This window comes from Pelodiscus sinensis, chromosome 4, assembly GCF_049634645.1.
Source record: "Pelodiscus sinensis isolate JC-2024 chromosome 4, ASM4963464v1, whole genome shotgun sequence".
Lineage (NCBI taxonomy): Eukaryota > Metazoa > Chordata > Testudines > Trionychidae > Pelodiscus > Pelodiscus sinensis.
In genome coordinates this window covers 132,276,624-132,347,734 of record NC_134714.1, presented here as the reverse complement: position 1 = coordinate 132,347,734, position 71,111 = coordinate 132,276,624, and the positions used below count along the sequence as shown (strand labels likewise).

Genomic DNA, 71,111 nt, shown 5'->3' with positions numbered 1-71,111 from the left:
AGCATCACTAGGCCCTGTGAATTAGAAGTTTGTGTTCTGTGTTGTCAGGTGGAAAAGGAGCAGGGGATTCTATTGTTCATGAACCTGCCAAAGGATGAGCCCAAGATTTAGTTGTGCATTATTTGCAGCTGAAGAGGGAAAGCAACTGTGGGGAAAAGATTATCCAATGTGTGCAGAACTGAAAGTGTGAAGCAATCAAGTGGCACACACAGTATTGATAATCTGCAGCTTTCGCAACACTTTACAGCTACCTGCTCAGTTCATAGAATTCAGTGTTCCAATTCTATCGAACTCAGGTCAAAGGAGTTTAAGGGATGTGCCCAAAATTCCTCAACTGGGGAGGAGCATTGATAAGAACAGAAGCCAAATCTCATGTACAAGGTTCTGATACATGGTACAGTGGGTAAGATGTGGGACAGTCTGATTCCAAGCTAGTTTGCAACAGACTCCAAATTAACTCTGTTGAAAGGATTGGCCTTCCTCTGGTGAAGGTGGCCAAACAATAAAGTAGACTCTATTCATCTCATTATCCTGTAATATTGAAATGACCCGGCGGGGGATACAGCATTCCACACCACCAGGGTCTTTCGTCCTCTGTGCTCAAAATCCACCAGAAAGGCGGGGCATCGACATTAATTACATGTTCTCTGTACAACTGTTGTCCTAGGATCAAAGATGCTACGGGGAGCAATGCTGGAAGCCATCAAAGCCAAATTTACCCTCAGCTCCCTCAGGCAGCAGCTCCGAGGGTAACATGGGCATGATGAGCAAACGGGAAAAGGTTTGACGCTGAGGCTGATTTCAGGGTTCTAACCTGGTTCTGTTTCCGTCCTTTTGAACTCCTTGTGGATGAAGGAAAGGAAAACAAAGGTACAACCAAGTCATGGGTAAATGGGTGAGTTTGAAAGGATTTTGGCCTTCAGCTGAAGTGAGAACTAGCCAGTCACAGAACCGCAGAAGTGGGAGGGATTTTGAGACGTCATCCCTAAGTCCAGTCCCTTGCATTCATGGAAGGACCAAGCACTATCTAGAGCATCCCTCACAGGTGTATGTCTTACGTGGACTTAGATATCTCCAATGATAAAGATTTAATAACATCCCTAGGCAGCTGTGATTTGGTGCAGGATGTCTATAGGGTCCCTCAGTCACAACCCAGAGTAGCAACTGACTGCTCCTTTTCCATCATCTCTCTGTTTCCTTCAGGCATTTCTCCAACCCCTTCTTTGCCATGCATCAGAGATTTAGTCTGACAGTCAGTCAGTCTGTAGCTCCTGTTCCCTTCCGACTCCACCCATCCCTGTGACCTCAGGCAACATTCCAAGGGCCTTTCTGCTCACCTGCCTTTTTTATATAGGACAGGCTGGCCCTGATTGGCTGCTCCACTTAGCCCTCTCTCTAAGGTTGGATCAATAAGCCCTCTTCTGATTGCCTGAGTTCTCTCCAAAGTTGCCTTAACCAAACTCCCACTGTGTGGCAGATGCACCACAAGGCCATGTCAATAGGGTTACTCCCAGTCAGAGATGGGGAAACTGAGGCAGGAAGAATTTGAGACCCATAATTTCGTATGCGTCCACAAACTCACTGAATTGGTGAATGCTTTGGAAAATGCTGCTTCCAAATTCAAGGCATCAGAAGAGGCCAGTACAAACAGTTTCAGAAGGGTCATTTCTAGCTTTACAGGGAAATGCCCAATTAACAATATAGAGCAGATATCTGGGGTCACAACCTGTTGTCTCCATCAGGCACAATGAGTGGAGCTATCTGGCATACTTTGAGGGCCGGCACAAAGCCTTCTCCACCTGCGCTTTCCACTTGACTACAGTGGTCATATTATATAGCACCCTCTTTTTCATCTATTTCCAACCTAACTCCAGCTATTGCACGGACATTGACAAAGTAGCCTCTCTGTTCTACACTTTGGTGATCCCCATGTTGAACCCGCTCATCTACAGCCTGAGGAACGGGGAGGTGAAGGTCGCCCTGAGGAAAGCCAGGAATAAACTCCTAAGCAATTCACGAATCTTTTCATCTAAGTGTAGGTTGAGTGATGGGCAGTGGAAAGAGGTGAATTCAATTCCCAGTGTTGTAAGCAAAACTCGTGAAGTCATTGTACCGCTCTACTCTGCACTAGTTAGGCCTCAGCTGGAGTACTGTGTCCAGTTCTGGGCACCACATTTCAAGAAAGATGTGGAGAAATTGGAAAGGGTACAGAGAAGAGCGACAAGAATGATTAAAGGTTTAGAGAACATGACCTATGAAGCCAGGCTTCATGAACTGGGCTTGTTTAGTTTGGAAAAAAGAAGATTAAGGGGGGACATGATAGCGGTTTTCAAATATCTAAAAGGGTGTCACAAGGAGGAAGGAGAAAATTTGTTCCTCTTGGTTTCTGAGGACAGGACAAGGAGTAATGGGCTTAAAGTGCAGCAGGGGAGGTTTAGATTGGACATTAGGAAAAAATTCCTAACTGTCAGGGTGGTCAAATATTGGAATAAATTGCCAAGGGAGGTGGTGGAATCTCCCTCTCTGGAGATATTTAAGAACAGGTTAGATAGACATCTGTCAGGGATGGTGTAGACGGAGCTTGGTCCTGCCTTGGGGGGGGGGGGCTGGACTCGATGACCTCTTGAGGTCCCTTCCAGTCCTATGATTCTATGATTCTATGACATTTTCCAGACCCCCGGTGTATTGTTTCTCATTGTTACATTGCCCTTATTACATTGTTATTCCTAGAAATCCTGCAGGATCCAATTGAGTATTGGCTTTATGACTCCATCAAAACTAAAGGAGGCACCTGTTTCACATGGGAGAGCATATCAATATATCTTTGTTGCTGGGGTGGTTTCATTATGACCTGCGTGATTTCTATGGCTGAAGCAAAGGGAGTTGTTGGAGATATTGTTCCCAGGTTTGTGTCCATGCACTATGAAGAAGAAAAACATGATTTCCATCAGAACATCCTTCACTTCATTGTAAGGGAACTGCAAACAAGGAGGTGCATAAGTTGTAACAGAGCACGGTGTCTGCACACGTCTGTGACAGCCTGCACTGAACACAACACAAAATAGCTCAGAACTTTTTCTGAGTGAATCAAACTGAGAGATAAAATCAGACAGTACATTCACACCTTCTTGGCAGCTTTGTTGTGCGTTCTTGCTCTGAGCTCTGTTGGAATGTACAATAGACTGGCAAGGGTAGAGGTGTGGGAATTTTTTGCCTCCAGGGACTGTGAGTGCAAAAGAGATAAAGCCGTGCCCATAACTGTATTGAGAGCAACCCAGAAAGGCATTTCATTTTGCTCCGTGTTTGGGATTCTTTCTGGAAAGGCACGAAACCCACGTTCATATCTGAGCCCAGCATTGGACAGACTGAGGGACTGAAGCTGGAAGTGCCACCTCACAGGGGAACACCCTGACTATTGGCCAATAAATTAGAAAGAGCGAGTGCACCTCTGCCTCCTTAGTTTGGCTACTTTGCATCCAGTACCTAAAAAGTTTTTACACACACACACACACACACACAGTTTTGGGATAAAGCTGTCAGGAGAATTTCGAAGACATTCTATCAAAGATAATCAAAACTTCATTGCAATAGACAATAAACTATTTGTCTGAAAGAAATTCAGCCCTTTCGTGGCACATTCAATGGGTTCTGGAGCCACTGACGTCAAAGCTCTATCTAAAGTTTGGTACCAAAGGGCTAAGGGAGTGGAGCCTCACAATTCCTTGGCTGGGTGATTTTAGTTTCTATAGCCAACATTAATGAATTGATAAGATATTGCAGCATTTGTTGATGCTCACAGCACAGAAAGATAGTTACTTCAAACCCAGGCTCTTTCATTGTTCCATTCATTATACAAACAAAATTTCTTCTGCATCCTATTTGTTTGTGGCTGTTCTTTTTAATTAATGAAGCAGCTAATCGGCTTAAAGGGAAGAAGTCTTGTGAAAGAGCCTGACATGTGAGACTGTATTGGCATGACGGGCCTTTTTAGGTGTAACTAAAATAGGGGATGATCTCATAGCTGTGCATGTAATTTGCAGTGTATCTTCAAAGAGGGTATTGAAGAACTTATACTAAATACTTCAAACTGTAATGTTTCCTTTGCACGACAATAGAGGAAGAATTCTGTAAAACCTTTGTGTAAAAGATTGGTGAATCAGTCCCTCTTTCACTTCATTAAGTTCATAATCTGCTGATCATCATTGTTCTGGGAAAATGTGTGTGGCAACATTATATATTGTAGCCAATGGGCTCATTTGCCTTTGTTATATTTACTGCTTTTGTATTCCAGCTTCATTATGTTCACTCCTACATTTTATTCTGCATTACATGCAGCAGTCATACAAGTAAGCTACAGGCTTGTATCCTGTAAGTCATTAGCTTCAGCAAAGTTTTGTAAGTCTGGAGGCCTATAATACCTAAGCCAGGGATGGCCAACCTGTGGCTCTAAAGCCACATGTGGCTCTTCAGAAGTTGATATGCAGCTCCTTGCATAGGTACTAAATCCAAGGCTGGAGCTTCAGGTGCCAACTTTCCACTGGGCCATAGGGTGCTCACTTTTCAACCTCTAGCTCTGCCCTAGGCCCTTTCCCCCTAGGATCCTGCCACTTCCCACCCTCTCCACTGAGCCGGCTACATATATGCCTCCCCCTCCAGTGTTTCCCACTGAGACAGAGCTGATCCCAGTGGGCAGGAGGAAAAGGAGAAGGAGGCACTGAGCAGTGGGGCTGCCAGTGGGCAGGATGTACTGAGTGGTAGTGGGGAGATGATCAAGGCTGTTGACATAGAACTGTTGCTATTTTGCAGTGTGCGTTGATACATTCTGGATCCTTCTCGGGTTTAGGTTGGCCACCCTGATCTAAGGAAATAAGCTGTGTTCAGACTTACAGGACAAAGGAAAACCCCAAGTTATTGCAGAGCGGAAAATAGAGGTTAAGTACATCTGTATTTGATACAAACACTGTTCTATGTGGACTCCAGAAAGATAAGTTACGGAATCAGTAATCATCATCCTCATGCATAGTGAAGCTGACCAAGTGGAAGACTGGTTACCTACGGTAACCTATGGCCAATTTTGTATGGTAACCAATCAAAAGAGATATCAAAATAGGTACCTGTCACAAATTGAAAATTCTGTATTTCTCTAGAATATCTGAACTTTGATAGGGAACCACACAATTTCCTGCATTTCTCTAGGATTACAGTTAAAGTCATGGTTATCTCATGAAAAGACCCACTTGGTAGAAATTTCTAACGATATGGATACACCAAAACAAGCTATTCCCCCAATTAACAAAGGAAGGTAATGAATCTTTCAAAGTTCCTGATGTGGAAGTTTATGAAGATAGATACGCATCAGGGATTATTGAGAATATTCTCATGATTTTAGAATATAAATCTAACAGGTATATGCAAAGACAAGGACAGGTAGCAAATTGTGTGTGTGTGTGTGTGTGTGTGTGTGTGTGTGTGTGTGTGTGTGTGTGTGTGTGTATCTATATATATATATATAGGGCACATCTGAGACATACAACAAGAATATCTTCTGTATGATATTCCTCCTCTACTTCAACTGGGGGAAAATGGCATTGAAACCATCCTTACAAATATCCGAGCAATTAAATCCGTACCAGAGAGATGGGGTTTACTTTATAGTTCACCCCATCAAAGGTGGGGGGATGTGTTACTTATAGGGCTAACCAGCTTTCTCGCTGTAGAAACACAAATGTATTATTTCCTTATGGTTTTGATTATAACTATATTATAATAAGTTTCAGTAGGCTTATATTGGCAGGTTGGGACTTATAGGCCGCATCTTGTATGTTGAGCTAAAGCCAAACTAGCCTACACCCGCCTGGGGCCTTTCACTGAGACAACAAAGTCAATGCACATCTATTTGGGCCCTTTCATCTGGAGAAAGCAGCCTTCAATGGCATAGGGGTTTCCAAGAATACCCGCATATTTAGCAGAACTATCATTACTTACAAAAACCCAAAATAACCAATTAAGAGCAGACCAGAGAACTAGGTAGGACAGAAATAACATGTGATCTATAATCACAAAACATATATGACGATAAGTTGAGATCAATGATATAATCCACCAAGTTCTCTGGAATTTTTCAGACATGAGTCCTGGAAACTACGAAAGACACATGGAGAATCTGAACAAGGTTGCATTGTCCTATTGAATAAGAACATAAGAATGGCCGTATCGGGTCAGACCAAAGGTCCATCTAGCCCAGTAGCCTGTCTGCTGACAGTGGCCAGCACCAGGTGCCCCAGAAAGGGTGGACCAAAGACAATGATTAAGCGATTTGTCTCCTGCCATCCTTCTCCAGCCTCTGACAAACAGAGGCCAGGGACACAAATTCTATCCCCTGGCTAATACCCTTTTATGGACCTAAACTCCATGAAATTATCTAGCTTCTCTTTAAACTCTGTTAAAGTCCTAGGCTTCAAAGCCTCCTTTGGCAAGGAGTTCCACAGGTTGAGTATGCGCTGTGTGAAGAAGAACTTTCTTGTATTAGTTTTAAACCTGTTACTCATTAATTTCATTTGGTGTCCTTTAGTTCCAAATGAAATGAGGGGTGGTAGTGCCAGTCTCTTACGCCCATACGTTGTGCACCACTGTTCTTGTATTGCCACAACAAGGAAACATTCCCTATGAGCTATAGCTGTGTCTAGCGCTAAATCTGTAATTTAGGGCTTTGTCCCAGGCTCAACAATGGGCCTCCTGTGCAACCTGAAATCACCACGTCTGGTTTCTCTCTGATGGAAGTTGGGACAACAAACAGAACAAAGCTTGCAAGGTGCTCAGAGATGCCACATTGAGGATGACCTGTAATGGACCTGAAGCTGAGCTCCCTGCACTGTTCTGGGATTTCTCTCTCCACCAGCGCACCCTCCTTAGACCGTGCCATGCCGCCGTCACTTCTGCCCTGGATCTATTGCACTATAACCCACATTATGCCCCAGACCACAGTGACTTCTTCTGGGCACCCTCTCTGATATCCCTTCTTTACTGACAGACCAAGAGGTATTAGTCCCGTAATTTGTCTCACTGGCCAACTGCAGCCCAAGATTGAGTCCATGATCTCAGGGTAAGGATGCAGTCTGGTTACCAGCCACCCTGCTCATTTGCAATTGGGGTGCAAAGGAGGGGGACATGGGCCTGCCTGCTCTCCTGGATTAAGATTAGGGGACACTATTGAATTCAGCTACATACTGCCCCTTTTCCACCATTTCCCTGTTTCCTTGACCCACTTCCATGTAGCCACAGCCCCTCCTGTAGCCCTGTGCCATGGCTTCTGTCTGTCAGTCAGTCAGGTTGTCACTCCTTCATGCTACCCAACCCTGCTTTGGTGTTGTGCTCCTAAATCCAGGCATCATTTCAGGGAGTGTGATGCAATGGACTCTGCAGCCATTCTTACAGGGGACCTCTGTTCTATGGGACATGCTCCCTGAAGGAAGTAGGAATAACTGCTGAGAGAGGCACCACACCTAATTAATGAGCTCAGTGAACAAGTCACCCTTGGTGTCACTCATGCCCTGGGGATTAATTTGCAGCACTTTTTCCTTCTGTGCTATTAAATGATGCAATTTTGCAATATTGTAGACAAATCACTATGATATTTTATAACCTTCTCTCACAGTATTAGAACTAGGGGTCACCAAATGAAATGAATAGGCAGCAGGTTCAAAACAAAAAATGGAAGTTTTTCTTTACCCAGCAAACAGTCAACCTGTGGAACTCCTTGCCAGGGGATGTGGTAGAGACTAGGGCTTTCACAGGCTTCCAAAAAGAGCTAGATATATTCATGGAGGTTAGATGGAAGATGCGCAATAGGTTCAATCTTTGATGGAGACACCCGCTCTCCATTGTTTATTTGGCATCTCCCTGTAAAGCTGGAAAAGACCCTTCTGAAAGGGCTTGTTGTGGCCTCTTCCCATGCCATGCATTTGGAAGCAGCTTTTTCCAAAGCATTCACCAGTTCAGTGAGGCTGAAAACTCGTGGAAAAATTAGGGTCTTAAATTCTGCCTCAGTTTGGCCATCTGCAACTGAGAGTTACCCTACTCACATGCCTTTCAATAGGGTTAGTAAATGGTTGTAAAGTCCAACATGGCTTTGTGGTGGGGCGCCTGTGCCAATGAGGTGAAGATTGGTTAAGGCAACCTTGTAAAGGACCCAGCCAATCAGAAAAGGGCTTATTGGGCCGTTCTGTAGTAAGAAGGATTTAGTGGAGCAGCCAATCAAGGCCAGGCTGTCCCATATAAGAAAGGGCTTTGAACAGAACGCCCCCCTTGGAATGTTGCCTGTGGTCACAGGGGTGGGTGAAGTCGGGAGGGAATGGGAGCTACGTACTGACTGACTGCCAGACTAAAGCCCTGATAGAAGAGGGTAAAGAAGGAGGCTGAAAACCTAAATCTCTGGGCTCTGCCTCTGGCAGCTTCGTGAATGAGAGAATCCCCTGCTGCTTTTCAACCCAACAGCACAGAGCACGAACCTCTAGGTCACGGGGCCCAGCAATGCTGAATGGAATGTGTGTCTGGTACTGTCCAGCAGCCTCCCGGACAACAGCAGCTCATGTAAAGTTTGACTTTTTATTAATAGAAAATGGCCTGTGCAAACCCTCATCTCAAGTAGAGGTTCCCAAAATGTTTCAATACAAAAATCCACCGGCATCGATTAAACAATAAAACACATTTGCTGACTATAGAAATATTTAAGTGATTACAAATAACAAGGCGGAGAATTGGTTAAAAGGGAATACAAGATAACATGTAACTAATACCTAAATTAAGGAGCTAAAGGAATTCAAAGCAAAGATTTCTCTCACCACCTACTGATATGGTGTTACTGGCTGGAAGCCTTTCAGCCAGAACCCTCCAGTCAAAGGCTACTTTCACTTTACTACAAATTGTATTTGATGTGAGACAAGAGAAAAGGAGGGACAGTAGCTTTAAGGTCTGTGCCTTTGCTTCTCATGGTCATTTCATTTTTACAAGAATCATCTCCAGCTTGGGGTTCTTGAGACATATTCTGAGTGGACAGAAAACCCCAGAGGTTTGTTTGTCAACACGTACATTTCTCGCTCACAACATTCTTCCTATCCAAGAATGGTCTTTTCCCCAGGCAATGAAACTTGATTGAGTCCTGGCCGAAGGCTCAATTTGCCTTTTGTTTCTAAGTAACTGCTTTGGCCCTGCTTTTGTGACCTCGGAACAACTCAGAACCTTACAGGGTACAATCTTATATTTTACAACTAATGTTACTACCACGGAATTCTGCTCTCAGTTTTGAACTGGGCATTTCTCTGTAAAGCTGGAAATGAGCCTTCTGAAAGGTTATGAAGTGGCATCTTCTCATGCCACGTGTCCAAAGCATTCACTAATTCAGTGAGTCTGTGGACTCTTATGAAAATATGGTTCTTACATTCTCTTCGCCTCTGCTTGCCCATCTCAGAATGCGAGTAACCCTACTCATGTGCCTTTCATAAATGGTTGTAACTCCTGAAATGGCCTTATGGTGGGGCGGCCAGAGCCACACAGGGGAAGATCGCTGAATCTGTTCGTCTCAGAGCTGGAAAGAGGAGAATTCAGTTCCCAGCCCATTTCAATGACATTTTCCAGACCCCTCGTAATATTATTGTTCATTATTATACTGTTCTTATTACATTATTATTCAAAGAAATTCTATAGGCTCCAACTGAGATCAGGCTTTAGTGTTACTCCAGCAAAACTAAAGGAGGCACCTGTTTCACATGGGAGAGTATCTCAATATATCTTTGATCCTGGAGTGGTTTCTTAGGATTTGTGTCATTTCTGTGGCTGAGGTAAAAGGAGTTGTTGCAGATATTGTCCCCCGCTTAGTGTCCATGCACTATGAAGAAAAACATGATTTCCCTCCCAACATCTGTCACTTCCTCTTAAGGGAACTACAAAGAAAGAGGAGCATAATTTGTAAGCGGGACTATGGTGTGTGCGCACCTCTGTGACAGTCTGCACTGAACACAACACAATATAGCTCAGAAAGGGTGAATTTTTCATATGTCAATTATACCAGACAGTAATATTTACACCTCCTTGGCAGGTTTGCTCTACGTTCTTACTCTGAGCTCTGCTGGTATGTACCATAGACTGGCAAGGGAACAACAAAACTAAGGGTATGTCTACAATACAAAGTTAGTTCGAACTAACGGACGTTAGTTCGAACTAACTTTCATAGGCGCTACACTAGCACTCCGTTAGCTCCAATTTAATTCGAACTAACGGAGCGCTTAGTTCGAACTAGGTAATCCTCATTCCACGAGGATTAAGCCTAGTTCAAACTAGCTAGTTCGAATTCAGGGGTGTGTAGCCCCTTAATTCGAACTAGTGGGAGGATAGCCCTTCCCAGGTTTCCCTGGTGGCAACTCTGGCCAACACCAGGGAAACTCTATGCCCCCCCTCCCAGCCCCGGACTCCTTAAAGGGGCACGGGCTGGCTATGGTGCCCGTGCCAGGTGCAAGCCTGACAGCACCCAGCCAGCAGACCCTGCACCTGGCACGGATCGAGCAACCCACCCGATGCCCCCCAGCCCTCCCCCTCTTCCCGGGACCAGGCTGGCGGCTCCCGGGAGCTTGCCCGGGACCACAAGAGGCGGGCACCCGCCTGGGCTAGTGCGGACATCGTGGACCTCGTCCATGATCTCCGCACTAGGCACAGGAAAGTGGCCGGCTTGGGCAGGAGAGCTGCCAGCCTGGAGTGCCAGCACCATGCGTTCTTAGTTCTGCCACTTGCCTCTGGGCACAACTGCAGCCCAAGGTTCTGTCCCTGACCTCAGGAGCAAAATGCAGTCTGGATACCAGCCTCCCTCCACATTTGGAAGTGGGGTGTAAAGGTGGAGGGATCCGAACCTGACTTCTATGGGTTGGAACTGAAGGACCCTATAATGGGCAGCTGCCTATTGCCCCTGTTCCAACATGTCCCTGATTCCTTCAGCCACTTCCCCATAGATTCAGCTCCTTCTTTCTCCCTGTATCAGGGTGTCAGTCTGTCAGCCAGTCAGGCTCTAGCTCCCTTTTGCTCCCCTCACCCCACCCACCCCTGCTTTGGCTGTGGTGTTTCTCTCCTGTCAACCAATCCAGGCAGCATTCCAGGGAGCCTCCTGCTCAGCAGCCCCTCTTATATGGGCCAGCCTGGACCTGATTGGCCGCTCCACTAAGCCTTCTCCCTGCAGGTTGGATCAATAAGCCCTCTTCTGATTGGCTGGCTCCTCTCCAAGGCTGCCGTAGCCAATCATCCCCTTCAGGTGTTCTACCATGTCAAGATTTACAAACATGTATAAACCCGACTGAAAGGCACATGAGTAGTGTTACTCCCATTCAGAGATAGGCAAACAGAGGCAGAAAGAATTTAACACCCACATTTTCATATGAGCTTATAGGTTTACTGAATTAGTGAATGCTTTGGAAAATGCTGCCTCCGGATACATGGAATGGGAAGAGGCCCTTTCAGAAGGGTCATTTCCAGCTTTACAGAGAAATGCCCAGATAACTATGGTCACATCCCGTGGTCTCCATCAAGCATAACGAGTCTGGCCTATTTCGTGGAGTGTCATAGCCAGAGAAAGACATAGAATATCACAGTGATTAATCTGCAATAAATAGAAAGTGCACCATTTAATAGCACAGGAGGAAACAATGCAGCAAATTAATCCCCAGGGTGTGAGTGACACCAAGGGTGACTTTGGTTCACTGAACTCATTAGGTGCGGAGCCTGTCTGAGCTCAATTGTTCCCACTTACTTCAGAGACCATGTCCCAGAGATCACAGATCTCAGTATAAAACTGGAACGCTCCAAATTGGCACTTTCTGTCGATGTGGAAACCTCACCACATCTCCTTCTTCTCAGCAGGTAGGTGCTGCTGTCCTGTCTCACCATCACACTCAAATCCCATGATTTCATTCATGATCTCTAACACTCAAAATGTCAATCCAGATGCTACCCCTTGAGTTAAAGAAAGAACAAGTTAAGCAATTACGTAGCCACTAAGGCGGGCGGTTTCCAGTATCTCTCAGGGTTTTCATATACACAAACGGAAAAGCCATTTCTGATGCAAAATGAAAGCTTCATAGAGACAGCAAGCAAGTTTTATCCCAACCTGGCATAACGAGCTAAAGACCTCTCCTGGCCGAAGGAGGTGAGAGAGTGTGAAACTCATTTATTCTCACCCCTTCCCGAGCTGTTATTTTCAGTCCAAAATGGTTTTCGGGCTAACTCTCACAAAGTCACAAATCGCTGTTCGCTGCTCAGATTAGTGAAGAATGTTTGCCTGTGGGGCACGATTAACCTGCGTGTCCTTTTATGTGTACAGTGTGTGTATTGTATGGGACACCAAACATAGACAGCTGTGAGCATATCATTCTGTGGACCAAGTTCTTCCTTGATACTGAACTGGTGTCCATTAACAAACCGATCTCCATTTTTTTCTCTTAATTTGTTACAGAGAAGGGATAATATCCCCAACCCTCTTCACTACATTGCAGCTGCCTGATCTCAGCTCAGAGGAGATGGCAGAGGGAAATCACTCGGTGGTGACTGAGTTCATTCTCACAGGACTGACAGATCGTCCGGAGCTGCAGGTTCCCCTGTTTGTGTTGTTCCTACTGATTTATGTTATCACCCTGGTGTGCAACGGGGGGATGATCTTCTTAATCACGACAGACCCCCGACTCTACACCCCCATGTACTTTTTCCTCCGCAATTTGTCTTTCTGTGATCTCTGCTTATCCTCGACAATTGCCCCTAAAATGCTGCAGAATTTCTTAGCCAAGAGGAAAAGTATTTCTCACGGTGCCTGTGCTGTGCAAATGTATTTGTTTCTTCTTTGTGCAGATAGTGAGTGTTTCTTGCTGGCTGTGATGGCCTATGACCGTTATGTGGCCATCTGTAACCCGCTGCTCTATACAGTCACCATGTCCAAGCAGCGCTGCAACCAGCTGCTGGGTGGGGTGTGTGTTCTGGGATTGGTGGATGCAATGATACACACGTGTCTGACATTTCAGCTGTCTTTCTGCAGCTCCAATATCATCAATCATTTCTTCTGTGATATTCCTCCACTATTGGCTCTCTCCTGCTCTGACACCCACATCAATGAGATTGTGCTGTTTGCCCTTACATGCTTCATTAATCTGAATAGCGCTGTAACAATTCTCTCTTATATCTATATCTGCTCGGCCATCCTGCGGATCCGCACTGCCGAAGGCCGACACAAAGCCTTCTCTACATGCAGTTTCCACTTGACTGCAGTGGTCATATTATATGGCACAGGCCTTTTTATATATTTCCGACCCAATTCCAGCTATTCCATGGACACAGACAAGGTAGCCCCAGTGTTCTACACGCTGGTGATCCCCATGTTGAACCCCCTCATCTACAGCCTGAGGAACAGGGAGGTGAAGGACGCTCTGAGGAAAGCCATGAACAAACTCCTAACCAATTCCTGAATCTGTTCATCCCGGTGCAAGTTGAGTGATGGACAGTGGAAACAGGTGAATTTAATTCCCAGCCAATGGCAATGACATTTTTCTGGACCACATAATATTATTGCTCATTCTTATGTTATTCTTATTACATTATTATTCAAAGTCCTACAGGCTCCAAATGAGGTCAGGCTTTAGTATTACTGTAGAAAAATTGAAGGAGGCGCCTGTTTCACATGGGAGCGTATATAAATATATCTTGGTTTCTGGGGTGGTTTCATTATGACCTGTGTGATTTCTATGGCTGAAGCAAAGAGAATTGTTGCAGAATTTGTCCTCTGGTTTGTGTCCATGTACTATGAAAAAAAAACATGATTTCAGTCAGAACATCCTTCACTCATCGTAAGGAAGTTCAACTACAAACAAAGAGGAGCATGATTTGTAAGAGAAAATGGTGTGTGTGCATCCTCTGTGACAGTCAGCACAGAACATAATACAAAATAGCTCAGAAAGGGTGAGCTTTTGAGACGTCAATTAAACCGAGAAATAAAATTGGACAGTAAACATTCACACCTCCTTAGTAGGTTTGTTCTGCATTTTTGCACCAAGCTCTGCTGGAATGTACGATAGACTGTCAAGGGTAGAGGTGTGGCAATTTTTTGCCTCCAGAGACTGCGTGTGCCAAATTGGTAAAGCTGTGCCCATAACTGATTTTTTTTACTTCACAGCTGCTTAGAAAACATCTCAACCTGATCCAAATGTGAAAATGCCCTAAACATTTAACAAACTGAAAACTTTGACCAAAGTGTTCTTTGGGGAGGGAGGAAGGAAGGGTTTGGCACAAACAGAAGTGGCACATGCCTTTTCCTGCATCCTTCTGCTCCAATGTAAATGCAAAGCCAGTGAAGGGCTAGCCTGGCAAAATGGATGGGAGTGGAAGAGGCAGTGATGCTGCTATGTCCCAAGTTGACTTCAATCCAGTGATCAGAGCACTCACATGGGAGAGACACGGGTCAATCACTCTCTGTCTGGTGTGCTGAAGCAACTTGAAAGAGGTTTTCCCACACTGCTAGGGAGCACCCTGGTGAATGGCCATGGTATGTTCTGCCTCTCCCTTCGGGCCGGACAATGCTCACGCTGAACATTGATTCAAGTAATGGAAACGCAAGTTGATGTAGCTTAGTTTCACGTGCAGCAGTGCCCGCACCTTGTGCTCACTGTGCTGTGTCAATGAGAGAGCTCTGGAATTGACGCAATGTAACTTAGATTATTTGCCAGTATCACTGTTATCACTGTTCACCAGCCTTGGGACTGATCCTTTGCAGGTACTGGGATTAAGACATTGATGGGCAATTGCACACCCATTGATCTGATGTGTCTCCACCAGATGTGCCAAACAAACCTGGCTTCATTTTTGGCAGCAGTGTCGATGAAGCCAGTGATGCAGCTCTGGCCTCAGTATCTCCTGCTGGAGCCATGGCGTTCAAGAGGTATGAAAGTCAATACCAATAATGTATACCTTGGAGTGTCCTCTCACAAATCCAAATTTCTGTATGTCTCCAAAGTATACAAACTTTGAGAGGGAACCAAATAATTTCCTGTATTTCTCTAGGATTACAGTTAAAGTCATGGTTAACTCATAAAGAGACCCACTTCATAGAAATTGCTAACCATATGGATAAAGCAAAACAAGCTATTCCCCAATTAACAAAGGAAGGTCATGAGTCTTTCACAGTCCCTCATGTAGATGATAGTTTATGAAGATAGGTACGCTTCAGGGATTAGTGAAATTATTCTCATGATTCTAGAATACAAATCTAACAGGTATATGCAACAAAGACAGGTACCAATCACTCATGACAGTATATATATATATATATATATATATATATATATATATATATATATATATATACTTATGCATAAGGGGAACATCCGCAATATATAGCAAGAATATCTTCTGTCTGATAATCCTCCTCCACTCCAAGTGGGGGAAAATAGCGCTGAAACCATCTCTACAAACATCTCAGCAAGTACATCCATAAGGGGTTCACTTTACAGTTCATGCCACCAAAGGAGGAGCGTGGTGTTGTCTATACAGCTAATCTGCTTGCTAGCTGTAGATACACAAATGTATTATTTCTTTATGGGTTAGATTCTATCTATGTCATTATAAGTTTCAGCAGGCTTATATTGGCAGTTTGGTCTCTGTGTGATGGAAGTTGGGAAAACAATTAGAACAAAGCTTGCACGGTAGGTGTTCAGAGATGCTCCATTGAGGGTGGCCTGTAATCGACCTGAGGCTGAGCTCCCTGGCACCATTCTGGGATTTCACTCTCCACCTCCTCAGACCATGCCTCGTAACTGTCACCTCTGCCCCGGACCCATCGCACCATAACCCACATTATGCCCCACACCGCAGCAACCTCTTCTGGGCACCATATCCCTCCTGTGAGATCTCTGCTTCACTGACAGACCGACAGGTATTAGTTCTGTGACTTGCCTCAGTGGCCAACTGCAGCCGAAGGTTCATTCCCTGATCTAAGGGAGGTGATGCAGTCTGGATACCGGCCACTCTCCTCATTTGCAAATGGGGTGCAAAGGAGGGGGACACTGACCTGCCTGAAACCCTACTTTGAGATTAAGGGACGCTATCAAATTCCACTACATATTGCCTGCTTTCCACCATCTGCCTGTTTCCCTCAGCTACTTGCACATAGTCACAGACCCTTCTTTAACCCTGTGCCAGGGCTACAGTCTGTCAGTCAATCTGTCGGTAGCTCCCTTTCCCTCCCCTCATCCCACCCACCCCGCTTTCGATGTTGTGCTTCTAAATCCAGGTATCATTCCAGGGAGTGGGCTGGAATGGACTGAGCAGCGCTTCTTATATGGAACCTCTTCTATTTGCTTGGGATTTCTCCAAGGCTGACTTAACCAATCTTCCCCTTCGTGGCTCCAGCGCCCCACCACAAGACCATGGCAGGACTTACAACCATTTATGAACCCTACTGAAAGACACGGGAGTAGGGTTACTCCCATTCCGAGATGGGCAAACAGAGGCAAAGAGCATGTAAGAACCACATTTTCATACGAGTCCATAGGCTCACTGAACTAGTGAATGCTTTGGAAAATGTTGCCTGCAGGCACACGGCATGAGAAGAGGCCACTACAGAACCTTTCTGAAGGGTCATCTCCAGCTTTATAGATAAATGCTCAATTCAATATTGAGAGCAGAAGTCTGTGGTAGCAACATTAGTTGTTGCTCTGCAAAGTCCTGTAAAGATTGTACTCTGTAAAGTGCAGAGTTGTTCCGAGGTCACAAAAGCAGGGCCAAAGCAGTTACTTAGAAACAAAAGGCAAATTGAGCCCTCAGCCATGACACAATCAAGTTTCATTGCCTTGGGAAAAGACCATTCTTGGGCAGGAAGAATGTTGTGAGCGAGAAATGTACGGGTTGACAAACCTCTGGGGTTTCCTTCCACTCAGAATTTGTCTCAAGAACCCCAAAGCTGGAAATGATTCTTATAAAAAAGAAATAACCATGAGAAGCAAAGACACAAACCTGAAAGCTACTATCCCTCCCTTTCTCTTGTCTCACATCAAAAACTATCTGTAGTAAAATGAAAGGAGCCTTGGACTGGGGGGTTCTGGCTGAAAGACTTCCAGCCAGTAACACCGCTGCAGTAGGTGGTGAGAGAAATCTTTTAATTCCTTTAGCTCCCTAAATTAGGTATTAGTTACAGGTTATCTTGTATTCCCTTTTAACAGCGGATGTCTGGGGTCACATTCTGTGGTCTCCATCAAGCACAATGAGTGACATTATTGGGCATCTTCCATCAATCATTACTTCTGTGATGCTGACCCACTGCTGGCGCTCTTCTGCTCTGACTACAGCCTCATTGAGATTGTGCTGTTTGCTCTTGCATGCTTCCTTAATCTGAACAGCTTTATGACCATCCTCCCTTCCTATGACTATATCATCTCCACCGTCCTACAGATCCGCTCTGCGAGGCCCGGCATAAAGCCTTCTCCACCTGTGCTTGCCACTTAACCGCATTGGTCATGTTATATGGCCCAGGCCTTTTTATATATTTCCAACCTATGTCCACCTATTCCACGGACATGGAAAAAATAACCTCCGTGTTCTATATGTTGGTGATCCCCATGTTGAACCCCCTCATCTATATTCTGAGAAACAGGGAGGTGAAGGTCGCCCTGAGGAAAATCATGAATAAACTGCTAACCAATTTCTGAATATGTTCATCTCAGTGCTGGAAAGAGGAGAATTTAGTTCCCAGCCGATTTCAATGAAATTTTCCAGCCCCCCCCCCCCATAGTATTATTGTTCATTATTATATTGTTCTTATTACATTATTATTCAAAGAAATCCTACAGGCTCCAACTGAGATCAGGCTTTAGTGTTACTCCAGCAAAACTAAAGGAGGCACCTGTTTCACATGGGAGAGTATCTCAATATATCTCTGTTCCTGGGGTGGTTGTCTTAGGATGTGTGTCCCTTCTGTGGCTGAAGCAAAGGGAGTTGTTGTAGAGATTGTCCCCTGCTTCATGTCAATGCACTATGAATAAAAACATGATTTCCCTCCCAACATCTGTCACTTCCTCTTAAGGGAACTACAAAGACAGAGGAGCATAATTTGTGAGGGACCACGGTGTTTGCACACATCTGTGACAGTCTGCACTGAACACGACACAATATAGCTCAGAAAGGGTGAACTTTTCATTTGTCAATTACACCAGACAGTAATATTTACACCTTCCTGGCAGATTTGCTCTACGTTCTTACTCTGAGCTCTGCTGGAATGTACCATAGACTGGCAAGGGAACAACAAAACTAAGAGAGAGAACAGGGTGTGTGCATCCTCTGTGACAGTCTCCACTGAACACAATACAACATAGCACAGAAAAGGGTGAACTTTTCCTACATCAATTAAACCGGGAGAAGAAATCGGACAGTAAACATTTACACCTCCTTGACAGGTTAGCTCCGTATCCTTGCTCTGAGATCTGTTGGAATGTACTGTGGACTAGCAAGGGTATAGATGTGGCAATTTTTTGACTCCAGGGACTATAAGTGCCAAATAGATACAGCTGTGCCCGTAACTATTTTTTAGTTCACAGGTGCTGAGAACACGTCTCAATCTGATCCAAGTCTGAAAGTTCCCTAAGCATGTAACAAACTGGAAAGATTGAGCAAATTGTCCTTCAGGGAGGAAACAAGAGTTTGGCATGACCAGAAATGCTACGTCTTTGCTTGACTCCTTCCGCTTCAATGTAAATGTAAAGCCAGTGAAGGGTTACACTGACAAAATGGATGGGTGTGGAAGAGGCAGTGATGCTGCTGCTTGCCTTGTAGACTTTAACCCAGTAATCAGAACACTCACATGGGCTATTAGGGTACGTCTAAACTACATGCCTCCGTCGACGGAGGCATGTAGATTAGACAGATCGGCAGAGGGAAATGAAGCCGCGATTAAAATAATCGCGGCTTCATTTAAATTTAAATGGCTGCCCCGCTCTGCCGATCAGCTGTTTGTCGGCAGATCAGGGCAGTTTGGACGCGCCGCGTCGACAAAGAAGCCTTTCTTGATCGGCACAGGTAAGCCTGGTTTCACGAGGCACAATGTTTTTTCTTTCCTCAGGCACAAAACTAGCTACCCCTTCTCCTCCCCTCCACAGACCTCCCTCCCCCGTTCTTGAATTGCCTTGGGTCACCAAGTCTTCCTGAATTGTCAAAATGGGTCCCCATCTGGAGAAGGTTGGGACCCTCTGATCTAGACCATCCCTGACAGGTGTCTGTCTAAACTGCTCTTAAATATCTCCAGTGATGGAGATTCTACAACCTCTCTAGGCAGTTTATTCCACTGGTTCACCACCAGGACAGTTTTTTTTAAATAGTCAACTTAAGCCTCCGGTATTACAATGTAAGACAATTGCATCTTGCAATATCATCCAAGCTTAAGGAAAATCATTTTTCTTCCTCCTTGTAAAAACTTACAGGTATTTAACAGCTTTTATCATGTCCCCTCCCAATCTCCTTGTTTGCAGACTAAACAAACCCAATTCTTTCAAACTTCCCACATAGGTCATGTTTTCTAGACCTTTAATCATTTTTGTTGCTCTTCCCTGGACCATCTGCAATTTCTCCACATTTTTATTGAAATGTGGTGCTCAGAACTAGACGCAATACTGCAAATGAGGCCTAAACAGCACAGAGAAGAGCAGAAGAATTACTTCTCATCTCTCGCTTAGGACTCTGAAGTAAATGCATCTCAGAATGAGGTTTCCTTTTTTAGAACTCAGTCACACTGTTGACTCATATTTAACTTGGTTCCTTATAACGTATAGATCCCTTTCTGCAGGACTGCTTCCTATGTAGGCATTTCCCATTTTCTGGCCTGGTCTACACTAGACCAGGAAGGTCGACTTAAGGTACACCATCCAGGTATGCACAATGCCCAGATGGATTCAGCTTTCCTCAGACCAAGCTGCAAGAGTATCTACACTGTAGGGGTGTGTCTAGAATACATGGCTCCATCCACAGAGCCATGTAAATTAGTTTATTCGACAGAGTCTAAGAAGCGTGGATTTAAATAATCCCTGCTTCATTAAAATAAACATAGCCGCTGCGCTGTGCTGACGATCAGCTGATCTGGCACAACGGGGCAGTCTAGACGTGGAGCTGTCGACAAAGGAAGCTTTTGTCGACCGCTCTGGTATGCCTCGTGTCTAGCCGTGTGGTCTAGACACACCTTAGGAGACCACACACACACCCAGTGGCTTCCCTTACTCCTCATAGACTGAGGAGTACAGGACACTGGCATGGGCTGCCATCACCATTCAGTTTGGGGGGTTTAATCTACACCTGCAAAATCCAGGGCTAGAAGATCAAATTCTGGAGGGTCCATCTTTTTGTTAGCGTAGACATGCCTTCGCTTTGTGGAGCTGTACTCCTTCCTAAGTGGAGTAGTATGATCTTGTTCTTCTTGAATTTCATTCAAATTACCTCAGACCATTTCTCCAGGTTCCCCAGATCTTTTTGAATTATAATTCTTTCCCTCCCTCCCATCCCTGGCACTCAATGGATTTTTTTGACACCTGGCGGAGGTATCAATTTGCTTTTTTTCTCTTAGGAAATGCTTGGCCCTGCTTCTCTACACTCCCAACAGCTCACTAATGTTACAGAGTAGACTATTGTAACTGTACACACAGTGCTGCTACACACATTGTGTCAAGACAATGATGTTCAGTGGATTATAGGCTATCAAATATCACGTCACACAAGGTGTGCTTTATACAAAATTTATCCTGGTCTCGCAAAAGGGTTGAAAACTAGGGTACAGACTATCAAAATGGGGGAAAAATTTCTTTTCCATCTTATTTGCTTGTGGCTGCTGTTGTTAATTTATGAAGCAGCTAATGGACTGAAAGTGAAGGAGTCTTTTGAAAAAGTCTGATATGTGAGCTTGTCTCAGCAAGTCAGGCCTTTCTATGTGTAACAAAAACGTAGGATGATCTGATGACTGTGCATGTAATCAGCAGTGTATCTTGAAAGAGGGATACCAACAAGTTCCCTTGCATTCTTCAAATGTCTGCAGTAGAAACTACTACATCCTCAGCTCATTTATGAGACATACACAGTAAATCTCCAAAAAGGTTTCATTACAGTACAGAATGAGGGACTGGTTGCCACTTTCTTTCCAGCGTAGTTTTTCCGCCACTGTTCCTCACAGAACGAGGAGTACCGGTAGTTCGAATGAGAGATCCTAATTTGAACTACCTACTCTGTGCCGCGTGTAGCCGCGGGCACGGAGTTCGCACTAAGGGGGATTTAAAAATGGTGGCGCCTGGGAAGATGCAAATGAAGCTCGGGATACTTAAATCCCAGACTTCATGTGCAACTTCAAATGCCTACATTAGCCTCCCAAGTTCAAACTAGGGGCTACTTACTCTTTTGGACAGAGCGCCTCACTCTGTTAGCTCCCCCTACTGGGGAACTGACCTATCTTAGTTCTCCCACTTACCTCAGTGCACAACTGCAGCCCAAGGTCCTGTCCCTGACCTCAGGAGCAAAACGCAGTCTGGATACCAGCCTCCCTCCACATTTGCAAGTGGGGTGTAAAGGTGGAAAGATCTGAACCTGCCTTCTATGGGTTGGAACTGAAGGACCCTATAATGGGCAGCTGCCTATTGCCCCTGTTCCAACATGTCCCTGATTCCTTCAGCCACTTCCCCATAGACTCAGCTCCTTCTTTCTCCCTGTATCAGGGTGTCAGTCTGTCAGTCAGTCAGGTTGTAGCTCCTTTTCGCTCTCCTCACCCCACCGACCCCTGCTTTGGCTGTGGTGTTTCTCTCCTGTCAACCAATCCAGGCAGCATTCCAGGGAGCCTCCTGCTCAGCAGCCCCTCTTATATGGGCCAGCCTGGCCCTGATTGGCTGCTCCACTAAGCCTTCTCCCTGCAGGTTGGATCAATAAGCCCTCTTCTGATTGGCTGGCTCCTCTCCAAGGCTGCCGTAGCCAATCTTCCCCTTCAGGTGTTCTACCATGTCAAGATTTACAAACATGTATAAACCCGACTGAAAGGCACATGAGTAGTGTTACTCCCATTCAGAGACAGGCAAACAGAGGCAGAAAGAATTTAACACCCACATTTTCATATGAGCTTATAGGTTTACTGAATTAGTGAATGCTTTGGAAAATGCTGCCTCCGGATACATGGAATGGGAAGAGGCCCTTTCAGAAGGGTCATTTCCAGCTTTAGAGAAAAATGCCCAGATAACTATACAGAACAAGTGTCTATGGTCACATCCTGTGGTCTCCATCAAGCATAACGAGTCAGGCCTATTTCATGGAGTGTCTTAGCCAGAAAAGTACAGAATATCACAGCGATTAGTCTGCAATAGAGAGAAATTGCACCATTTAATAGCACAGGAGGAAACAATGCAGCAAATTAATCCCCAGGGTGTGAATGACACCAAGGGTGACTTTGGTTCACTGAACTCATTAATTAGGTGCGGGGCCTGTCTGAGCTCAGTTATTCCCACTTACTTCAGAGACCATGTCCCCGAGATCACGGATCTCAGTATAAAACTGGAACGCTCCAAATTGGCACTTTCTGTCGACGTGGAAACCTCACCACATTTCCTTCTTCTCAGCAGGTAGGTGCTGCTGTCCTGTCTCACCATCACACTCAAATCCCAAGATTTCATTCATGATCTCTAACCCTCAACATGTCAATCCTGATTCTACCCTTTGGCTGTGTCCAGACTGGCAAGTTTTTCTGCAAAATCACCAGCTGTCTACACAAGCCGCTTGAATTTCCGCAAAAGCACTGACAATCTCATGTAAGATTGTGAGTGCTTGTCCGGAAAAACTATGCGGCTCCCGTTCGGGCAAAAGTCTTTTTCCGAAAGACTTTTGCGGAAAAGGGCCGGTGTAGGCAACAGAGATTTCTTTTCCACAATAAATGGCGATCGGGGCTTTTTCGCGGAAAGCGCGTCTTGATTGGTCACAGACGCTTTTCCGCAAAAAGTGCTTCCTGCCAATCTAAACGCTCTTTTCCAAAAATGCTTTTCCGTTAAAAGCATTTCCGGAAAATCATGAGAGTGTAGACATAGCCTTTGAGTTAAAGAAACAACAAGTTAAGCAATAATGTAGCCAATGAGGCGGGTGGTTTCCAGTATCTCTCAGGGTTTTCATATACATCAACGGAAAAGCCATTTCTGATGCAAAATGAAAGCTTCATAGACTCAGCAAGCAAGCTTTACCCCGACCTGGCATAACGAGCTAAAGAGCTCTCCTGGCCCAAGGAGGTGAGAGAGAGTGAAACCCCTTTATTCTCACCCCTTCCTGAGCTGTTCTTTTCAGTCCAAAATGGTTTTCCGGCTAACTCTCACAAAATCACAAATCGCTGTTGGCTGCTCAGATTAGTAAAGAGTGTTTGTCTGTGGGGCACGATTAACCTGCGTGTCCTTTTATGTGTACAGTGTGTGTATTGTATGGGACACCAAACATAGACAGCTGTGAGCATCTCATTCTGTGGATCAAGCTCTTCCTTGATACTGAACTGGTGTCCATTAACAAACCGATCTCCATTTTTTTCTCTTAACTTGTTACAGAGAAGGGATAATATCCCCAACCCTCTTCACTACATTGCAGCTGCCTGATCTCAGCTCAGAGGAGATGGCAGAGGGAAATCACTCGGTGGTGACTGAGTTCATTCTCACAGGACTGACAGATCGTCCGGAGCTGCAGGTTCCCCTGTTTGTGTTGTTCCTACTGATTTATGTTATCACCCTGGTGTGGAACGGGGGGATGATATATTTAATCACAACAGACCCCGGACTCTACACCCCCATGTACTTTTTCCTCCGCAATTTGTCTTTCTGTGATCTCTGCATTTCCTCGACAATTGCCCCTAAAATGCTGCAGCATTTCTTAGCCAAGAGGAAAAGTATTTCTCACAGTGCCTGTGCTGTGCAAATGTATTTGTTTCTTCTTTGTGTCGATATTGAGTGTCTCTTGCTGGCTGTGATGGCCTATGACCGTTATGTGGCCATCTGTAACCCATTGCTCTATACAGTCACCATGTCCAAGCAGTGCTGCAACCAGCTGCTGGGTGGGGTGTGTGTTCTGGGATTGGTGGATGCAATGATACACACGTGTCTGACATTTCAGCTGTCTTTCTGCAGCTCCAATATCATCAATCATTTCTTCTGTGATATTCCTCCACTGTTGGCTCTCTCCTGCTCTGACACCCACATCAATGAGATTATGCTGTTTACATTTACATGCTTCATTAATCTGACTACCGCTGCAACAATTCTTCTCTCTTATGCCTATATCTCCTCTGCCATCCTGCGGATCCGCTCTGCCGAGGGCCGGCACAAAGCCTTCTCTACGTGCACTTTCCACTTGACTGCAGTGGTCATATTATATGGCACAGGCCTTTTTATATGTTTCCAACCTAATTCCAGCTATTCCATGAACACAGACAAAATAGCCTCAGTGTTCTACACGCTGGTGATCCCCCTATTAAACCCCCTCATCTACAGCCTGAGGAACAGGGAGGTGAAGGACGCCCTGAGGAAAGCCATGAACAAACTCCTAACCAATTCCTGAATCCGTTCATCCCACTGCAGGTTGAGTGATGGGCAGTGGAAACAGGTGAATTCAATTCCCAGCCAATAGCAATAACATTTTTCCGAACCACATAGTATTATTGCTCATTCTTATGTTATTCTTATTACATTATTATTCAAAGTCCTACAGGCTCCAAATGAGGTCAGGCTTTAGTATTACTGCAGAAAAATTGAAGGAGGCGCCTGTTTCACATGGGAGCGTATATAAATATATCTTGGTTTCTGGGGTGGTTTCATTATGACCTGTGTGATTTCTATGGCTGAAGCAAAGAGAATTGTTGCAGAATTTGTCCTCTGGTTTGTGTCCATGTACTATGAAAAAAAAACATGATTTCAGTCAGAACATCCTTCACTCATCGTAAGGAAGTTCAACTACAAACAAAGAGGAGCATGATTTGTAAGAGAAAATGGTGTGTGTGCATCCTCTGTGACAGTCAGCACAGAACATAATACAAAATAGCTCAGAAAGGGTGAGCTTTTGAGACGTCAATTAAACCGAGAAATAAAATTGGACAGTAAACATTCACACCTCCTTAGTAGGTTTGTTCTGCATTTTTGCACCAAGCTCTGCTGGAATGTACGATAGACTGTCAAGGGTAGAGGTGTGGGAATTTTTTGCCTCCAGAGACTGCGTGTGCCAAATTGATAAAGCTGTGCCCATAACTGATTTTTTTTACTTCACAACTGCTTAGAAAACATCTCAACCTGATCCAAATGTGAAAATGCCCTAAACATTTAACAAACTGAAAACTTTGACCAAAGTGTTCTTTGGGGAGGGAGGAAGGAAGGGTTTGGCACAAACAGAAGTGGCACATGCCTTTTCCTGCATCCTTCTGTTCCAATGTAAATGCAAAGCCAGTGAAGGGCTAGCCTGGCAAAATGGATGGGAGTGGAAGAGGCAGTGATGCTGCTATGTCCCAAGTTGACTTCAATCCAGTGATCAAAGCACTCACATGGGAGAGACACGTGTCAATCCCTCTCTGTCTGGCATGCTGAAGCAACTTGAAAGCTGTTTTCCCACACTGCTAGGGAGCACCCTGGTGAATGTCCATGGTGTGTTCTGCCTCCTCCTTAGAGCCGGACAATGCTCACGCTGAACGTTGATTCAAGTAATGGAAACGCAAGTTGATGTAGCTTAATTTCACGTGCAGCAGTGCCCGCACCTTGTGCTCACTGTGCTGTGTCAATGAGAGAGCTCTGGAATTGACGCAATGTAACTTAGATTATTTGCCAGTATCACTGTTATCACTGTTCACCAGCCTTGGGACTGATCCTTTGCAGGTACTGGGATTAAGACATTGATGGGCAATTGCACACCCATTGATCTGATGTGTCTCCACCAGATGTGCCAAACAAACCTGGCTTCATTTTTGGCAGCAGTGTCGATGAAGCCAGTGATGCAGCTCTGGCCTCAGTATCTCCTGCTGGAGCCATGGCGTTCAAGAGGTATGAAAGTCAATACCAATAATGTATACCTTGGAGTGTCCTCTCACAAATCCAAATTTCTGTATGTCTCCAAAGTAAACAAACTTTGAGAGGGAACCAAATGTTGCCTGCAGGCACACGGCATGAGAAGAGGCCACTACAGAACCTTTCTGAAGGGTCATCTCCAGCTTTATAGATAAATGCTCAATTCAATATTGAGAGCAGAAGTCTGTGGTAGCAACATTAGTTGTTGCTCTGCAAAGTCCTGTAAAGATTGTACTCTGTAAAGTGCAGAGTTGTTCCGAGGTCACAAAAGCAGGGCCAAAGCAGTTACTTAGAAACAAAAGGCAAATTGAGCCCTCAGCCATGACACAATCAAGTTTCATTGCCTTGGGAAAAGACCATTCTTGGGCAGAAAGAATGTTGTGAGCGAGAAATGTACGGGTTGACAAACCTCTGGGGTTTCCTTCCACTCAGAATTTGTCTCAAGAACCCCAAAGCTGGAAATGATTCTTATAAAAAAGAAATAACCATGAGAAGCAAAGACACAAACCTGAAAGCTACTATCCCTCCCTTTCTCTTGTCTCACATCAAAAACTATCTGTAGTAAAATGAAAGGAGCCTTGGACTGGGGGGTTCTGGCTGAAAGACTTCCAGCCAGTAACACCGCAGCAGTAGGTGGTGAGAGAAATCTTTTAATTCCTTTAGCTCCCTAAATTAGGTATTAGTTACAGGTTATCTTGTATTCCCTTTTAACAGCGGATGTCTGGGGTCACATTCTGTGGTCTCCATCAAGCACAATGAGTGACATTATTGGGCATCTTCCATCAATCATTACTTCTGTGATGCTGCCCCACTGCTGGCGCTCTTCTGCTCTGACTACAGCCTCATTGAGATTGTGCTGTTTGCTGTTGCATGCTTCCTTAATCTGAACAGCTTTATGACCATCCTCCCTTCCTATGACTATATCATCTCCACCGTCCTACAGATCCGCTCTGCCGAGGGCCGGCACAAAGCCTTCTCCACCTGCGCTTGCCACTTAACTGCATTGGTCATGTTATATGGCCCAGGCCTTTTTATATATTTACAACCTATGTCCACCTATTCCACGGACATGGAAAAAATAACCTCCGTGTTCTACATGTTGGTGATCCCCATGTTGAACCCCCTCATCTATATTCTGAGAAACAGGGAGGTGAAGGTCGCCCTGAGGAAAATCATGAATAACTGCTAACCAATTTCTGAATATGTTCATCTCAGTGCTGGAAAGAGGAGAATTTAGTTCCCAGCCCATTTCAATGAAATTTTCCAGCCCCCCCCTCCCCCATAGTATTATTGTTCATTATTATATTGTTCTTATTACATTATTATTCAAAGAAATCCTACAGGCTCCAACTGAGATCAGGCTTTAGTGTTACTCCAGCAAAACTAAAGGAGGCACCTGTTTCACATGGGAGAGTATCTCAATATATCTCTGTTCCTGGGGTGGTTGTCTTAGGATGTGTCCCCCTTCTGTGGCTGAAGCAAAGGAAGTTGTTGTAGAGATTGTCCCCTGCTTCATGTCCATGCACTATGAAGAAAAACATGATTTCCCTACATCTGTCACTTCCTCTTAAGGGAACTACAAAGACAGAGGAGCATAATTTGTAAGAGGGACCACGGTGTTTGGGGACCACGGTGTTTGCGCACATCTGTGACAGTCTGCACTGAACACGACACAATATAGCTCAGAAAGGGTGAACTTTTCATTTGTCAATTACACAAGACAGTAATATTTACACCTCCTTGGCAGGTTTGCTCTACGTTCTTACTCTGAGCTCTGCTGGAATGTACCATAGACTGGCAAGGGAACAACAAAACTAAGAGAGAGCACAGGGTGTGTGCATCCTCCGTGACAGTCTCAACTGAACATAATACAACATAGCACAGAAAAAGGTGAACTTTTTCTACATCAATTAAACCGGGAGAAGAAATTGGACAGTAAACATTTACACCTCCTTGACAGGTTAGCTCCATATCCTTGCTCTGAGATCTGTTGGACTGTACTGTGGACTTGCAAGGGTATAGATATGGCCATTTTTTACTCCAGGGACTATAAGCGCCAAATAGGTACAGCTGTGCCCGTAACTATTTTTTAGTTCACAGATGCTGAGAACACGTCTCAACCTGATCCAAGTCTGAAAGTTCCCTAAGCATGTAACAAACTGGAAAGATTGAGCAAATTGTCCTTCAGGGAGGAAACAAGAGTTTGGCATGACCAGAAATGCTACACGTCTTTGCTTGACTCCTTCCGCTCCAATGTAAATGCAAAGCCAGTGAAGGGTTACACTGACAAAATGGATGGGTGTGGAAGAGGCAGTGATGCTGCTGCTTGCCTTGTAGACTTTAACCCAGTAATCAGAACGCTCACATGGGCCATTAGGGTACGTCTAAACTACATGCCTCCGTTGACGGAGGCATGTAGATTAGACAGATCGGCAGAGGGAAATGAAGCCGCAATTAAAATAATCGTGGCTTCATTTAAATTTAAATGGCTGCCCCGCTCTGCCGATCAGCTGTTTGTTCGCAGAGCGGGGCAGTCTGGACGCGCCGCGTCGACAAAGAAGCCTTTCTTGATCGGCACAGGTAAACCTGGTTTCATGAGGCATACCTGTGCCGATCAAGAAAGGCTTCTTTGTCGACGCGGCGCGTCCAGACTGCCCCGATCTGCTGACAAACAGCTGATTGGCAGAGCGGGGCAGCCATTTAAATTTAAATGAAGCCGCGATTATTTTAATCGCGGCTTCATTTCCCTCTGCCGATCTGTCTAATCTACATGCCTCCGTCGACGGAGGTATGTAGTCTAGACACACCCTTAGTGACACGGGTCAATCCCGTTCTGTCTGGTGTGTTGAATAAATTTGAAAATGGGCCTCACACTGCTGGGGAACAGCCGGCTGACTATCTGTGTCATGTCCTTGGTCTTCCTCAGGGCTAGGCAAGGCTCATGTTGCACATTGATTCTAGTTATGCTACTGCAAGTTAATGTAGCTTCCTCTGATGTGCAGTGGTCAATGAGTGCACCTTGTGCTCACCGTGCTGTGTCAATGGGAGAGTTATGGAACTGAACCCATGTCACTGAGATCACCTGCCAATATCAGTGTTCACCAGCCTTGGGACAGATCTTCTGTGGGCATGGGGTACAGACGTTGCTGGGCAATTGCTGCCCCATTAATCTGATGTGTCTCCACCAGACGTGTCAAACAAATTCAGCTTCATTTCTGGCAGCAGTGTCCATGTAGCCAGTGGTGCAGCTCTGGCCTCAATCTCCGCTGCTGGAGCCGTGGTGTTCCTGAGAGCCCTGGGCAGAATCAGAGAGCCAGGCAGAGAGAATGGTGGGGTGGGGAGCCAGGTGTTCAGTTGACAGGTTTCCAGCTGCCCCGGCCGGGTTCCCACAGCTGGCGATGGCCGGCCCAGGCTGAGTCCAGGCTGGCTTGCAGCCACTAGGTGTGAGGGGGGTTGTCACCTGCTGACCTGGTCAAGGATCCCATGACTGGCTGGCTTGCAACTGGATTGCTCCAGCCTTAGCAGGAGTTCCTATGGCTGGCATTGGCCAGGCAGAACTTCGCTCTGGCCAGCTTGCAGCCGCAGGGGGCTGGGGTCACCCGCCACCAACGCCGAGGTTCCCGCGGGTTGTGTTGGCCAGCCAGGACTCTGCCCTATCCGACCACTGACTGTGAGACTCCCAGCTCCTCCAGCCCCCGAGTGTGACTCTCAGGCTCTCCAACCTCTGAGTGTGACTCCTCCAGCCTCTGAGTGTGGGGTTTAAGCTAGGTAGGGGAGTGGTTTGGGGATGAGTGTCTTCCCCTGCCACACCTCAAATAAAAGTTCTTGCTCCCCTCATCCCACCCACCCCTGCTTTGGCTGTGGTGTTTCTCTTCTGTCAACCAATCCAGGCAGCATTCCAGGGAGCCTTCTGCTCAGCAGCCCATCTTATATGGGCCAGCCTGGCCCTGATTGGCTGCTCTACTAAGCCTTCTCCCTGCAGGTTGGACCAATAAGCCCTCTTCTGATTGGCTGGCTCCTCTCCAAGGCTGCCTTAGCCAATCATCCCCTTCAGGTGTTCTACCATGTCAAGATTTACAAACATGTATAAACCCGACTGAAAGGCACATGAGTAGTGTTACTCCCATTCAGAGATGGGCAAACAGAGGCAGAAAGAATTTAACACCCACATTTTCATATGAGCTTATAGGTTTACTGAATTAGTGAATGCTTTGGAAAATGCTGCCTCCGGATACATGGAATGGGAAGAGGCCACTACCGACCCTTTCAGAAAGGTCATTTCCAGCTTTAGAGAAAAATGCCCAGATAACTACACAGAACAAGTGTCTTTGGTCACATCCTGTGGTCTCCATCAAGGATAACGAGTCAGGCCTATTTCGTGGAGTGTGTTAGCCAGAGAAAGACATGGAATATCACAGTGATTGGTCTGCAATAGAGAGAAATTGCACCATTTAATAGCACAGGAGGAAACAATGCAGCAAATTAATCCCCAGGGTGTGAATGACATCAGGGGTGACTTTGGTTCACTGAACTCATTAATTAGGTGTGGGGCCTCTCTGAGCACAGTTATTCCCATTTACTTCAGAGATCATGTCCCAGAGATCACAGATCTCAGTATAAAACTGGAACACTCCAAATTGGCACTTTCTGTCGACGTGGAAACCTCACCACATCTCCTTCTTCTCAGCAGGTAGGTGCTGCTGTCCTGTCTCACCATCACACTCAAATCCCATGATTTCATTCATGATCTCTAACCCTCAACATGTCAATCCTGATTCTACCCTTTGGCTGTGTCCAGACTGGCAAGTTTTTCTGCAAAATCACCAGCTGTCTACACAAGCCGCTTGAATTTCCGCAAAAGCACTGACAATCTCATGTAAGATTGTGAGTGCTTGTGCGGAAAAACTATGCGGCTCCCGTTCGGGCAAAAGTCTTTTTCCGAAAGACTTTTGCGGAAAAGGGCCGGTGTAGGCAACAGAGATTTCTTTTCCACAATAAATGGCAATCGGGGCTTTTTCACGGAAAAGCGCGTCTTGATTGGTCACAGACGCTTTTCCGCAGAAAGTGCTTCCTGCCAATCTAAACGCTCTTTTCCAAAAATGCTTTTCCGTTAAAAGCATTTCCGGAAAATCATGAGAGTGTAGACATAGCCTTTGAGTTAAAGAAACAACAAGTTAAGCAATAATGTAGCCAATGAGGCGGGTGGTTTCCAGTATCTCTCAGGGTTTTCATATACATCAACGGAAAAGCCATTTCTGATGCAAAATGAAAGCTTCATAGACTCAGCAAGCAAGCTTTACCCCGACCTGGCATAACGAGCTAAAGAGCTCTCCTGGCCCAAGGAGGTGAGAGAGAGTGAAACCCCTTTATTCTCACCCCTTCCTGAGCTGTTCTTTTCAGTCCAAAATGGTTTTCCGGCTAACTCTCACAAAGTCACAAATCGCTGTTGGCTGCTCAGATTAGTGAAGAGTGTTTGTCTGTGGGGCACGATTAACCTGCGTGTCCTTTTATGTGTACAGTGTGTGTATTGTATGGGACACCAAACATAGACAGCTGTGAGCATCTCATTCTGTGGACCAAGTTCTTCCTTGATACTGAACTGGTGTCCATTAACAAACTGATCTCCATTTTTTTCTCTTAACTTGTTACAGAGAAGGGATAATATCCCCAACCCTCTTCACTACATTGCAGCTGCCTGATCTCAGCTCAGAGGAGATGGCAGAGGGAAATCACTCGGTGGTGACTGAGTTCATTCTCACAGGACTGACAGATCGTCCGGAGCTGCAGGTTCCCCTGTTTGTGTTGTTCCTACTGATTTATGTTATCACCCTGGTGTGGAACGGGGGGATGATATATTTAATCACAACAGACCCCGGACTCTACACCCCCATGTACTTTTTCCTCCGCAATTTGTCTTTCTGTGATCTCTGCATTTCCTCGACAATTGCCCCTAAAATGCTGCAGCATTTCTTAGCCAAGAGGAAAAGTATTTCTCACAGTGCCTGTGCTGTGCAAATGTATTTGTTTCTTCTTTGTGCAGATATTGAGTGTCTCTTGCTGGCTGTGATGGCCTATGACCGTTATGTAGCCATCTGTAACCCGCTACTCTATACAGTCACCATGTCCAAGCAGCGCTGCAACGAGCTGCTGGGTGGGGTGTGTGTTCTGGGATTGGTGGATGCAATGATTCAGACATGTCTGACATTTCAGCTGTCTTTCTGCAGCTCCAATATCATCAATCATTTCTTCTGTGATATTCCTCCACTGTTGGCTCTCTCCTGCTCTGACACCCACATCAATGAGATTATGCTGTTTACACTTACATGCTTCATTAATCTGACTACCGCTGCAACAATTCTTCTCTCTTATGTCTATATCTCCTCTGCCATCCTGCGGATCCGCTCTGCCGAGGGCCGGCACAAAGCCTTCTCTACGTGCACTTTCCACTTGACTGCAGTGGTCATATTATATGGCACAGGCCTTTTTATATATTTCCAACCTAATTCCAGCTATTCCATGAACACAGACAAAATAGCCTCAGTGTTCTACACGCTGGTGATCCCCATGTTGAACCCCCTCATCTACAGCCTGAGGAACAGGGAGGTGAAGGACGCCCTGAGGAAAGCCATGAACAAACTCCTAACCAATTCCTGAATCCGTTCATCCCACTGCAGGTTGAGTGATGGGCAGTGGAAACAGGTGAATTCAATTCCCAGCCAATAGCAATAACATTTTTCCGAACCACATAGTATTATTGCTCATTCTTATGTTATTCTTATTACATTATTATTCAAAGTCCTACAGGCTCCAAATGAGGTCAGGCTTTAGTATTACTCAGAAAAATTGAAGGAGGCACCTGTTTCACATGGGAGAGTCTATAAATATATCTTGGCTTCTGGGATGGTTTCAATATGACCTGCGTGATTTCTATGGCTGAAGCAAAGAGAATTGTTGCAGAATTTGTCCCCTGGTTTGTGTCCATGTACTATGAAGGAAAACATGATTTCAGGCAGAACATCCTTCACTCATCGTAAGGAAGTTCAACTACAAACAAAGAGGAGCATGATTTGTAAGAGAAAATGGTGTGTGTGCATCCTCTGTGACAGTCAGCACAGAACACAATACAAAATAGCTCAGAAAGGGTGAGCTTTTGAGACGTCAATTAAATCAAGAAATAAAATTGGACAGTAAACATTCACACCTCCTTAGTAGGTTTGTTCTGTATTTTTACACCAAGCTCTGTTGGAATGTATTATAGTCCGTGAAGGGTAGCGGTGTGGGAATTTTTTGCCTTCAGAGACTGCGTGTGCCAAATTGATAAAGCTGTGCCCGTAACTGATTTTTTTTACTTCACAGCTGCTTAGAAAACATCTCAACCTGATCCAAATGTGAAAATGCCCTAAACATTTAACAAACTGAAAACTTTGACCAAAGTGTTCTTTGGGGAGGGAGGAAGGAAGGGTTTGGCACAAACAGAAGTGGCACATGCCTTTTCCTGCATCCTTCTGCTCCAATGTAAATGCAAAGCCAGTGAAGGGCTAGCCTGGCAAAATGGATGGGAGTGGAAGAGGCAGTGATGCTGCTATGTCCCAAGTTGACTTCAATCCAGTGATCAGAGCACTCACATGGGAGAGACACGGGTCAATCCCTCTCCTTCTGGCGTGCTGAAGCAACTTGAAAGCTGTTTTCCCACACTGCTAGGGAGCACCCTGGTGAATGTCCATGGTATGTTCTGCCTCTTCCTTAGGGCCGGACAATGCTCACGCTGAACGTTGATTCAAGTAATGGAAACGCAAGTTGATGTAGCTTAGTTTCACGTGCAGCAGTGCCCGCACCTTGTGCTCACCATGCTGTGTCAATAAGAGAGCTATAGAATTGACGCAATGTAACTTAGATTATTTGCCAGTATCACTGTTATCACTGTTCACCAGCCTTGGGACTGATCCTTTGCAGGTACTGGGATTAAGACATTGATGGGCAATTGCACACCCATTGATCTGATGTGTCTCCACCAGATGTGCCAAACAAACCTGGCTTCATTTTTGGCAGCAGTGTCGATGAAGCCAGTGGTGCAGCTCTGGCCTCAGTATCTCCTGTTGGAGCTATGGCGTTCCTGAGAGCCCCGGGCAGAATCACAGGGCCAGGCAGAGAGAATGATTCTTTTGACTGGTTGCCAAGGACACCCACATTGAGGGGGAGCTGCTGAACTTCATGTCCCTGTCCCAATGGGTCTGTCAGTTGTGTAACACAGTAGAGCAATTTTGAACGGAGACATTGAAAGCGACCCAGGCAGGAACAGTTCATTGCTCTGTGGCTGGGATTCTTTCTGGAAAGGCAGGAAACTCAAGTGAAGATCTGTGCCCAGCATTCGACAGACACAGGGATTGAACCTGGGTGTATCACCTCACAGAGGAACACAAATAAATTAGAACGGACGAGTGAACCTTTGCCTCCTTAGTTTGGCTGCTTTGTATCCGGTACCTAAAATGTTTCCCCGACACACACACACACACACACACACACACACACACACACACACACACACACACACACACACACACACACTTTTCAGATAACGCTGTCAGGAGAATTTCTAAGACTTTTGTGAACAGGTTAAAGTTAGCCAAAGCATCATTGTAGTGGACAATAAACCATTTGTCTGTGAGAAATTCAGCCCTTTTTAGACGCATTTGTTTAATGCTCGCTGCACTGCATGTTGACCATGGGAAAACTGAGTTAAGGAGCCATTGATTTCAAAGCCCTGTTTGGGCTGTATGTATCTGTATGTCTCCAAAGTATACAAACTTTGAGAGGGAACCAAATAATTTCCTGTATTTCCCTAGGATTACACTTAAAGTCATGGCTAACTCATATAGACACCCACTTCATAGAAATTGCTAACCATATGGATAAAGCAAAACAAGCTATTCCCCAATTAACAAAGGAAGGTCATGAGTCTTTCACAGTCCCTGATGTAGATGATAGTTTATGAAGATAGGTACGCTTCATGGATTACTGAGATTATTCTCATGATTCTAGAATACAAATCTAACAGGTATATGCAACAAAGACAGGTACCAATCACTGATGACAGTAAATATATATATATATGCATATGGGGAACATCCGCAATATATAGCAAGAATATCTTCTGTCTGATAATGCTCCTCCACTCCAAGTGGGGGAAAATGGCGCTGAAACCATCTCTACAAACATCTCAGCAAGTACATCCGTATGGGGTTCACTTTACAGTTCACGCCACCAAAGGAGGAGGGTGGTGTTGTCTATACAGCTAGCCTGCTTGCTTGCTGTAGATACACATATGTACTATTTCCTTATGGGTTAGATTCTATCTATATCATTATAAGTTTCAGTAGGCTTATATTGGCAGTTTGGGACTTACACGCCACATCTTGTATTTTGAGCTAAAGCCAAACTAGCCTGCACCTGCCTGGGGCCTTTCACCTAGACAGTAAAGTCAATGAACATCTATTTGGGCCCTTTCACCTGGAGAAAGCAGCCTACAATGAAAAGGAGTTTCCAAGAATATCCGTACACTTAGCACAACCGTTGCTACTTAGAAAAACCCAAAAAAACCAATGAAGAGCAGGCCAAATAACCAGATGGGACAGAAATAACAAATATGATCTATAATCACAAAAGGCCACGTAAACAAATTAACATATATGATAATAAGTTGAGATCAATAATATAATCCACCAAGTTCCTTGGAATTTTTCAAACATGAGTCCTGGAAACTACGAAAGCCAAATGGGGAATCTGAACAAGGTTGCATTTTCCTATCGAATGAGGGGGGTGTTCCCAGTCTCTTACACCCATAGGATGTGAATGACTGTTCCTGAATTGCCACAAAAAGGAAAAATGCCCTATGAGCTAGAGCCATATCTAGCGCTCTATAATTTAGGGCTTTATCCCTAGCTCAACAATGGGCTTCTTGTGCAACCTTGACTCACCACGTTTGGTGCCTGCCAGCACCCAGCCAGCAGACCCTGCACCTGGCACAGATCGAGCCACCCACCCGATGCCCCCCAGCCCTCCGCCTCTTCCCGGGACCAGGCTGGCGGCTCTCGGGAGCCTGGCCAGGACCGCAAGAGTCGGGCACCCGCCTGGTCTAGTGCAGACATCGTGGACCTCGTCCACGAACTCCGCACTAGGCACAGGAAAGTGGCCGTCTAGGGCAGGAGAGCTGCCAGCCTGGCCACGCAGGAGCAGGTGTGCATGAAAATCAAGGGGGTGCACTGAGACCCCCAATCCTGAGCCCTGAGCTTACAATGGCCGTACTGGGTCAGACCAAAGGTCCATCTAGCCCAGTAGCCTGTCTGTCGACAGCGGCCAACCCTAGGGACCCTGGAGGGGATGGACCGAAGACAGTGACCAAGCCATTTGTCTCGTGCCATCCCTCTCCAGCCTTCCACAAACCTTGAGCAGGGACACCACTCCTACCCCCTGGCTAATAGCACTCCATGGACCCAACCTCCATGACTTGATCTCACTTCCCTTTAAACTCTGTTCTAGTTCTAGCCTTCACAGCCTCCTGCAGCAAGGAGTTCCACAGGTTGACTCTTTGCTTTGTGAAGAACAACTTTCTGTTACTAGTTTGAAGCCTGCTACCCATTCCTTTCCTTTGGTGTCCTCTAGTCCTTCTTTATGGGAACTAATGAAGAACTTTTCTGTATGCACCCTCTCCACCCAACTCCTGCTTTTAGAGACCTCTATCCTGTCCCCCCTCCGTCTCCTCTTTTCTAAGCTGAAAAGTCCCAGTCTCTTTAGCCTCTCTTCATATGGGACCTGTTCCCAACCCCTGATCATTGTAGTTGCCCTCCCCTCTCCCACCCTCTCTCTTCCCCTCTCCCACCTCCTTTTCCCAGTCTCCCCCAGTTTTGTTCAATAAAGACAGATTCCATTTTTGAACATAATTGTCCTTTATTTTGTACATCAAGAAAAGGGGCTAGGGAAGGGTAAGTGGAAGGAGGTGAGGGAGGAATGGGGTACGAGCCCCCGATGGGGAGGACTGGGCTGGCTCTGCGGGCTTCTGGGGGTGGAAGCTCTCCAGCAGCCCCCCGATTGCCCCCTCTCCCTAGATGGCAGGCTGTGGCAAGTGTAGCCGGGCTGACGGCCGAGTGGTGTGATGTGCCCAGTGTGGGTACTCCGGGCAATCCAAGCCAGGACTTCTTTGCAAGAAAGCACCCCTGAGAACTGTCTGTCAGGGGTGGGTGTCAGGACCCTTTAAGCACAGCCCTCGGCTAGCCTGAGACAGCAGCTCCACGCTCTAAGTCCTCCTCTGATGCCCTGCCGGCACTGCTTCCGGCCATCCTTAAGCCTGGTTCAGGGTCCACTTAATGTGGACATGCTAGTTTGAATTAGCAAAACGCTAATTCGAACTAGTTTTTAGTTCTAGACGCGTTAGTTCGAATTAGCGCCATAGTGTAGATGTACCCCTAGTGATTAATCTACAGAATTGTGAAATTGCCTCATTTAATAGCACAGAAGGCAAGAGCACAGCAAATTAATCCCCAGGGAATGAGTGGCACCAACAGTGACTTGTTCACTGAGATCATTAATTAGCTACGGTGCCTCTCTCAGCACAATTACTCCCACTTACTTCAGGGAGCATGTCCCATGGATCAGATCTCAGTATAAAACTTCTCAAATCCTCAAAATAGGCACTTTCTGTCTATGGGGAAACCCCACCACATCTCCCTCTTCTCAGCAGGTAAGTGCAGCTGTCCTGCATCATCGTCACACTCCCACAGTCCCCATGGTGACCACAAGGTTCCTCCTTCATGATCTCTAGCACTAAAAGCTTCAACCCAGACCCTACACTCTGAGGTACAGACATAACACCTTGGGCAGTTACATAGTCACTCAGGCGGGTGGTTTCCAGTATCTCTCAAGATTTTCGTACACACCAATGGAAATGCCATTTCAGATGAAAAATCAAAAAGCTTCATGAGCACAGCAACCACGTCTTTCTCCAAGCTGACATGCTGAGCTACACAGCTCCCCGTGCCCAAAGAGGGGAGAAAGCGTGAAACTCATTTACCCTCACCCCGTCCTGAGCTGAGCAATTGTCTCTTCAGTTTCAGATGACTTTCTGCCTGATATTCTCACAACCAAGTCACGGGGCGCTGTTTGCTGCTCAGATTAATGAAGAGGAGGGCTTGTCTGTGGGGCACAATTTAACTGTATGTCTATGTAGGTGCACAGTGTGTGCAATGCAGGAGACACCTGACACAACCAGCTGTGAACATCTGGCTCTGTGGACTAAGCTCTTCCTTGATCTTGAACTGGTGTCCGTTAAGAAACTGATCCCCAGTTTTCTTCCCTTAATTAGTTACAGAGAAGGGCTCTTTCCCTGAGCCATCCACCTGCCCGTCTGCTGCCTGATGTCTACACAGAAGAGATGGAAGAGGGAAATCACTCGGTGGTGACAGAATTCATCCTCTCAGGACTGACAGATCATCCGCAGCTGCAGGTCCCTCTGTTTCTGTTGTTCCTACTCATTTATGTTACTACCCTAGTGGGAAATGGGGGGATGATCTGGTTAATCACGACAGACCCCAGACTCCACACCCCCATGTACTTTTTCCTCAAGATTTTATCTTTCTGTGATCTCTGCTGTTCTTCAACCATAGCCCCTAAAATGATCCTGGATTTCTTAGCCAAAAGGAAAACTATTTCTTACACTGACTGTGCTGTGCAAACATATTTCTCTATCTTACTATCAGACATTGAGTGTCTCTTGCTTGCTGTGATGGCCTATGACCGTTATGTGGCCATCTGTAATCCGCTGCTCTATATGGTCATCATGTCCAAGCAGCGTTGCAGGCAGCTGGTGGCTGGGGCATGTATTGTGGGATTGGTGGATGCAATGATTCAGACATGTATGACATTTCAGCTGTCATTCTGCCACTCCAACGTCATCAACCATTACTTCTGTGATGTTATCCAACTGATGGTGCTCTCCTGCTCTGACTACAGCCTCATTGATATTGTGCTGTTTGCTCTTGCATGCTTCATTAATCTGAACAGCTTTATGATCATCCTCCTTTCCTATGTCTATATCTTCTCCACCATCCTGCACATCGGCTCTGCCGAGGGCCGGCGCAAAACCTTCTCCACCTGTGCTTGCCACTTAATAGCAGTGGTAGTTTTATATGGCACAGGCCTTTTTATATATTTAAGACTTGCGTCCACCTATTCTATGGACATGGAAAAAATAACCTCCGTGTTCTACACGTTGATGATCCCCATGTTGAACCCCCTCATCTACAGCCTGAGGAACAGGGAGGTAAAGGTCATCCTGAGGAAAGCCATGAATAAACTCCTAACCAATTTCTGAATCTGTCCATCTCAGTGGTGATTGGGTGACTGGCAATGGAAAGAGGAGAATTCAATTTCCATCCCATTGCAATGACTTTTTACAGAACCCCCATAGTATTATTGCTCATTGTTATATTGTTCTTATTAAAATATTATTCAAAGAAATCCTACTGGCTGCAACTGAGATCAGACTTTAGTGTTACTCCAGCAAAACTAAATGAGGCACCTGTTTCACATGGGAGAGTATCTCAATATATTGTTGTTCTTGGTGTGATTTCTTAGGATGTGTGTCATTTCTGTGGCTGAAGTAAAAGGAGTTGTTGCAGATTTTGTCTCCTGCTTAGTGTCCATGCACTATGAAGAAAAACATGATTTCCCTCCCAACATCTGTCATTTCCTCTTAAGGGAACTACAAAGAAAGAGGAGGGACCACGGTGTGTGCGCACCTCTGTGACAGCCAGCACTGAATACAACACAAAATAGCTCTGAAAGGGTGAACTTTTCATCTGTCAATTACACCCAGAGATAAAACTAGACAGTAACATTCACACCTACTTGGCAGGTTTGCTCTACGTTCTTACTCTGAGCTCTGCTGGAATGTACCATAGACTGGCAAGGGGAGAGGTGTGGGAATTGTTTGACTCCAGAAACTGAGTGTGCCAAATAGATAAAGCTGTGCCCATAACTGATTTTTTTTAGTTTGCAGCTGCTTAGATAACATCTCAGCCTGATTCAAATCTTTTTCCTGCCTCCTTCTGCTTCAATGTAAATGCAAAGACAAGGAGGGGCTAGCTTGTCAAACTGGATAGAAGTGAAAGAGGTGGGGTGATGCTGCAGGAATTCTTACCGGCTTCTATCCAGTGACTAGCGCAATCGTGGGATGTGAGACACGGTTCAATTTCCCTCTCTCTGATGCGCTGAAGCAACTTGAAAGTGGGTCTCCCACGCTGCTGGGGAGTGCTCTTGTGCCTAGCTCAGTTGTGTCGTGGGTCTTCTTAGGGGATGGTTAATGCTCATGCTGTGCATTAATTCAAGTTATGGTATCACAAGTTTATGTAGCTTAGTTTGACGTGCAGCAGTGCCCGCACCCTGTGATCACTGGGCTGCGTCAATGGGAGAGTTATGGAAGTGAACCAAAGTAACTTAGATTACCTGCCAGTATCACTGTTCACCAGCCTTGCAATACATCCTCTGCGGGCGCTGGGTATAGATTTCGATGGACCATTGCTGCCCCATTGATCTGATGTGTCTTCACCAGACATGCAGAGCTCTTACCTCAGTCTCTCCTGCTGGAATTGTGGGGTTCCTGAGAGTCCCGGGCAGAATCAAAGGGCCAGACAGAGAGAACGATTCTATTGACTGGTTGCCAGGGGCACCCAGCTAGAGGGGGAGCTGATCAAATTCCTGTCCCTGTTTCAATTGATTTGTCATTTGAGTTACCCGGTAGAATAACTTTGAAAAGAGAGATTGAGAGCAACCCAGGCAGGAAAAGCTCATTGCACCATGGCTGGGATTCTTTCTGGAAAGGCAAGAAACTGAAGTACACATCAGAGCCCAGCACTGGGCAGACAGGGGAATCAAACCTAAATTTGCAAACTCATAGAAGAACTGCTTGACTATGGGCCAATAATTTACAAAGACGAGTGCATCCCTGACTCCTCCTTTCCAGTTGCTTTGTATCTAAAATACTTCCCCTGACACAAATACACACACATGGTTTGGAGTCTAATTTCACTGGAGAATTGCTAACATATGTGTGAACAGTTTCAACTGAAGTAATGTTTCACAATTATGGACAATAAATTATTTTCCATTAGAAATTCACCCGTTTGTAGACACATTTTGTAATGGTCACTGCTCTGAACGTTGACCATGAGAAGTCCTATATATAGGTTGGTACCCAAGGGCAAAGGAAGATGATCTTCCTAATTCCTAGCACTCTGTAATTTAGGGCTTTATTCCTAGCTCAACAATGGGCCTCTTGTGCAACCTTGTGTCACCACGTTTGGTCTCTGTGATGGAAGTTGGGACAACAAATAGAACAAAGCTTGCACGGTAGGTGTTCAGAGATGCTCCATTGAGGATGGCCTGTAATGGACCTGAGGCTGAGCTCCCTGGTGCCATTCTGGCCATGCCTCATAACTGTCACCTGTGCCCTGGACCCATCGCACCATAACTCACATTATGCTCACAGCACAGCAACTTCTTCTGGGCACCATTTCCCTCCTGTGAGATCTCTGCTTCACTGACAGACCAACAGGTATTAGTCCTGTAACTTGCCTCAGTGGCCAACTGCAGCCCCAGGTTCATTCTGTGACCTCAAGGAGGTGATGAAGTCTGGATACCGGCCACTCTCCTCATTTGCAAGTGGGGTGCAAAGGAGGGGGACACTGATCTGCCTGATACCCTAGGTTGAGATTAAGAGACGCTATCAAATTCCGCTACGTATTGCCTGCTTTCCACCATCTGCCTGTTTCCCTCAGCTACTTGCACATAGTCACAGACCTTTCTTTAGCCCTGTGCCAGGGCTACAGTCTGTCAGTCAATCCGTTGGTAGCTCCCTTTCCCTCCCCTCATCCCACCCACCCCGCTTTCGATGTTGTGCTTCTAAATCCAGGTATCATTCCAGGGAGTGGGCTGGAATGGACTGAGCAGCGCTTCTTATATGGAACCTCTTCTATTTGCTTGGGATTTCTCCAAGGCTGACTTAACCAATCTTCCCCTGTGTGGCTTTAGCGCCCCACCACAAGACCATGGCAGGACTTACAACCATTTATGAACCCTACTGAAAGACACGGGAATAGGGTTACTCCCATTCCGAGATGGGCAAACAGAGGCAAAGAGGATGTAAGAACTACATTTTCATACGAGTCCATAGGCTCACTGAATTAGTGAAGGCTTTGGAAAATGTTGCCTGCAGGCATACGGCATGAGAAGAGGCCACTACAGAACGTTTCAGAAGGGTCATCTCCAGCTTTACAGAGAAATGCCCAATTAAATATTGAGAGCAGAAGTCTATGGTAGCAACATTAGTTGTAAAATGTAAGACTCTGTAAGGGTACGTCTACACTACAGATTTATTTTGAAATGTCTACACACAAAGTGCATTTCAAAATAGCATTTTGCTATTTTGAAATAGCGAGTCCATACTGATTGGAAGCTGAATCTCATTTAAGGCCAGCTGAAACTGGTTCCAGCAGGGCATCAGGTCAGGAGTTACTTTGTGTGGCTGCTGCCTGAGGCTATCTGAGACCTGTGCTTAAAGGGATCCCCCCCGAACAGCCGGTTCTTAGGTTTCCCTGCTTGCTTGCCTACCTCAATGAGGGACAGCAAAGCATTTTTTTCTCTGTGTGCTCTGGTTGCCCTCACTCAGGACACCACCACCCTCTGCACCCCTGGGCACCCTGGCGCTTCCTTTGGATGTGTTGCTGCAAGCCTGGCAGCAGTTTCTGCAGGCTGCTTCACAGCATCTGCTGCAGCCCAACCCCCAGGCCATCATCTGGATCTTTCTGGGGTACATGGAGGAGCAGCTGGAGCTCCTGGATGCCAGCGTGCCCCGCCACATCTGGTGTCTGGACATCAGCACCGACTGGTGGGACCACATCGACCTGGAGCCCTGGGGAGACCAACAACAGACCCAGAACTTTAGGATGAAGAAGGACACTTTCAAGGAGCTCTGCAAGTGGCTCGCCCCTGCTCTGCAGAGATGGGACATGCACATGAGGCCCACCGTTCCCTTCCAGCAGTGTGTGGCCATCACCCTCTGGAAGCTTTCCATGGTGGATAGCTACCGATCCATGGGGTGTGAGGAGACCCACCATCAGAGCGGTGCTCATGCAGGTATGGCAATCTCTGGCCACTGTGTCAGGAGGCAGCATGCAAGGACGAGATGGGCTGCCCTAGGGAAAAGTGGGGAAGGTGGCACAAGACCACTCCATAGGAGGGTTTGATCTCTCCTGCCTACACTAAGGACTGCCCGCGGTGGCCAGGATTGCAGAGGGGGTTGCTCCTGGGGAGTGGGGATGCAGGGCAGTGGTGGGAAAGGAGCACTCTCAGCCACCCTGGCACCTCAGTGACACTCGGTTTTGTGTGTCACAGATGGCACGGCCCTGGGCAAGTAGCTCCCACAAGCTCTCCCACCGGAGCTGCAGGTCTTCGTGCACCCAGTAGTCCAGGGTGCGGTACAAGCCCCGCAGTATCCCCAGGTGCTGCCACTGCTACTCCTCCTGGTTGCGGGTCAGCCTGCTGAATGCCCAGATACAGGAGGATGTCCAGGGCGTTTTCCTGGTTGGGGCTAGTGTGGCCAGCAGGGCACCCTGGAAAGATCTGGAGGCCCTCTATTTCAAAATAAACAATTTCGAAATTAGTGCTATTCCTCGTGGAATGAGGTTTACCAATTTCGAAATAAACCCTCTGCTATTTCGGCTGTTGTGAGGGAACAGAACAGGTAATCTTCATGTGATCCCTCTCTTGTCACCCATTTACAGACAAACAGACGTTAGGGACACAATTCCAGCCCATCCTGGCTAATAGCCATTGATGAACCTAACCCCCATGAATCTATCTAGCTCTTTTTTGAACCCTGTCAAAGCCATAGACTTCACCACATCCTCTGGCAAAATGTTCCACTGGTTGATTGTTTGCTGGATGAAGAAAAACTTCTTTGTTTTGAACCTGCTGCCTATTCATTTCATGTGGTGACACCCTAGTTCCAATACTGTGAGAGAAGGTGCTTTGTCTACAGTAGAGCGAAACTGCATCATTTAATAGCACAAAACGAAAGTTTCCAACAAATTAATCCCCAGGGCATGAATGCCACCAAGCGTGACTTGCTCACTGAGCTCATTAATTAGGAACTGAGCCTCTCTGAGCGCACTTATTCCCACTTACTTCAGGGACCATGTCCCATGGATCAGATCTCAATATAAACTCAAGCCCTCAAAATAGGCAATTTCTGTCTATGAGGAAACCCCACCACATTTCCTTCTTCTCAGCAGGTAGGTGCAGCTGTCCTGCATCACACTCACACAGACCCCATGGTGAGCAGAACATTTCTCCTTCACTATCTCCAGCACTGAAATCTTCAGCTCAGACACAACCCCTTGGGCAGTTACGTAAGTACTCAGGTGGGTGGTTTCCAGTATCTCTCAGGGTTTTCTTACACACCAATGGAAATGCCATTTCAGATGAAAAAACAAAAAGCTTCATGAGCACAGCAACCATGTCTTCCCCCAAGCTGACATGCCGAGCGACACGCTGTCCTTGCCCAAGAAGGGAGAGAGCGTGAAACTCATTTACCCTCACTCAGTCCTGAGCTAAGCAATTGTCTCTTCAGTCTCAGATGACTTTCCACCTGATTCTCTCACAGCCAAGTCACAAGTTGCTGTTTGCCGCTCAGATTAGTGAAGAGGAGTGTTTGTCTGTGGGGCACGATTCACCTGCGTGTCCTTGTATGTGTACATAAGAACAGAAGAACGGCCATACTGGGTCAGAACAAAGGTCCGTCTAGCTTAGTAGCCTGTCTGCCGACAGCACCAGGTGCACCAGAGAGGGTGGACCGAAGACAATAATCAAGCGATTTGTCTACTGTCATCCTTCTCCAGTCTCTGACAAACAGGCCAGGGACACCATTTCTATCCCCTGGCTAACCGTCTTTTATTGACCTACCTCAATGAAATTATCTAGCCTCTCTTTAAACTCTATTATAGTCCTAGCCTTCACAGCCTCCTCTGGCAAGGAACTTCACAAGTTGACTACATGCTGTGTGAAGAAGAACTTTCTTTTATTAGTTTTAAACCTGCTACCCATTAATTTCATTTGGTGTCCTCTAGTTTTTCTATTATAGGAATTAATAAATAACTTTTCTTTATCCACCCTCTCTGCATCACTGTACAGTGCGGGCATTGTATGGAATATCTGACATTAACAGTTGTGAATACGTGACTTGGTGGACTAAGATCTTCCTTGATCTTGAATTGGTTTCCATTGAGAAACTGATCTCCAGTTTTCTTCCCTTAATTTGTTACAGAGAAGGGATAATTTCCGTGGGCCATCCTCCTGCCCACCTGCTCACTGATCTCTGCACAGAGGAGATGGAAGAGGGAAATCACTCGGTGGTGACAGAATTCATTTTCTCAGGACTGACAGATCATCCGCAGATCCAGGTCCCTCTGTTTGTGTTGTTCCTACTGATTTATGTAACTACCCTGGTGGGGAATGGGGGAATGATCTGGTTAATCAAGGTAGACTACAGACTTCACACCCCCATGTACTTTTTCCTCAGAATTTTGTCTTTCTGTGATCTCTGCTGTTCCACAGTAATAGCCCCTAAGATGATCCTGGATTTCTTAGCCGAAAGGAAAAGCATTTCTCACACCGATTGTGCTGTGCAAATGTATTTCTCTATCTTACTATCAGATATTCAGAGTCTCTTGCTGGCTGTGATGGCCTATGACTGTTATGTGGCCATCTGTAACCCGCTGCTCTATATGGTCACTATGTCCAAGCAGCGTTGCAGGCAGCTAGTGGCTGGGGCGTGTGTTGTGGGATTGGTGGATGCAATGATTCAGACATGTCTGACATTTCAGCTGTCTTTCTGCCGCTCCAATGTCATCAATCATTACTTCTGTGATGTTCCCCAACTAATGGCGCTCTCCTGCTCTGACTACAGCCTCATTGAGATTGCGCTGTTTGCCCTTGCTTGCTTCATTACTATAAGCAGCTTCATGACCATCCTCCTTTCCTATGTCTGTATCTTCTCCACCATCCTGCAGATCCACTCTGCTGAGGGCCGGCACAAACCTTTCTCCACCTGTGCTTGCCACTTGACTGCCGTGGTCATTTCATATGGCACAGCCCTTTTTATATATTTACGACCTATATCCCCTTATTCCACGGAGATCGACAAAATAGCCTCCGTGTTCTACATGTTGGTGATCCCTATGTTGAACCCCCTCATCTACAGCCTGAGGAACAGGGAGGTGAAGGTCGCCCTGAGGAAAACCAGGAATAAACTCCTAACCACAGTTCGGAGTGTTGGGCAGTGGAAATGGGAGAATTCAATTCCCAGCCCATGGCAATGACAATTTGCAGACCCCCAAAGTATTATTGTTTATTATTGTGTTGTTCTTACTACATTATTATTTCAAGAAACTCTGCAGGATCCAACTGAGGACAGGCTTTAGTGTTACTCCATCAAAACTAAAGGAGGCATCTGTGTCACATGGGAGAGCATATCAATATATCTTTGTTGCTGGGCTGGTTTCATTATGACCTGCGTGATTTCTATGGCTGAAGTAAAGGGAGTTATTGCTGAGATTGTCCCCTGGTTTGTGTCCATGCACTATGAAGAAAAACATTATTTGTCTCACAATGTCTGTCACTTCCTCTTAAGGGAACTACAAACAAAGAGGAGCATAATTTGTAAGAGGGACCACAGTGTGTGCGCACCTCTGTGACAGCCTGCACTGAACACAAAACAAAATAGCTTAGAAAGGGTGAACTTTTCATCTGTCAATTATACCCAGGGATAGAACCAGACAGTAACGTTCATACCTCCTTGGTAGGTTTCCTCTGTGTTCTTACTCTGAGCTCTGTTGGAACATACCCTAGTCTGGCAAGGATGGAGGTGTGGGTATGTTTTGACTCTAGAGACAGAGTACCTATAGCTATTTTTTTAGTTCACAGCTGCTTAGAAAACATCTCAACCTGATCCAAATCTTTTTCTGCCTCCTTCTGCTTCAATGTAAAAGACAAGGATGGGCTGGCCTGTCACATTGGATGGGAGTGGAAGCAGTGGTGATGCTGCTGGAATCCTTATCAGCTTTTATCCAGTGACCAGAGCACTCATGTGGGATTTGGGAGACAGGGGTCAAACCCCTTCTGTCTGGTGTACTGAAGTAACTTGAAAGTGGGTCTCCCACGCTGCTGGGGTGCACCCTGGAGACTGGCTGTGTTGTGTCCTGGGTCTACCTTAGCACTGTCAATGCTCATGCTGATGTCCAGTTATGCTACCACAAGTTGATGTAGCTTAGTTTGACGTACAGCAGTGCCCGCACCCTGTGCACTGGGAGGGTTATGGAACTGAACCAGTGTCACTTAGATCACCTGCCAGTGTCAGTGTTCCTCAGTGGGCGCTGGATACAGCCGTCGATGCGCAATTGCTGCCCCATTGATCTGATGTGTCTCTACCAGACGTGCCAAACAAAACCGGCTTCATTTCTGGTAGCAGTGTTGATGTAGCCAGTGGTGCAGCTCTGGCCTCAGTCTCTCCTGCTGGATCTGTGGTGTTCCTATGAGCCCTGGGCAGAATCACAGGGAAAGACTGAGAGAATGATTCTATTGACTGGTTGCCAGGGGCACCACCGAGAGAGGGAACTACTCACCTTCATGTCGTTTATCCAAGTTGTGTTACACAGTACAAGAATTTTGAAGGGAGAGACTGAGAGTGACCCAGAGAAGAAAAGCTCATTGCTATGGCTGGGATTCTTTCTGGAATGGCATGAAACCTAAGTGCACATCTGAGCCCAGCATTGGACAGACAGAGGGATTGAACCTGGATGTGTCACCACAGAGGAACACCCTGATTATGGGCCAGGAAATTACAAAGCCAAGTGCATCACCGGCTCCTTTTTTTTAGTTGCTTTGTACCTAAAATTTCCCCCCTCCCCCCACACACAGACACTGGCATGATTTGGCGGAAATACTTTTAAAGGAAAAGTTTTTCCGTGAAAAATATTTCCACAAAAGTGCGTCTAGATTGGCACGGATGCTTTTGCGCAAAAGCATCCGTGGCCAGTCTAGACGTGATTTTCCGCAAGAAAGCCCCGATCGCCATTTTAGCCATCGGGGCTTTTTGTGCAAAACCGTTCTTCCCTGTCTACACTGGCCCTCTTGCACAAGTATTCTTGCACAGGAGGGCTTTTTCCCAAGTGGGAGCATGAAAGTATTTGCGCAAGAAGCACTGATTTTGTATGTTACAAAGTCAGGGCTCTTGCGCAAATTCAAGTGGCCAGTATAGACAGCTGGCAAGTTTTTGCGCAAAATCTAGACGCACTCATACGGTTTTCGGTCTAAGCTCACTGGAGAATTTGTGAACAGTTTCAAGTGAAGCAGTGCTCCACAGTTATGGACAATAAATTATTTGTCCATTAGAAATTCACCCATTTCTAGACACACTTTGTAATGATCACTGCACTGAATATTGACCATGGAAGGAGAGAGTTGTGGAGCCATTCATTTTGAAGTCCTTTCTATAGGTTGGTTCCAAAAGGCTAAGGGAGAAGATCTTCCTAATTCCTAGACTGGGTGAACTTTGCTTCTACTGGCAACATTAATGAATTAGTAGGATGTTGCAGTGTTTGCTGATGCTCACAGAAAAGTGAGATAGATACTTCAAATCCAGGCTCTCTCATTGTTCAACTCACTATTAATACCCAGTGGAAAAAAATTACCACGTGTGTTAGAAACTTTATTTTTACATTTCACATTCTATGATTAAAATTAAAGATATCCCTTAAGAATGTAGGATTTTTAAAAAATATAACACATTTCTCGGTATGTTCAATATGTAGTTGTGTTTATCATTCCAATGGTATAGAAACAATATTTTCACAAGCCTTCGCTATTTCACAGTCCCCAAGGATCAGTAAGACAATGTGGCTCTTTAATTCTCACTGCTTCCTTAGCCTTTCTCTGAATGGGAGGAATCATACTTGCTTGTTTCACTAGAAAACTAGTTTCACAAAAGTTTGTAGTTTCCTATATGGCCCACATCCATATAATTCCTCTAAGAACCTTAAAATATTTATTTTGATTATTGTCATAACTTCCATGTTATGTAGAGCTACATTACCTCTGTTTAAGAAATAATGAGCTGAGGCACAGAGAAACTTAATCTTCTGATTCATGGTAACAGAAAAGGTCAGCAGTGAAGCCAGGAACTAAGATCCAAATTACAAAGATCTAAGCAAATGTTCTATTTGCTACACAGTCTTTCCTTCTCATGACAGAGGAACACATGTAAATCCTTGTTTTAAAGGACTGATGATACAGCTCTTCCTTCGCTACATAAACCCCATAATCTGCTGACCATCATTGTCCTGGTAAAATGTGTGTTACAACAATATATGTAAAATATAAAATTCTATTCTATAGGGTACTGAGTTGTTCCCCTCAGCAAGGTCAATCAAGTTTCATTGTCTGGTGAAGAGACCATTCTTGGGGAGGAAGAAGGGTGTAAGTGAGAAATCTACATTTTGACAGACAAACCGCTGGAGTTTTCGGCCCACTCATAATTTGTCTCAAGAATCCCAAGCTGGAGATGATTCTTGCAAAAGAGAAATGACCATGAGAAGCAAAGGCAAATAACTGAAAGCTACTAACCCTCCCTTTTGCTTTGCTCACAACATCAAAAACAATCTGGATTAAAGTTGAAGAACCTTTGGACGGCAGGGTTCTTGCTGAAAGGCATCCAGACGGTAACACTGCAGCTGTAGGGGTGAGATAAATCTTTGTTTCAATTCCTTTAGCTTGCTATGCCTGGTATAAGTTGTATTTTACTTTTTATTTCTTTTTAACCAATTCTCTGCATCATTGTTTGCAATCTTTTAACATTTTTTCAATGGTCAGGACATGTGTTCTACTGTTTAATCTAGGTTCTTGTATTTTTGTATTGAAACTAGTTGGGAACCTCTATTTGAGAAGAGGATTTGCACAGGCCATTTTCTGATGATAATTGACAGAATTTGTAGGAGCTGGTGCTGTCCAGAAGGGTGCTGGACGGTACCAGACACACATTCCATTCAGCATCAGTAGGCCCTGTGACTTAGAGGTTCGTGTTCTGTGTTGTCAGGTGGAAAAGCAGCAGGGGATTCTCTTGTGAAGCTGCCAGAGGATGAGCCCAAGGTTTAGCTGTGAGTGATTTGCAGGTGAAGAGGGAAAGCAACTGTGGAAAAGATTACGCAATGTGTGCAAAACTGAAAGTGTGAAACAACCAAGGGGTACACACAGCATTTATCATCTACAGGTTTCACAGTGCTTTCCAGCTACCTGCTCAGTTCATAGAATTCATTGTCCCAGTAGAGTTCCTCAGAGCAAAATGGTTTCAGGGATTGGCGCCAAATTTCACAATTGGGGAGGAACATTGAAGAGAACAGAAGCCAAATCTCATATATTAGGGTCTGGTACATGGTATAGTAGGTTTGAAGAGAGACAGTCTAACTCTGAGCTAGGCTGCAACAGATTCCAAATTATCTCTGCTGAAAGGATTGGCCTTCCTCTGGTGAAGATGGCCAAGCAATAAAATGGACTCTATTCACCTCATTCTTGTCCCATATTAAAATGACCTGGCAGGAGATAAAGCGTTCAACTCCACCTGGAGCGTTTGTCCTCTGTGTTAAAAAATCCATAAGAAAAGACGTGGCATCAACATTAATTACATGTTCTCTGTCCATCTGTTGCTGTGAGAGCAAAGATGCTAGAGGGAGCAATGCTGGAAGCCATCAAAGCCAAATTTACCCTCAACTCCCTCAGGCAGTAGCTCCCAGGGTAACACTGGCATGATGAGCAAATGGGGAAAGGTTTGACTCTGAGGCTGATTTCAGGGTCCTGACCTGGCTCTGCTTCTGTCCTTGTGAACTCCTTGTGGATGAAGGAAAGGAAAACAACGGTACCACCAAGTTATGGGCAAATGGGTGAGTTTGAAAGGATTTTGGCCTTCAGTTGCAGTGAGAACGAGCCAGTCACAGAATCATAGAACTGGAAGGGACTCGAAAGGCTAGTTTGGCTTTAGCTCAACATACAAGATGTGGCGTGTATGTCACAACCTGCCAATATAAGTCTACCGAAACTTATTATAATATAGTTATAATCAAAACCGTAAGGAAATAATACATTTCTGTTTCTGGTATGGATTTAATTGCTCGGAAGTTAGTAGGGATGGTTTCAGCACCATTTTCCCCCAGTTGATGTCGAGGAGGAGTATCATACAGAAGATAATATTGCTATATGTCTCGGATGTGCCCCATATGAATATATATATATTCTCAGTAATCCCTGATGCTTACCTCTCTCCAGGGCGCTCCCCAGGAGTGTGCGAGACCCAGTTTCAAATTGCTTCAACACACCAGACAGAACGGGATTGACGTGTGTCTCCCACATCCCACGTGAGTGCTCTGGTCACTGGATAGAAACCTACAAGGGAGGAGGTAGCATTACCGCCTCTTCCACTCCCATCCAGTTTGCCAGGTTACCCCTCTTTGTCTTTGCGTTTACACTGAAGCAGAAGGAGGCAGGAAAAAGATTTGGATCAGGTTGAGATGTGTTCTAAGCAGCGGTGAACTAAAAATACAGTTATGGGCACAGCTTTATCTCTTTGGCACTCTCAGTCCCTGGAGGCAAAAGGTCCCACACCTCTACCTTTGCCAGTCTATCATACATTCCAACAGGGCTCCGAGCAAGAACACACAGAAAACCTGCCAAGGAGGTGTGAATGTAGCAGTCTCATTTTATCTCTTGATTTGATTCACTCAGAAACAGTTCTGAGCTTTTTGTGTTGTGTTCAGTGCAGGCTGTCAGAGAGGTGTGCACACACCGTGCTCTGTTACAACTTATAACAATTGTAACTGTCTTTTATATGGGACAGAAATAACAAATGTGATCTATATTCACAAAAGGCCATGTTAACAAATTAACATATACGATGATAAGTTGAGATAAATTATATAATCCACTAAATTCCCTGGAATTTTTCAGACATGAATCCTGGAAATTACAAAAGACATATGTGGAATCTGAACAACATTGCATTGTCCTATCAAATGATGGGTGGAGTTGCCAGTTTCTTACCCCCATAGGTTGTGCACCACTGTTCCTGTATAGCCACAACAAGGAAAAATGCCCTATGAGCTAGAACCGTATCTAGCGCTAAATCTGTAATTTAGGGCTTTGTCCCTAGCTCAACAATGGGCCTCCTGTGAAACCAGCTGCCTATTCATTTAATTTGGACTCCTAAGGTACGTCTAAACTACATGCCTCCATCGACGGAGGCATGTAGATTAGCCAGATCGGCAGAGGGAAATGAAGCCTTGTGGCAGTCTGGGGCAGTCTGGACGCGCCGACAAAGAAGCCTTTCTTGATCGGCACAGGTATGCCTCTTGAAACCAGGTTTACCTGTGCTTATCAAGAAAGGCTTCTTTGTCGGCGTGGAGCGTCCAGACTGCCCCGATCTGCCGACAAACAGCTGATCGGCAGAGCGGGGCAGCCATTTAAATTTAAATGAAGCCGCGATTATTTTAATCGCGGCTTCATTTCCCTCTGCCGATCTGGCTAATCTACATGCCTCCGTCGACGGAGGCATGTAGTCTAGACACACCCCTACTTCTAATACTGTGAGAGAAGGTTATAATATATCATAGTGATTTGTCAACAGAATTGCGAAAATGTATCATTTAATAGCACAGAAGGCAAGAGTGCAGCAAATTAATCCCCAGGGCATGAGTGACACCAAGGGTGACTTGTTCACTGAGCTCATTAATTAGGTGCCTCTCTCAGCACAGTTATTCTCACTTACTTCAGGGAGTATGTCCCATGGATCAGATCTCAATATAAAACTTTTCAAATTCTCAAAATAGGCACTTTCTGTCTATGAGGCAACCCCACCACATCTCCCTCTTCTCAGCAGGTAAGTGCAGCTGTCCTACATCACCATCACACTCCCACAGACCCCAAGGTGACCACAAGGGTTCTCCTTCACGATCTCTATCACTAAATGCTTAAGCCCAGACCCTACACTCAGAGGTACAGACACAACATCTTAGGCAGTTACATAGTCACTCAGGCAGGTGGTTTCCAATATCTCTCAGGGCTTTCTTAAACTGCAATGGAAATGCCATTTCAGATGAAAAAACAAAAAGCTTCATGAGCACAGCAACCACGTCTTCCCCCAAGCTGACATGCTGAGCTACAGAGCTCCCCGTGCCCAAAGAGGGGAGAGAGCGTGAAACTCATTTACCCTCACCCTGTCCTGAACTAAGCAATTGTCTCTTCAGTCTCAGATGACTTTCCGCCTGATTCTCTCACAACCAAGTCACAAAGCGCTGTTTGCTGCTCAGATTAATGAAGAGGAGGGTTTGTCTGTGGGGCACAATTCATCTACATGTTCTTGTATGTGCACAGTGTGTGCATTGAAGGAGACACCTAACACAACCAGCTGTGAACATCTGGCTCTGTGGACTAAGCTCTTCCTTGATCTCGAACTGGTGTCCATTAAGAAACTGATCCCCAGTTTTCGTCCCTTAATTTGTTACACAGAGGGGATAATTTCCCTGAGCCATCCACCTGCTCGTCTGCTGCCTGATGCCTACACAGAGATGGAAGAGGGAAATCACTCGGTGGTGACAGAATTCATTTTCTCAGGACTGTCAGATCATCCGCAGCTGCAGGTCCCTCTGTTTCTGTTGTTCCTACTTATTTATGTTACCACCCTGGTGTGGAATGGGGGGATGATCTGGTTAATCACAACAGACCCCAGACTCCACACCCCCATGTACTTTTTCCTCAAGATTTTGTCTTTCTGTGATATCTGCTGTTCTTCAACAATAGCCCCTAAAACAATCCTCGATTTCTTAGCTAAAAGGAAAACTATTTCTTACACTGACTGTGCTGTGCAAACATATTTTTCTATCTTCCTATCAGATGTTGAGAGTCTCTTGCTGGCTGTAATGGCCTATGACCGTTATGTGGCCATCTGTAACCCGCTGCTCTATATGGTCACCATATCCAAGCAGCGCTGCAAGCAGCTGGTGGCTGGGGCGTGTATTGTGGGGTTGGTGGATGCAATGATTCAGACATGTCTGACATTTCAGCTTTCATTCTGCCGCTCCAGTGTCATCAACCATTACTTCTGTGATGTTCCCGCATTGCTGGCGCTCTCCTGCTCTGACTACAGCCTCAATGAGATTGTGCAATTTGCTGTTGCATGCTTCATTAATCTGAACAGCTTTATGACCATCCTCCTTTCCTATGCCTATATCTTCTTCACCGTCCTGCAAATCCGCTCTACCGAGAGCCGGCACAAAATTTTCTCCACCTGTGCTTGCCATTTAACGGCCGTGGTCATTTTATATGGCCCAGGCCTTTTTATATATTTACAGCCTATATTCACCTATTCCACAGACATGGGAAAAATAACCTCAGTGTTCTACATGCTAGTAATCCCCATGTTGAACCCCCTCATCTACAGCCTGAGGAACAGGGAGGTGAAGGACGCCCTGAGGAAAGCCATGAATAAAGTCCTAAGCAATTAATCCAATACCAGTCATGGTTTTCATACAGTGTAATGTAAAGTGCCATTTCATATGATGAAAAAAAAGACTCATGAGTACAGCAAGCAGGTCCTGCCCCAAACCAACAAGCCGAGCTACAGAAGCCTCCTTGGACAAAGAGCAGAGAGAGCATGAAACTCATTTACTGTCAACCCTTCCTGAGCTAAGCAATTGTCTCTTCAGTTTCAGATGACTTTCAGCCTGATTCTCTCACAACCAAGTCACAAGGTTCTGTTTGCTGCTCAGATTAGTGAAGAGGGTTTCTCTATCAATCACGATTCACCTGCATGTCCTTGTATGTGTACAGTATGTGCATTGCATGGGACACCTGATATGACCAGCTGTGAACATCTGGCTCTGTGGAATAAGCTCTTCCTTGATCCCGAACTTGTATCCATTAATTGGTTACAGAAAAGGGATAATTTCCCTGAGCCATCCACCGGCCGACCTGCTGCCTGATCTCAGCCCAGAGGAGATGGAAGAGGGAAATCACTCGGTGGTGACTGAGTTCATTCTCTCAGGACTGACAGATCGTCCGGAGCTGCAGCTCCCCCTCTTTGTGTTGTTCCAATTGATTTATGTTGCCACCCTGGTGGGGAATGGTGGAATGATCTGGTTAATCACGATTGACCCCCAACTCCACACTCCCATGTACTTTTTCCTCCGGAGTTTGTCTTTCGATGATCTCTGCCTCTCCACAGTGATTGCCCCTAAGATGATACTGGATGTCTTAGCTGAAAGGAAAAGCATTTCTTATACTGCTTGCACTGCGCAAATGTATTTCTATATCTGTTTTGGATCTATTGAGTGTCTCCTGCTGGCTGTGATGGCGTACGACCGTTATGTGGCCATCTGTAACCCCCTGCTCTATTGGGTCACCATGTCCAAGCAGAGCTGTAACCAGCTAGTGGCTGGGGTGTGTGCTGTGGGCTTGGTGAATGCAATGATCCACACGTGTCTGACATTCCGGCTGCCATTCTGCAGCTCCAACATTATCAATCATTTCTTCTGTGATATTCCTCCATTGCTGGTGCTCTCCTGCTCTGACACCCGCATCAATCAGATTCTGATATCTGCCTTTGCATTGTTCTTTAATCTGACTACCATTATAACAATTCTCCTCTCCTATGTCTATATCTTCTCCACCATCCTGCAAATGCCCTCTTCTGAGGGCTGGCACAAAACCTTCTCCACCTGTGCTTGCCACTTGACTACAGTGGTCATATCATATGGCACCTTCCTTTTCATCTATTTGCAACATTACCCCAGCTATTGCACGGACATTGACAAAATAGCCTCTCTGTTCTACACGCTGGTGATCCCCATGTTAAACCCCCTCATCTACAGCCTGAGGAACAGAGAGGTGAAGGTCGCCCTGAGGAGAGCCATGAATAAGCTCCTGAGCAATTCATGATTCTGTTCATCCTGGTGCAGGTTGAGTGATGGGCATTGGAAAGAGGTGAATTCAATTCCCAGCTCCTGGCAAGGACATTTTCCAGACCCCCGGTGCATTGTTTCTCATTGTTATATTGTTCTTATTACATTGTTATTCCAAGAAATCCTGCAGGCTCCAACTGAGATCAGGCTTTAGTATGACTCCATCAAAACTAAAGGAGGCACCTGTTTCACATAGGAGAGCATATCAATATATCTCGTTGCTGGGGTGGTTTCATTATGACCTGCGTGATTTCTGTGGCTGAAGCAAATAGACTCATTGGAGAGATTGTCCCCAGGTTTATGTCCATGCACAATGAAGAAAAACTTCATTTCTATCAGAACATCCTTCACTTCATCGTAAGGGAACTGCAAACAAGGAGGCGCATAAGTTGTAACAGAGCACGGTGTGTGCACACCTCTGTGAGAGACTGCACTGAACACAACACAAAATAGCTCAGAACGTTTTCTGAGCGAATCAAACAGAGATAAAATCAGACAGTACATTCACACCTTCTTGGCAGCTTTGTTGTGCGTTCTGGCTCCGATCTCTATTGGAATGTACGATAGACTGGCAAGGGTAGAGGTGTGGGAATTTTTTGACTCCAGGGATTGTGAGTGCCAAAGAGATAAAGCCGGGCCCATAACTGTATTTTTAGTTCACCGCTGCTTAGAACACGTCTCATCCCGATCCAAATCTTTTTCCAGCCTCCTTCTGCTTCAATGTAAATGCAAACACAAGGAGTGGCTAGCCTGGCAAACTGGGAGTGGAAGAGGCGGTAATGCTACCTCCTCCCTTGTAGGCTTCTATCCAGTGACCAGAGCACTCACGTGGGATGTGGGAGACACATGTCAATCCCGTTCTGTCTAGTGTGTTGAAGCAATTTGAAACTGGGTCTCGCACACTCCTGGGGAGCACCCTCGAGACTGGTGGTGTTGTGTCTTTGGTCTTCCTTACAGCTGGTCGATGGTCATGCTGTACGTTCATTCCAGTTATGTTTCTGCAACTTGATGTAGCTTAGTTTAATGTGCAGCGGTGCCACACCTTGTGCTCACCATGCTGTGTCAATGGGAGAGTTATGAAACTGAACCCATGTCACTTAGATCACCTGCCAGTATCAGTGTTCACCAGCCTTGGGACAGATCCTCTGCAGGCGTTGGGTACAGACGTCGATGGACAATTGCTGCCCCATTGATCTGATGTGTCTCCACCAGATGTGCCAAAAAAACCCGGCTTCCTTTCTGGCAGCACCATCGATGTAGCCAGTGGTGCAGCTCTCGCCTCCGTCTCTCTTGCTGGAGCCGTGGTGTTTATGAAAGCCCCAGGCAGAATCACAGGGCCAGACAGAAAGAATGATTCTATTGACTGGCTGCCAGGGGCACCCACTGAGAGGGGAAGCTTTTCAACTTCCTGTCCCTGTTCCAATGAGTCTTTCATTTGGGATACCCAGTAGAACCACTTTGGAAGGAGTGATTGAGAGCAACCCAGAAAGGCATTTCTCTTTGCTCCATTCCTGGGATTATTTCTAGAAAGGCAAGAAACCCACATTCAGATCTGAGTCCAGCATTGGACAGACAGGGGGATTGAACCTGGATGTGTCACATCACAGGGAAACGCACTGACTATGGGCCAATATATTAGAAAGGGCGAGTGCACCTCTGCCTCCTTAGATTGGCTGCTTTGTATCTGGTAACTAAAATGTTTCCCCTGACACACACTCACACACACAATCAGTCCCTCTTTCTCTTTATTAAGTTCATAATCCGCTGATCATCATTGTTCTGGGAAAATGTGTGTGGCAACATTATATATTGAAGCCAATGGGCTCATTTGCCTTTGTTCTATTTACTGCTTTTGTATTCCAGCTTCATTATGTTCACTCCTACATTTTATTCTGCATTAGATGCAACAGTCATGCAAGTAACCTACGGGCTTGTATCCTGTAAGACATTAGCTTCAGCAAAGTTTTGTAAGTCTGGAGGCCTATATACCTAAGCCAGGGGTGGCCAACCTGTGGCTCTAAAGCACAGAGAAATGCCCAGTTCAAAACTGAGAGCAGAAGTCTGTGGTAGTAACCTGTTAAAGCCCTGGACTCCTCTACATCCTCTAGCAAGGAGTTCCACAGGTTGACAGTTTGCTGAGTGAAGAAAAACTTCTTTTTTTGTTATGAACCTGCTGCCTATTCATTTCATGTGGTGACCGCTAGTTCTAATACTGTGAGAGAAGGTTATAAAATATCATAGTGATTTGTCTGCAGAATTGCGGAATTGCATCATTTAATAGTACAGAAGGGAAGAGTGCAGCAAATTAATCCCCAGGGCATGAGTGACACCAAGGGTGACTTGTTCACTGAGCTCATTAATAATCTACGGTGCCTCTCTCAGCACAATTATTCCCACTTACTTCAGGGAGCATGTCTCATAGATCAGATCTCAATATAAAACTTCTCAAATCCTCAAAATAGACACTTTCTGTCTATGGGGAAGCCCCACCACATCTCCCTCTTCTCAGCAGGTAAGTGCAGTTGTCCTGCATCGTCGTCACACTCCCATAGTCCCCATGGTGACCACAAGGTTTCTCCTTCATGATCTCTAGCACTGAAAGCTTCAACCCAGACTCTACACTCAGAGGCACAGAAACAACACCTTGGGCAATTACATAGTCACACAGGCGGGTGGTTTCCAGTATCTCTCAGGGTTTTCGTACACACCAATGGAAATGCAATTTCAGATGAAAAAACAAAAAGCTTCATGAGCACAGCAACCATGTCTTTCCCCAAGCTGACATGCTGAGCTACAGAGCTCCCCTTGCCCAAAGGGGAGAGAGCGTGAAACTCATTTACCCTCACCCAGTCCTGAGCTGACCAATTGTCTCTTCAGTCTCAGATGACTTTCTGCCCGATCCTCTCACAACCAAGTCACAAAGCGCTGTTTGCACCTCAGATTAGTGAGAACGACGGTTTGTCTGTGGGGCATGATTCATCTGCATGTCCTTGTATGTGCACAGTGTGTGCATTGCAGGAGACACCGGACACAACCAGCTGTGAACATCTGGCTCTGTAAAATAAGCTCTTCCTTGATCTCGAACTGGTGTCCATTACGAAACTGAACCCCAGTTTTCTTCCCTTAATTCGTTACACAGAAGGGATAATTTCCCTGAGCCATCCACCTGCTCGTCTGCTGCCTGATGCCTACACAGAGGAGATGGAAGAGGGAAATCACTCGGTGGTGACAGAATTCATCCTTTCAGGACTGACGGATCATCCCCAGCTGCAGGTCCCCCTGTTACTGTTGTTCCTACTCATTTATGTTACCACCCTGGTGGGGAATGGGGGGATGATCTGGTTAATCATGACAGACCGCAGCCTCCACACCCCCATGTACTTTTTCATCGTGATTTTGTTTTTCTCTGATATCTGCTGTTCTTCAACAATAGCCCCTAAAACAATCCTCGATTTCTTAGCCAAAAGGAAAACTATTTCTTACACTGACTGTGCTGTGCAAACATATTTCTCTATCTTCCTATCAGATGTTGAGTGTCTCTTGCTGACTGTAATGGCCTATGACCGTTATGTGGCCATCTGTAACCCGCTGCTCTATACAGTCATCATGTCCAAGCAGCGTTGTGGCCAGCTGGTGGCTGGAGCGTGTATTGTGGGATTGGTGGATGCAATGATTCAGACATGTCTGACGTTTCAGCTGTCATTCTGCCGCTCCAATGTCATCAACCATTACTTCTGTGATGTTGCCCAACTAATGGCACTCTCCTGCTCTGACTACAGCCTCAATGAGATTGTGCTGTTTGCTCTTGCATGCTTCATTAATCTGAACAGTTTTATGATCATCCTCCTTTCCTATGTCTATATCTTCTCCACCGTTCTGCACATCTGCTCTGCCGAGGGCCGGCACAAAACCTTCTCCACCTGCGCTTGCCACTTAACGGCCGTGGTCATTTCATATGGCACAGGCCTTTTTATATATTTACGACCTATGTCCACCTATTCTACGGACATGGAAAAAATAACCTCCGTGTTCTACATGTTGGTGATCCCCATGTTGAACCCCCTCATCTACAGCCTGAGGAACAGGGAGGTGAAGGTTGCCCTGAGGAAAACCATGAATAAACAACTAACCAATTTCTGAATCTGTTCACCTCAGTGTTGGTTGGGTGACTGGCAGTGGAAAGAGGAGAATTCAATTTCCATCCCATTGCAATGACTTTTTACAGACCCCTCATAGTATTATTGTTCATTGTTATATTATTCTAATTACATTATTATTCAAAGAAATCCTCCAGGCTTCAACTGAAGTCAGGCTTTAGTGTTACTCCATCAAAACGAAAAGAGGCACCTGTTTTACATGGAGAGTATCTCAATATATCTTTGTTCCTGGGTGGTTTTCTTAGGACCTGTGTCCTTTGTGTGGCTAAAGCAAAGGGAGTTGTCACAGAGATTGTCCCCTGCTTTGAGTCCACACACTACGAAGAAAAACATGATTTCCCTCACAATGTCTGTCACTTCCTTTTAAGGGAACTACAAAGAAAGAGGAGCATAATTTGTAAGAGGGGCCAGAGTCTGTGCGCACCTCTGTGACAGCCTGCACTGAACACAACACAAAATAGCTCAGAAAGGGTGAACTTTTCATCTGTCAATTACACCCTGAGATAAAACTAGACAGTAACATTCATACCTCCTTGGCAGGTTTGCTCTATGTTCTTACTCTGAGCTCTGCTGGAATGTACCATAGACTAGCAAGAGTAGAGGTGTGGGAATTTTTTGACTCCAGAAACACAGTGTGCTAAATAGATAAAGCTGTGCCCATAACTGATTTTTTTTAGTTCACAGCTGCTTAGAAAACATCTCAACCTGATCCAAATCTTTTTCCTGCCTCCTTCTGCTTCAATGTAAATGCAAAGTCAAGGAGGGGATAGACAGGCAAACTGGACGGGAGTGGAAGAGGTGCGGTGATGCTGCAGGAATCCTCATCTGCTTCTATCCAGTGATCAGAGCACTCATGTGGGATTTGGGAGACAGAGGTCAATTCCCCTCTGTCTGAATGTGGGTCTCCCACACTTCTGGGGAGCGTTCTGGTGACTAGCTCAGTTGTGTCCTGGGTCTTCTTAGGGGATGGTCAACATTCTATGATGAAAATTAAAGATATCCTTTAAGAATATAGGAATTTTTAGAAATATAAAATATTTGTTGGTACGTTCAATATGTAATTGTTTTTATCATTTCAGTGATATGGAAACAATATTTTCACAAGCCTCCACTAATTCACAGTCCCCATGGAACAGTAAGACAAAGTGGATCTTTAATTCTCTCTGCCTTCCTTAGACCTACTCTGAATGGGAGCAATCAAACATACTTGCTTGTTTCACTAGACAGCTAGCTTCAAAAAAGTTTGTAGTTCCTTATATGGCCTACATCCAAATAATTCCTCTAAGCACGTCAAAATCTTTTATTCTATTGATTGCCATAACTTCCGTATTATGTGGTGCTACATTACATCTGTTTAAGAATGAGATGAGGCACAGAGAAACTTAATCCTCTGATTCATGGTCACACAAACGGTCTTCTGTTAAGCCAGGAAATGAGACCCAAATTACAAAATTCTAAGCAAATGCTCTACCTTCTACGCAGTCTTTCCTTCTCATGACAATAGAGGAACACGTGTAAATCCTTGTTTTAAAAGAGTGGTGACACAACCCCTCTTTCTCAACATAAAACGCATAATCCGCTGACCATCATTGTCCTGGTAAAATTTGGGTTGGAACAATATAAGTAAACTATAAGATTTTACTCTATATGGAATGAGTTTTTCCTCTCAGCAAGGTCAATCAAATTTCAGTGCCTGGTGAAGTGATCATTCCTGGGAAGGAAGAAGGATGTGAGTGAGAAATCTAAATTTTGACAGACAAACCGCTGGAGTTTTCTATTCATTCAGAAATTGTCTCAAAAACCCCATGCTGGAGATGCTTCTTGCAAAAAAGAAATGACCATGAGAAGCAAAGGCAAAGGTCTGAAAGCTACTATCCCTTTCTCTTTGTCCGCAACATAAAAAACAGTCTGGATTAAAGTGGAAGAACCTTTGGACTGGAGAGTTCTTGGTGAAAGGCATCCAGACCATTACACTGCAGTTGAAGGTGGTGAGAGAAAATTTTGTTTCAATTCCTTTAGTTTTCTAAGTTACATATTAGTTGCATTTTACCTTTTATTTCTTTTTAACTAAGTCTCGCCTTCATTGTTTGCAATCTCTTAAAATCTCTAGATAAATCTCTCTCTCAAGAGTCAGGAAATGTGTTTTATTATTTAATCCAGGCCTGTGGAATTTTGTATTGAAACAGGTTGGGAAACTCTACTTGAGAAGAGGGTTTGCACAGGCCACTTTCTGTTAATAAAAGGACATAATTTGTACGTGCTGGTATTGTCCAGGAGAGTGCTGGATGGTATAGGACACACATTCAATTCAGCATTGCTAGGTCCTCTGACATAGAGGTTCGTATTCTGTGTTGTCGGGTGGAAAAGCAGAGGGGGATTCTCTTGTTCATGAACCAGCCAGAAGATGAGCCCAAGGTTTAGCTCTGAGTTATAGGCAGCTGAAGAAGGAAAGCAACTGTGGGGAATAGATTATCCAATGTGTGCAGAACTGAAAGTGTGAAGCAATCAAGTGGCGCACACAGTATTGATAATCTGCAGCTTTCGCAACATTTTACAGCTACCTGCTCAGTTCATAGAATTCAGTGTCCCAATAGAGTTCCTCAGATCAAAGGTGTTTAAGGGATGGGCCCAAAATTCCTCAATTGAGGAGGAGCATTGATAAGAACAGAAGCCAAATCTCATGTACATGGTTCTGATACATGCTACAGTGGGTATGATGTGGGACAGTCTGATTCCAAGCTAGTTTGTAACAGACTCCAAATTAACTCTTCTGAAAGGATTGGCCTTCCTTTGGTGAAGGTGGCCAACCAATAAAATAGACTCTATTCATCTCATTCTCCTGCAATATTAAAATGACCCGGCGGGGGATACAGCATTCCACGCCACCTGGGGCTCTTGTCCTCTGTGCTCAAAATCCACCAGAAAGACGGGGCATCGACATTAATTACGTCCTCTGTACAACTGTTGTCCTAGGACCAAAGATGCTAGGGGGAGCAATGCTGGAAGCCATCAAAGCCAAATTTACCCTCAGGAAGCAGCTCCAAGGGTACCATGGGCATGATGGGCAAATGGGGAACGATTTGACGCTGAGGCTGATTTCAGGGTTCTAACCTGGTTCTGTTTCTGTTCTTTTGAACTCCTTGTGGATGAAGGAAAGGAAAACAAAGGTACAACCAAGTCATGGGCAAAAGGGTGAGTTTGAAAGGATTTTGGCCTTCAGTTGAAGTGAGAACTAGCCAGTCACAGAACCGCAGAAGTGGGAGGGACTTGGAGACGTCATCCCTAAGTCCAGTCCCTTGCACTCATGGAAGGACAAAGCACTATCGAGAACATCCCTGACATGTGTATGTCTCACGTGAACTTAGATATCTCCAATGATAAAGATGTAATAACATCCCTAGGCAGTTGTGACTTGGTTGGGACTCTAGGTAGTGACTGAGGGACCCTATAGACATCTGGCACCAACTGCTCCTTTTCCAACATCTCCCTGTTTCCTTGAGTCACTTCCCCATAGCATCAGCTACTTCTTTACCATGTATCAGGACTTTAGTCTGGCAGTCAGTCAGTCTGTAGCTCCTGTTGCCTCCCAACTTTACCCTAACCCTGTGACCTCATTCCAAGGGCCATTCTGCTAACTTGCTTTTTTTATATGGAACAGGCTGGCCCTGATTGGCTGCTCCACTAAGCCCTCTCCCTAAGGTTGGATCAATAAGTCCTCCTCTGATTGGGTCAGTTCTCTCCAAAGTTGCCTTAACCAATCTCCCACTGTGTGGCAGATGCACCATAAGGCCATGTCAGGGTTTCCAACTATTTATTAACCCAATTGAAAGACATGTGAATAAGGTTACTCCCAGTCAGAGACGGGGAAATTAAGGCAGAAAGAATTTGAGACCCATAATTTCATATGAGTCCACAAACTCACTGAATTGGTGAATGCTTTGGAAAATGCTGCTTCAAAATGCAAGGAATCAGAAGAGGCCACTACAAACAGTTTCAGAAGGGTCATTTCTAGCTTTACAGGAAAATGCCCAATTAACAATACAGAGGAGATGTCTGGGGCCACTTCCTGTCGTCTCCATCAGGCACAATGAGTGGAGCTATGTGGCATACTTTGAGGAGTACATAAGAAGATAAGAATGTCTATAGTAGGTCAGACCAAAGGTCCATCCAGCCCAGTATCATACCTGCCGATAATGGCCAATACAGATGCCCCAGAGGGAGGGAACAGAACACGTAATTCTCACGTGATCCCTCTCATCAACCATTTACAGACAAACGGAGGGTGGGGACACCATTCCTGCCCATCCTAGCTAACAATCATTGGTGAAACCAACCTCTATGAATCTATATAGCTCTTTTCTGAACCCTCTTAAAGCCCTACACTTCACCACATCCTCTGGCAAGGAGTTCCACAGGTTGACTGTTTGCTAGGTGAAGAAAAGCTTCCATTTTTTGTTTTGAACCTGCTGCCTAATGATTTCCTTTGGTGACCCCTAGTTCTAATACTGTGAGAAAAGGTTATAAAATGTCACAGAGACTTGTCTGCAGTAGAGCAAAATCACATCATTTAATAGCAAAGGAAGAAAGTGTGCTGCAAATTAACCCCGGGGCATGACTGACACCAAGCATGACTTTGGTTCACTGAGCTCATTAATTGCGTGTGGTGTCTCTTTGAGCTCAGCTATTCCACTAACCTCTGAGAAGTTTTATACTGAAATCCGAACACTGGGACATGTTCCCTAACACACAAAACAGTCACTTTTTGTTGATGGTGAAATCCTACCACATCCCCTTCTTCTAAGCATCTAAGTTCTGTTGCCCTGCATCACTGTCACATTCAGACAGACCCCCATGGTGACCAGAAGATATTTCATTCATAGTCGCTAGCACTGAAAGCTTGAGCGCAGATCATATCCCCTTCAGTAAAGACACAGCACACTCGGCAATTACGTGGTTACTGAGGTGGATGGTTTCCAGAATCAATCATGGTTTTCATACAGGGTAATGTAAAGTGCCTTTTCATATGAAGAAAAAAAAGATTCATGAGTACAGCAAGCATGTCCTGCCCCAAACCAACAGCCAAGCTACAGAAGTCTCCTTGCTGGAAGAGCAGAGAGAGCATGACACTCATTTACTGTCAACCCTTCCTGAGCTAAGCAATTGTCTCTTCAGTTTCAGATGACTTTCAGCCTGATTCTCTCACAACCAAGTCACAAGGCTCTGTTTGCTGCTCAGATTAGTGAAGAAGAGGGTTTCTCCGTCAATCACAATTCACCTGCGTGTCCTTGTATGTGTACAGTATGTGCATTGCATGGGACACCTGATATGACCAGCTGTGAATATCTGGCTCTGTGGAATAAGCTCTTCCTTGATCTCGAACTTGTATCCATTAATTTGTTACAGAAAAGGGATAATTTCCCTGAGCCATACACCGGCCGACCTGCTGCCTGATCTCAGCCAAGAGGAGATGGAAAAGGGAAATCACTCGGTGGTGACTGAGTTCATTCTCACAGGACTGACAGATCATCCGGAGCTGCATGTCCCACTGTTTGTGTTGTTCCTACTGATATATGTTGCCACCCTGGTAGGGAATGGTGGAATGATCTGGTTAATCATGATTGACCCCCGACTTCACACCCCCATGTACTTTTTCCTCCAGAGTTTGTCTTTCTGTGATCTCTGCGGTTCCACTGTAATAGCGCCTAAGATGATGCTGGATTTCTTAGATGAAAGGAAAAGCATTTCTTATACTGCTTGCGCTGTGCAAATGTATTTCTATATCTGTTTTGGAACTATTGAGTGTTTCTTGCTGGCTGTGATGGCGTACGACCGTTATGTGGCCATCTGTAACCCGCTGCTCTATACGGTCACTATGTCCAAGCAGAGCTGTAACCAGCTGGTGGCTGGGGTGTGTGCTGTGGGGTTGGTGAATGCAATGATCCACACGTGTCTGACATTCCGGCTGCCACTCTGCAGCTCCAATGTCATCAATCATTTCTGCTGTGAAATTCTTTCACTTCTGGCGCTCTCCTGCTCTGACACCCACATCAATCAGATTGTGATATTTGCCTTTGCATTGTTCATTAATCTGACTAGCGCTATAACAATTCTCCTCTCCTATGTCTATATCATCTCCACCATCCTGCAAATGTCCTCTTCGGAGGGCCGGAACAAAGCCTTCTCCACCTGTGCTTGCCACTTGACTACAGTGGTCATATTATATGGCACCCTCCTTTTCATCTATTTGCGACCTAACTCCAACTATCACACGGACATAGACAAAATAGCCTCTCTGTTCTACACACTGGTGATCCCCATGCTGAACCCCCTCATCTACAGCCTGAGGAACAGGGAGGTGAAGGTCGCCCTGAGGAAAGCCATGAATAAGCTCCTGAGCAATTCATGAATCTGTTCATCCCAGCACAGGTTGAGTGACGGGCAGTGGAAAGAGGTAAATTCAATTCCCAGCTCACGGCAATGACATTATTTCTGACCCATGGTGTATTGTTTTTTGCTGTTATATTGTTCTTATAACATCGTTATTCCAACAAATCCTGCAGGCTCCAATTAAAGTAAGGCTTTAGTGTTACTCCATCAAAACTAAAGGAGGCACCTGTTTCACATGGGAGAGCATATCAATATATCTTTGTTCCTGGGGGAGGAGGGGTTTACTATGAACTGCGCAATTTCTGAGGCTGAAGTAAAGGGAGTTGTTGGAGAGATTGTCCTCAGGTTTGTGCCCATGCACTATTAAGAAAAACATGATTTCCCTCTCAACATCTGTCACTTCATCCTAAGGGAACTAGGGGCGCATAATTTGTAAGAGGGACCCCGGTGTGTGCACACCTCTGTGACAGCCTGCACTGAACACAACACAAAATAGCTCAGAAAGGGTGAACTTTTGATACATCAGTTAAACCCAGAGATATAATTGGACAGTAACACCTCCTTGACAGGTTTGCTCTGTGATCTTGTGCTGAGCTCTGTTAGAATTTACCATAGACCACCAAGGATAGACATGTGGGATTTTTTTACTCCAGGGACTGAGTGTGCCAAACAGATACAGCTGTGTCCATAACTGTTAGTTTAGTTTACAACTGCTTAGAAAACATCTCTGCCTGATCCAAATCTTTATCCTGCCTCCTCCTTCTTCAGTCTAAACACAAACACAAGGAACAGCTAGACTGGCAAAATGGATTGGAGTAGAAGAGGCGGTGCTGCTGCTGCGGCTGGTACTGCTTGTAGAGTTTAACCCAGTGATCAGAGCATTGACATGGGATGTGGCAGACAGGGGTCAATCCCCCCTCTTTCTGGGGTGCTGAAGCAACTTGAAATTGGGTCTCACGGTGCTGGGGAGCATCCTGGAGACTAGCCTTGTTGTATCGTGGAGCTAGGCAAGGCTCACACTGTGTGTTGATTCCAGTTATGCTATTGCAAGTTGATGTAGCTTAGTTTGATGTGCAGCGGTGCCCAAACTCTGTGCACACCGTGCTGTGTCAATGGGGGAGTTATAGAACTGAACCCATGACACTTAGATCACTTGCCAGGATCAGTGTTCACCAGCCTTGGGACTAATCCTCTGCGGGTGCTGGGTACAGATGTGTCGCTGAGCAATTGCTGCCCCATTGATCTGATGTGTCTTCACCAGACCTGCCAAACATACCCGGCTTCATTTCTGGCAGCAGTGTCCATGTAGCCCGTGGTGCAGCTCTGGCCTCAGTCTCTGCTGCTGGAACTGTGGTGTTCTTGAGAGCCCCGGGCAGAATCACAGGGCCAGACAGAGAGAATGATTCTATTGACTGGTTGCCCAGGGCACCCACCTAGAGGGGGAACTGATCTACTTCATGACCCTGTTCCCATGGGTCGGTCATTTCTGTTACATAGTAGAACCACTTCGGAAGGAGAGACTGAGAGTGACCCAGACAGGAATAGCTCATTGTTCGGTGGCTGGGATTCTTTCTGGAAAGACAGGAAACCCGCATGCAGACTTGTGGCTAGTACTGGACAGACAGGGGAATTGAACCTGGATGTGTTACCTCCAAGGGAAACACCCTGACTGCGGGACAATAAATAAGAAAGCGTGAAAACACCTCTGCCTCCTTTTTCCTGTTGTTTTATATCCACCACCTAAAATTCTTCCCCTGACGAACACACATGGTTTTCAGTGAAGCAATGTTTCACTGTTATGGGCAATAAATTATTTGTCTACTAGAAATGTGTCCAATTCTGGATACATTTGCATAATAGTCACTGCACTGAATGTTGACCATGGGAAGACTGGGTTGTGGAGCCATTGATTACAAGATCCTATCTATATATTGGTATGAAAGGTCTAAGGGAGAAGAACCACATACTTCCTAGACTGGGTGATCTTTGTTTCTACATGCAATATTAAGGAGTTATTAGGATGTTGCAGTATTTGCTGATGCTCACAGAAAACAGAGATAGATACTTCAAACCCAGGCACTCTCATTATTCCACTCACTATAAATACACCCACACATGGCCACCTGTGTTAGCAACTTTATTTTTAATTTTCACATTCTGTGATGAAAAATAAAGATATCCTTTAAGAATATAGGAATTTTGGAAATTGATGTAAAAGAGTGATGATATAGCCCCTCTTTCCCTACATAAATCCCATAATCCGCTGATCATCATTGTTCTTATAAAATGAGTGTTGCTATATTATATGTAAAATATAAGATTCTACTCTATAATTATTGAGTAGTTCCCCTCAGCTAGTGAAAAATTTCTCAGCTGGGGAGGAGCATTGATGAGAACAGAAGCCAAATATCATGTACAAGTATCTGGCAACATTGTACAGTGGGTATGATGTGGGACAGTCTGATTCTGAGACAGGCTGCAACAGATACAGCACACCACACCATTGGCTCCCTCAGGCAGCACCTCCAGAGGTAACATGGGTATGATGAGCAAACGGGGAAAGGTTTAAAATATAATAATATAATTTTAGGGTTCAGACCTAGTTCTGCATCCATCCTTCTCAAAACTTTGTAGATCAAGGAAACAAAAGCAAATTAGAGTCGTGCAAATGGGTTAGTTTGAAAGGATTTTGGCCATCAAATGAAGTGAGAATGAGCTAGACACACAATCATAGAAGCGGAAGGGATCTCGAGACGTCATCCATTAATCTAGTCTCTTGCACTCATGGAAGCACCACAGACACCATCCCTAACCCAAACTTAAATGTTACCAAAGACCCAACCTAAACCTCCCTTGTTGCAATTTAAGCCAACCGTATCTTGTAATATCATCCAAGCTAAGGGATAATAATTTTTCTCCTTCCTTTTCACATTTTATGTACTGAAAAGCTTCACAAAATCCTCTTTCAGTTTCCTCTTCTCCAAACTAAACAAACTAAACAAACAAAGTTCTTTGAAACTTCCCTCATGTGTCATATTTTCTACACATTTTATAATTTTTGTTGCCCTTCTCTGGACCTTCTCCAATATCAGCACTTCTTTCCTTAAATGTGTTGCCCAGAAATGATCACAATGCTCCAAATGAAGCCTAATCACCAGAGACTAGAGCAGAATGACTTCTTCTCTCTTACTTAGAACACTGCCGTCTAGAATGATTTTTGCTTTTCTTGACGTAGGATCATGCTGTTGATTAATATTCAGCTTGGTCTCCTATGACATATAGATCCCTAACTGCAGGACTCCTCCTTCTAGCTTGGTCTACACAAGTCCAGGTAGGTTGCTTTAAAATGTGTAACTGGTGTCAGCTTAGCTTAAGCCAAGCCGTTGCAGTTTCTATACTATGGGAGACCGAAGAGAGCAAACGCTCCCATTGACTTCCCTTACTCCTCACAGACCGAGGAGTACAGGATACCGGTGAGAGCTGCCCACAGCATTCAATTTGGAGGTCTACTCTAGACCTGCTAATTCTAACGCTAGATGTTTGAACTCTGGAAGGTTGATCTTTTCGGTAGTGTAGACATGCCTTCTCTGTGTGGATCTGTACTCCCACCTCAGTACAGTTATTTGAGCTTGTTCTTCTTGAATTTCATCCTTTACCACCTCAGGCTTTTTCTGTGCATTTTCCAGAACATTTGAAATTATAATTTTTTCTTCCTTGAGTGATTGCTCACGTCCAGTCCATGCAGGTGTGTGCATGCAACATGCAGGCGTCATCGGAAATCCTTCTCTTAGCTGTACCCGTTGGGCCAGCAGGGGAGTCCTCTGGAGTGGCTTTGCTATATCTGCCAATATATACCCCTGCTGGCTGTTCACCCCCTCAGTTCCTTCTTCCTGCTTGTGACGGTCGCTGGAATGTGTTTATGCTCTTGCTCAGCAACCTCCCGTTAGCAGTTACTCGGTTAGTTTTTTGTTCTAGTTTTCCAAGTTATGTTTCTTATCTGTTCTTAAGTAGATATTAACTGGTGTTATCCTACAATTAGGACCCACCAAAGTTCTTGCTCCGCATGCCCGGCACTCAAGGCTTCAAGCCCTGTGAGAAGTTCTAGAGGCCTATACTCTATGATGACCCGCACTCTGCCTGCCTTAAGTGCTTGGAGGAGGCCCATGTGTCTGGGGCCTGTGAAAACTGCAAGGAGTTCAAGCCGCACAATAAGTGAGAGAGAGAGTCGCGCTTGAAGATTATCCTGAGGGAGGCGGCTTTATGGCTGGCAATGGTGTCCAACCCAGCACTAGTGAGTCAGAGCGCACCAGCCTCGGTGTGGGAGGCATCTGGCCATTCCCACGCATCCCCGATACTGCGGAGACCTT

General features: G+C 45.4%; 7 protein-coding genes across 7 annotated transcripts; all 7 read left to right on the top strand.

Moving 5' to 3' along the window:
- Positions 1–12,554: 12,554 nt before the first annotated feature.
- Positions 12,555–13,490, top strand: LOC102443445 (olfactory receptor 5AR1-like). Its single transcript, XM_075926081.1, has one exon. The coding sequence runs from the start codon at positions 12,555–12,557 to the stop codon at positions 13,488–13,490; it is 936 nt and encodes a 311-aa protein (XP_075782196.1).
- A 10,177-nt stretch (positions 13,491–23,667) lies between these two features.
- On the top strand, positions 23,668–24,606 carry LOC142829022 (olfactory receptor 5AR1-like). The gene has a single exon (XM_075926080.1). The coding sequence runs from the start codon at positions 23,668–23,670 to the stop codon at positions 24,604–24,606; it is 939 nt and encodes a 312-aa protein (XP_075782195.1).
- A 4,223-nt stretch (positions 24,607–28,829) lies between these two features.
- On the top strand, positions 28,830–32,750 carry LOC142829023 (olfactory receptor 5AR1-like). Its single transcript, XM_075926082.1, has 3 exons — positions 28,830–28,847; positions 31,646–31,698; positions 31,802–32,750. The coding sequence occupies exon 3, from the start codon at positions 31,812–31,814 to the stop codon at positions 32,748–32,750; it is 939 nt and encodes a 312-aa protein (XP_075782197.1). The 5' UTR covers positions 28,830–28,847; positions 31,646–31,698; positions 31,802–31,811.
- Positions 32,751–45,772: 13,022 nt separating this feature from the next.
- Positions 45,773–46,522, top strand: LOC142829335 (olfactory receptor 5AS1-like). Its single transcript, XM_075928824.1, has one exon. The coding sequence runs from the start codon at positions 45,773–45,775 to the stop codon at positions 46,520–46,522; it is 750 nt and encodes a 249-aa protein (XP_075784939.1).
- A 7,638-nt stretch (positions 46,523–54,160) lies between these two features.
- On the top strand, positions 54,161–56,177 carry LOC142829334 (olfactory receptor 5G9-like). The gene is made up of 2 exons (XM_075928823.1): positions 54,161–54,553; positions 55,311–56,177. Exons 1-2 carry the CDS (start codon positions 54,161–54,163, stop codon positions 56,175–56,177), a joined length of 1,260 nt encoding a protein of 419 aa, XP_075784938.1.
- A 3,575-nt stretch (positions 56,178–59,752) lies between these two features.
- On the top strand, positions 59,753–60,340 carry LOC142829333 (olfactory receptor-like protein OLF2). The gene has a single exon (XM_075928822.1). The coding sequence runs from the start codon at positions 59,753–59,755 to the stop codon at positions 60,338–60,340; it is 588 nt and encodes a 195-aa protein (XP_075784937.1).
- Positions 60,341–65,824: 5,484 nt separating this feature from the next.
- On the top strand, positions 65,825–66,763 carry LOC102445108 (olfactory receptor 5G9-like). Its single transcript, XM_006133545.2, has one exon. It carries the CDS (start codon positions 65,825–65,827, stop codon positions 66,761–66,763), a length of 939 nt encoding a protein of 312 aa, XP_006133607.2.
- Positions 66,764–71,111: the final 4,348 nt, after the last annotated feature.

What these genes read in the sequence shown, in the direction of transcription:
- LOC142829333 (XM_075928822.1), top strand. Translation starts at nt 59,753, where the DNA reads ATGGCCTATGACCGTTATGTGGCCATCTGTAACCCGCTGCTCTATACA.
- LOC142829022 (XM_075926080.1), top strand. Translation starts at nt 23,668, where the DNA reads ATGGCAGAGGGAAATCACTCGGTGGTGACTGAGTTCATTCTCACAGGA.
- LOC102445108 (XM_006133545.2), top strand. Translation starts at nt 65,825, where the DNA reads ATGGAAAAGGGAAATCACTCGGTGGTGACTGAGTTCATTCTCACAGGA.
- LOC102443445 (XM_075926081.1), top strand. Translation starts at nt 12,555, where the DNA reads ATGGCAGAGGGAAATCACTCGGTGGTGACTGAGTTCATTCTCACAGGA.
- LOC142829334 (XM_075928823.1), top strand. Translation starts at nt 54,161, where the DNA reads ATGGCCTATGACCGTTATGTGGCCATCTGTAACCCGCTGCTCTATATG. An exon ending in CTTGCCATTTAACGGCCGTG is followed by an intron (nt 54,554 to 55,310) that starts GTCATTTTATAT and finishes CCGGAGCTGCAG; the next exon opens with CTCCCCCTCTTTGTGTTGTT.
- LOC142829023 (XM_075926082.1), top strand. Translation starts at nt 31,812, where the DNA reads ATGGCAGAGGGAAATCACTCGGTGGTGACTGAGTTCATTCTCACAGGA.
- LOC142829335 (XM_075928824.1), top strand. Translation starts at nt 45,773, where the DNA reads ATGATCCTGGATTTCTTAGCCGAAAGGAAAAGCATTTCTCACACCGAT.